Source organism: Plecotus auritus (genome assembly GCF_963455305.1).
Source record: "Plecotus auritus genome assembly, chromosome: 10".
NCBI classification, from domain to species: Eukaryota; Metazoa; Chordata; class Mammalia; order Chiroptera; family Vespertilionidae; genus Plecotus; species Plecotus auritus.
The window spans coordinates 2339254-2409052 of NC_137785.1; the positions used below are offsets into that span (position 1 = coordinate 2339254).

General features: G+C 51.2%; 4 protein-coding genes across 9 annotated transcripts in view; all 4 read right to left on the reverse strand.

Annotated features, from left to right (window-relative positions):
- Positions 1–5550: 5550 nt before the first annotated feature.
- Positions 5551–14807, reverse strand: LOC308235698 (uncharacterized protein). The gene is made up of 3 exons (XM_080644736.1): positions 14561–14807; positions 9377–9500; positions 5551–8436 (listed from the first exon to the last, which is right to left on the reverse strand). The coding sequence occupies exons 2-3, from the start codon at positions 9495–9497 to the stop codon at positions 7037–7039; spliced, it is 1521 nt and encodes a 506-aa protein (XP_080500862.1). The 5' UTR covers positions 9498–9500; positions 14561–14807; the 3' UTR covers positions 5551–7036.
- A 5275-nt stretch (positions 14808–20082) lies between these two features.
- LOC308235562 (zinc finger protein interacting with ribonucleoprotein K-like) lies at positions 20083–31491 on the reverse strand. Of its 5 annotated transcripts, none has more exons than XR_013959187.1 (4): positions 31409–31481; positions 27018–27141; positions 22820–24712; positions 20083–21962 (listed from the first exon to the last, which is right to left on the reverse strand). XR_013959187.1 is itself a non-coding variant. In XM_080644482.1 (4 exons), the coding sequence occupies exons 3-4, from the start codon at positions 27136–27138 to the stop codon at positions 23511–23513; spliced, it is 1323 nt and encodes a 440-aa protein (XP_080500608.1). In that variant the 5' UTR covers positions 27139–27141; positions 29454–29583; positions 31409–31491; the 3' UTR covers positions 20083–23510. The 5 variants fall into 5 exon arrangements, 3 of the variants coding, with proteins under 3 accessions (XP_080500608.1, XP_080500609.1, XP_080500607.1); XR_013959188.1 differs by having other exon boundaries at positions 20083–21967; XM_080644482.1 differs by adding an exon at positions 29454–29583 and having other exon boundaries at positions 20083–24712; positions 31409–31491.
- A 5660-nt stretch (positions 31492–37151) lies between these two features.
- Positions 37152–51399, reverse strand: LOC308234856 (zinc finger protein 792-like). Of its 2 annotated transcripts, none has more exons than XM_080643265.1 (3): positions 51201–51399; positions 41999–42122; positions 37152–40273 (listed from the first exon to the last, which is right to left on the reverse strand). In XM_080643265.1, exons 1-3 carry the CDS (start codon positions 51231–51233, stop codon positions 38379–38381), a joined length of 2052 nt encoding a protein of 683 aa, XP_080499391.1. In that variant the 5' UTR covers positions 51234–51399; the 3' UTR covers positions 37152–38378. The 2 variants fall into 2 exon arrangements, with proteins under 2 accessions (XP_080499391.1, XP_080499392.1); XM_080643266.1 differs by having other exon boundaries at positions 37157–41224.
- Positions 51400–64331: 12932 nt separating this feature from the next.
- The window catches only part of LOC308235526 (uncharacterized protein), a 12023-nt gene continuing 6555 nt past the window's right edge, over positions 64332–69799 (reverse strand). Inside the window, exons 2-3 of the mRNA XM_080644428.1 lie at positions 69461–69584; positions 64332–68166 (exon numbers count right to left, since the gene is read on the reverse strand). Coding sequence (XP_080500554.1) covers positions 66338–68166; positions 69461–69584 — 1953 coding nt within the window. The 3' untranslated portion in view covers positions 64332–66337. The remainder of the gene's footprint in view (positions 68167–69460; positions 69585–69799) is intronic.

Genomic DNA, 69799 nt, shown 5'->3' on the forward strand with positions numbered 1-69799 from the left:
AACCTTTACACCATCTCTGATTCTTACCTCTCTCTCCAGTCCTCAAAATTAGAAAATCCCGGTGGCCACACCTAAATCACTGATCCATAATGCAACTGCTTCTTCCGCTTCCACAACCACCACTGAGCTCCAGGTACCATCACACTCACCAAGACCATCACAGCAGCTTCCATCCTAGTCTTCCTCCCACCGTCCTCACACCCATATTGTGCATCATGCTGCAGTCACATGAGTCTAATGAGACCTGGGACACATCACCTGCTCTACTGCTCCAATGACCCCAGTGATCCCATCCCCAGCAGAACAGACACCCAAGTTGTCACAAAGCTGCTCTGGACTTGATTCCTGTCCCACTGTTTCCAGTCCTTATTTTTAAAACATGGACACCTGCTCCTCCCTCAATCAGCTTAGTCTTCACTTCGAGCCTTTGCACATTCTGGAACCCATGCATGGAAGGACCTATCACCCACAATTCCACTGGTTGCCAAAATCAGGTGCCACTCATCTGACCCTTGACCTGGACTTAGGGTTCTGGGCTTGGTGTCCCTTCAAGGTCCCCAGGTCCAAGGTCCCCCAAGAAAAGCGGCGGGACAGTCCCAGGACCCCACAACTCAGAGGCCACGACAGTGTGAGGCCCTGACATCAGCCCCACAGCCCAGCCCCTCAGCGGCTCTGCACCTGCAGGAACCTGTGGGGACGGAAGGCCTGTGGAGGGCCTGGCACCCACCGCCAGGACCCAGGGGCTCAGGCTGCTCAGGGCCCTGGCCCAGCCCCGGGGCCGGTGACGCCCGCACCCCTCGGGGCTCAAGGTCCCTCTGTGGTTCCCACCGCCCACAGCCCCGTCCCCTGAGGAGGAAGGGACGCTCCTCCCGGAACCGCCTCTGCTCCCCGCTGTCGCCTTTAGACACAAACAGGCCTGGGCTCCCCACCTCCCGGCTCAGCCCCCCACGGCCTTCCCCGGGGCATCGCAGCCCGTCGCCCTCCTCCCCTCACCCCCTGCGTCCCCCACGGGCACTCACTGCTCTGGGCGCTGCGACCTGGGCTGCGGGGCCTGAGCGGCGCCGGCCCCGAGGCTGGAGGGCCGATGGGGTGACGCCGAGTGAACTCTGTCAGCGGAGAGGAGGCGGGAGGCACGGGGACCCCAGTCCCGCCGGTTGGGGGTCACCCAGCCTCAGACTCACCCTGCCCAGCGGGACGCCTCCTCCGCGCCACAAACACCCAACCGGTGCGCTGAAGCCTGCAGGTGCGTTAACGGAAGCCGAAACGTCCGCCAGGAGAATACCGGAAGTCCCGCCCTAACCGGGTGCGCAGGGACCCAAAAGCAGTTACCTCTGCTGAATCGGGCGCGTTGCCCTCTGGGTGATGTAGTTTCTCCACGCCGCCCGGGCCATGACCTCGGTGAGTGAAGGTGCGGCGCTGTCAGTGGGGCTGGGGAAGGAGGAGGTGGGACCAGAGGCCTGGTGACCGGGGACAGACTGACATCTCCCAGGGGAGGGGGGAAGGGGAGAGACCCCCAAAGAACATACACACGGGGGAAATGGGAGACATCTCTAACACCTTCAACAATAAAAATACAATTTACATTTTATTTAAAACTATAATAAAGCTCCGCTGGCGCTGCTCAGTGGTTGACACCGACCTAGAAACCCAGGTTCGATGCTGGGGAGGCGCGTGCACGGACCGCAGGCACCGTGTCCAGTGGCGGCGGCCGTATGGGAGGCCGCAACGGGGGTCCCCTCCTGTCACCGGTGGTTTTCTCCCCCCCTCCCCTTCTTCTCTCTGAAATCAACACAAATATTTTTTTATAAATATATTTTATTGATTTTCTTCACAGAGAAGAAGGAAGAGGGAGAGCGAGTTAGAAACATCGATGCGATGAGAAACATCGACCAGCTGCCTCCTGCACGCCCCCTACTGGGGATGTGCCCGCAACCAAGGTACATGCCCTTGTCCGGAATCGAACCTGGGACCCTTCAGTCCGCAGGCCGACGCTCTATCCATTGAGCCACACCGGTCAGGGCCACAGATATTTTTTATGGGACGGAAAGGCAGGGAGGTGTCCAGACCCACCGCTGGGTTTGAGCTGGGTGCTCTCCTGGCTGCTAACAGGCGGGGCCTGGGGAGCGAGTGGGCCAAGGGGGCGAGGAGGGCGGGGACGTGGCTCCTTCCTCGGTTTCCAGGACCGAAGGGTCCCAGATTCAATTCTGGCCATGGGCACATGCCTGGTTGCGGGCTTGATCCCACGTAGGGGGCGTGCAGGAGGCAGCCGATCAATAATTCTCATCATTGATGTTTCTCTCTCTCCTCCCTTCCTAAGATCAGTAAATGTCATTTTTTTAAAAACTGTGATATTAAAAAAATAAAGGCAGTTTTGCTTCTGAACCTTTCATTTTGTTGGTTCTATTGACTGCCCGAGATGATTTGAAAGCACAGAGGTGATCTGGCAGCATGGAGAGGTGAACAGATGTTGGGATCCACACGTTTTGTGCTGTGGAAGGGAGAGCGTGCTGGCAGAAAATCCCTCTTTGTCCAGTATCGGCTGATTTTGCATTGCTGCCCAAGACCGTGAGGGCATGACTGTGTTTCTACTGTGCAGCCTGGTGCCTGGATTGTTGGTGAGGTCAAAGGGCACCCTGAAGAGGAGGCCTTGGCTGTGCTTCTGGGAACTATTTGAATTACGTTCCCTGTTCACCATATGTATTGAGTGTCAGCAATGTTGCGGGAACTGCTCTCCCTGAAATGCATCTGTAGTAAGTCTCGGAGGGTTGGGTGGAACCTCAGTTGGGACAGAAACCCTGTGTTCAGGGAGTGGGAGAGGCTGCCGTAAGTTAGATGAAAAGCGCCTCTTCTGAACGTTACCCACAAACGATCCAGCGCCTGTGGCTCGTGGGATCTTTGTGAACAGACATCCTCGGGCCCTCCATCCCTGCCTCCTGTGGCTGACGTCATGGGAAGTGAAAACAATCTAATGGTTTGGTGGATGCGGCTGGATTTTCACCTCCAGAGTAAACATGCTGACGCTCACATCGATGGCGATCCCGGGTGTCCACTCATTCTGTGCATGAGCCTGTGACGAACTAGGAACCGTTCTTCACGGAGACACACCCGGTTTCCATGTCTGAAAACACAGCCAGCAACGCAGGAAGTAGGAGCCCGCCAAATGGCAGGTTTCTTCAGAGAAGCCTCTGGAAGCACGAGGAGGCCGAGGACGGGTTTCCAACGACGATGTCTTGAGACAGCTGTGCTGCCCATGTCCGCGGCCCCCCATTCTCTCAAATAGTATTTCACCTGTTGCATGTCCTGCCCTGTTCTTGTGACCTGCAGCCAAAATTTTTTGCACTTGTGGAAGCTTACCATCATTACTGTCTCCTTGTAAATTTCTGTATTTGTCCTTTTCCTCTGGGGGACTATCCTTGTGGTGAGTCTAACGTGCCTTACAGATTCACTTTAAAAAAATATATATATATATATAGAGAGAGAGAGAGAGGGATAGAGAACCAGAAACATCGATGAGAGAGAAACATCGATCAGCTGCCTCCTGCACACCTCCCACTGGGGATGTGCCTGCAACCAAGGTACATGCCCTTGACCGGAATCGAACCCGGGACCCTTCAGTCCGCAGGCCAATGCTCTATCCACTGAGCCAAACCGGTTTCGGCTAAAAATATGTTTTTATTTATTTCAAAGAGGAAGAGAGAGGGAGATAGAAACATCAATAATGAGCCCTAGCTGGTTTGGCTCAGTAAATAGAGCGTTGGCCTGTGGATTGAAGGGTCCCAGGTTTGATTCCAGTCAAGGGCACATGCCCAGGTTGCAGGCTCAATCCCCATTAGGAGGCAATCAGTGATTTTCACTCATCATTGATGTTTCTCCCTCTCTCCTCCCTTCCTCTGAAATCATTAAAAATACATTTTAAAAAAGAAACATCAATGATGAGAATCATTGATTGGCTGCCTCCGGCTTGCCCCACACTGGGGATCCAGCCTGAAACCCAGGCATGTGCCCTCACCGGGAATCGAACATGGGACCCTTCAGTCCACAGGCTGATGCTCTATGTGCTGAGCCAAACCAGCGAGGGCTACAGATACATAAGTAAGCACAAATGTTTTTGCCACTGGACTCTCTATTTGCACTCAGTACTGTACACCACCCTCTGGGCACTGGTGTTGCTGAACATATGGCACAGCAGCCCTCCTGAAGGCAGCCGGGGCTCTACGCAGACGGAGAGGCCACCTGAGGAGAAGGTCAAGTCCTCCCGCAGCAGCTACAGTCCAGCCAGGACCCCGCTTTCTGATCCTGGTTGCCTGAACCCGCCACAGCGACCTTTAGCTTCCAAATGGGCAGGACATGCTCCCCACAGGCCACCCACGTGGACCGTCACCCCTTCCCACACTTCCTCAGGGAGATGCCCTGACCACCCGTGGCTGCTCCTTCACCCTGAGCGCCTTCCCCGTCCTCGCTATCCTCCACTAGAACACCAGTTCCCACGGGCAGGGGACTCCGCACTTCCCGAGTCTGGAACAGTTGGGCTCAAGAGTGTCCATACCCTTGGACCTTCGTCTCCTCTGTGCCCACGCTTGGGTGGTCCCTGTTGATCCAGCCAGATTCCAGTTCTCATCACTAGAGCCTTCCCTCAGCCCTCCCACTCGTGCTGACAGGAAACACCCTCGCCAACCCTGGGCTCGTCCCCCAACCTCTCTGCTCCCTCAACCACACACCCCAGCAGCACGTTGTCCCCCGGATTCCAGGACTATCACCTCATTTCAGAAGCAGGGGTTCCTCTCCACAGGCCAAGCATAGGGAGGTGCGGACGCCAACCACAGTGCATCCCTCTCCCCAACGCGGAATCCTGTGGGGACCAAGCCTCCCCATCTGGAAAAGCACGTCCTGCAGAATGTTCTCGCCGGTGAAGAGGCACAGCACCATTTCCTGGAGCAGCGCTGCGACCTCCAGGACTGTGGGGGTCGGGGGTGTGTGCTTTATTTTCAGTAAAATCAAAGTGGAAAATTACCCCCAAAATTCAGAAACAGAGAGACTCAGACACCACCAGTGGGCCTCAGGGGTGTGAGTGTGGGCTGGCCAGAGGCAGGACTTTCCTAAGGTGATGAAATGATTTGGGGCCCAAAGCATCAGGGGGCTTCTCCCAGAGAAAGTAGATTCAGGTGCAGCGGGCCAGGAGCCTGGGGATGGGGAGAGCAGGGTGGAGAGACCTCTGGATGGAGACAGCAGAGCCCTGGCCAGCTCCTCTCAGGCGGACACAGAACCCCAATCCCTCCCAGGGACCTGCCTCGGGCTCCTCTCTGCCAGCTCCTGGGCAGGACACAGCGTGCCCAGCTGCAGGGAGAACATCCCGGGCAAAAGCCGGAGAGAGTGAGGAAAGGTGGGCTGTGCAGGCCGAGGCCCATCTCAGCGAAGCAAGGTTGATGGTCCTTTTTTTTTTAGAGAGAGTGTGGAAGGGAGGGGGATGACAGAGAAACACAACGGCTGGGTGTCTCCTGCACCAGCCACAATGTGGTACTGGGGATCAAACCTGCAAAACAGAACCACAAAGTCAAGCAGTCTTTATTTCAAGGCCTTGGGCAGTAATGCAAACTAAGTCAATAGTGGACAAAGCGTGATTTTCTGCCATTCTGCTGTCCCTTCTGAAGCACGGAGAGTTTGGGATCCCCACAATATCTGGTAACTCTACATGCTGACAGGTCACAACTGTGCTTGCAAATCGTCCCAGGCAGTGACTAGGTCCAACAGAAGTGAAGGTACAAAAGCAGAATCACCTTCACAAAAACATCATAAACCAGAGCAAGCGGTTTGCAGGCTGGTGAAGTAGAACCTGAAACAATTCATCACAACAAAATGTGAGACCCACAGTGTTCCTGAGAGAGGCAGCTCTTCTTGGCTGAGGAGGGGGCTCTGGACGAATCCGGGGTCGGGTGCATTTCCCAGTGAGAGAAAGGAATGAAGATCCTGCCAGGAGCTCAGAGTCTTCATAATTCACTTAAGCACAAGTGAGAACACAGAATTCATTCCCCCCAAGCACGCAGGGGTGGTGACCGATGCACACTGTTCAGGTGAACCAGGTGGTAGAGGTCACTTCAGCCACAAATACTTCGCAGTGACATCGATCAGGTAGGAGGTCTCGGCACATTAGCAAGTGCAATGCAGCTCCTTCAAGCCTCCCTTGTACCTCAAACTTCTGAGGAATCTAGCAGAGTGTATGTTCCTTTAAATGGAGATTATAGCCCGGCAGGCGAGGCTCAGCGGTCGAGTGTTGACCCAGGAACCAAAGTCGCGGGCTCGATTCCAGTCAGGGCACATGCCAGGGTGCCCTGCTTGTGGGCTCGATTCCCAGTCGGTAGGTGTACAGGAGGCAGCCAATCAATGATTCTCTCATCATTGATGTTTCTAGCTTTCTCTCCCTCTCTCTCTAAAAATCAATAAAAATATATTTAATAAATAAATAAAAGGGGATTATATTCAGGTAAATGGGTCAGTCTCTCCTTCAGTGTCCTTGCAGTGGGCCAGGTGCCTGGGGAATGGGGAAGATAAAATATCCCCTGCACAGCCGAAACCGGTGTGGCTCAGTGGATAGAGCGTCGGCCTGTGGACTGAAAGGTCCCAGGTTTGATTCCAGTCAAGGGCATGTACCTTGGTTGCGGGCACATCCCCAGTAGGAGGTGTGCAGGAGGCAGCTGATCGATGTTTCTCTTTCATTGATGTTTCTAACTCTCTATCCCTCTCCCTTCCTCTCTGTAAAAAATCAATAATATATAAAAAAACAAAAACATTCCCTGCACATTTAAGACTTTTCTCCAGAGTGAACTGTGGTGTCGAATGAGGGCAGAGGTTAGATGGAAAAATTTTCCACCATCCCTACATTCAAAAGGTTTTTCACCAGTGTGACCTCTTTGTGGTAAGGGAGTTGTGCCTAAAATATTTCCCACATACATTACACTCAAAAGGTTTTTCTCCAGTGTGAACTCTCTTATGTTGAGTGAGGGTACACCTTTGCCTGAAGGACTACCCACAATCAGTACACTCATGGCCTTTCTCCAGTGTGAACTCTCTGGTGATGTGTGAATGCGGTTAAGTACCTGAATGACTTCCCACATTCACTACACTCAAAAGGTTTTTCACCAGTGTGAACTCTCTGGTGTTGAGTAAGAGAACTGCTATGCCCGAATGACTTCCCACAATCAACACACTGATATGGCTTTTCTCCAGTGTGAACTCTCTGGTGTTGAATGAGGGTAGAGCTTTGTCTAAATGACTTCCCACAATCACTGCACTCATAAGGCTTTTCTCCAGTGTGAACTCTGTGGTGTCGAATAAGGGAAAAACTTTCTCTAAAAAACTTCCCACAATCAGTACACTCATGGAGCTTTACTCCACTGTGAACTCTCTGGTGATGTGTGAGAGTAGATAAGAACCTGAATGACTTCTCACACTCACTACACTTATAAGGTTTCTCACCAGTGTGAACTCTCTGGTGTTGTGTAAGTGAACTGCTATGCCCGAATGACTTCCCACAATCACTACACTCAAAAGGTTTCTCACCAGTGTGAACTGTCTTGTGTCGAATGAGGGTAGAGCTTTGTCTAAATGATTTCCCACAATCACTACATTCAAAAGGCTTTTCTCCAGTGTGAATTCTATAGTGTCGACTGAGGGTAGAGATTTGTCTAAATGACTTCCCACAATCACTACATTCATAGGGCGTTTCTCCACTGTGAACTCTGAGGTGTCTAGTAAAGTAAGACCTTTGATTGAAGGCCTTCCCACAATCAGTACACTCAAAGGGCTTTTCTCCAGTGTGAACTCTCCTATGCCGAATGAGGTAAGAGACTCGTTTAAAAACTTTCTCACATTTGTTACACTCATAATTCACTTCTCCAGAGCAGGCACTCTGAGGAACAACTTTCTGGTTGTGGCTGGCAGACTTTTCACCATCATCCCACTGGCGATGCCTTTTTCTATTGAGAAATTTCTGGGAAATCTCACTGCCACTGTGTGGCTCCTCAGTGTTGAGAGGGGCCTGGTGCTGGAGAAGCTCTGAGATGGCTGGGAAGTCTTCCCCAACCTCCCTACTGGTTGAATGCAGCCCTGATAAGTAGAAGCTGAACTTGGTCACAAACGAGGCCCTGTCCACAGCTTCTTTGCAGAGCTTCTCTCCACTGGCTTCCCTCTGTTGCTGATGAGGGTTTGCACTGAAACAGAAGTCTCTCACACATGCGTCACTGAAGAAGGCTTTCTGCTCAAAGTCTGCTGCTTGTGACTCAGTCAGGTGCAGAACATCTTTTAACACAGAGAAACATCGTTTACACAGATGGGTCCTCTGGGTCGCTGGAGCTGTCTTAGCAGCCCTGACCTGTGACTCTCCCTGTACAGATATGGTCTTCTCAGGACAGACGTCCTCATCATCCGTTTTATGCCAACAACCTGAAAAGAGAGAAATGCTGAGTAAATGAATGTTGGTTCTGGTGACATGGGGAAGTCCCATTAGAAAAGTGTTTTGCACATAATACATGGGTTCCGTGCAATTATCTGAAAATAAAGAGAGGTGCAGGAAGGATTAATGAGAGGTTGCTATGAAGTTCTGGGCCGATGATGATCACAAAACAGGGAAGGCCTCACCAGAAATGTGACACACACATGGCAAGCACCACATGGAAGAGAAACAGGATCTCCAGCTCATTCTTCTCTGACTGTGTTTAGTAGGGCTTGTCTGCTGGTGACGGGACAAGCTGCGCAGGAGTTTCGATAGGTCTCATTCCAAGTAAAATTCAATAAAGACGTAGCTGGTGTCAAGGACTGCATAAGCATGTATGTGCACCTCACAACACGTGTGCAGGTCCATGCTGAGGAATACTGAAGAGGCAGCAGTGCAGGGGAACGGGTGATGGAGTGGGGAGCGTCCAGCAGTTCTTGCAGTAGTGTTCAGTGAAGAGAACTTTACAAACAACTAAGGAGGTCTTACAGTAACAGCCCATGGCTCATGTCAGTAAAAACCATAACCTGGCACAGGCCGACACAAAGAACATTTAGCTGCAGGAAGGTGGACGAAGTGAAAGCCCTGTAGGCGGACATAGTCACCCTCCCAGGAAGAGAATGTGCAAGGTGGGACCCAGTAAGCTCACTGTAAAACTCCTGAATCCCGGACACTTACTGCACATTTTGAGGCAATAGGTGTTAGGGATGTTCCTGGAGTCCTTCGCTCAGGGGTCTCCACAGAGCTCACCCCTGGCAGCCACAGCACATTTGACAGGACAGTGGGGGAAATTAGCAGAGCCCATGGTCTGGCTATGGAAGAGTGCAAGCTACATCTGAAGAATAAACAGAGGGCATCACCTCAGCACACGGGGAGAATGTGAAGTCTTACCTACAGATGATACAAGTGTAAACACTTCCAGCATCACATCGCAGTACACAAGTCTCTGAGGCTCATCAAGGAGCCCCCACTCCTCCTGAGAGAAGACAATGGCCACGTCCTCAAAGTCCATATCCTGTTGTAAGGGGGACAACACAGCCCATGTTCAAATTCTCTCCTAAGATTCCAAGTCTGTCATACTCCCCACCCTCCACATCCATTTGCTTCCGCTACTCTACACATCAGAGAAGATACCAGGCCTTGGTCCCATGAACGTCACTTGCTTCTTATATTTCTACTGATATTTTGTCTTCCCACAACAATAAAGGCAGTTGAGCAGAGAGAAGATACCTGAGCTCTGGGCCTCACAAGTAGGCCACACTGCCTCTTGTCAATACAGTGGGTGTCAAGAACATAGGGTGAGATGCTGGCCATAAAGAGAGTGTGAGTGATTTGATACTGGTCTTGTCAGGCAATATCCTTGTAGTCCACAAGATTGTTCTCAAAGACACTAAAAATATGACTTCACACTACACCCTTACAACCCCAGTCCCAAGGTGCTGAGGCCATCACTTTACACTACCTGCTGCATATACCAGGTGGACCAGTTAACAACGCGGATTTTTTCCAATAGATGGAGTTACACATATGTTGATATATATGCAATTTGATATGTATGCTATTTTGTTGTATTGACAGCAAGCTTCAAAACTTCTTATGTGAAATTTTCTGAAGGTACTAACATCATAGGTATTTTTACTCTTAAAAAATGTCGAATTTCATGCCCAAAAAAGAGCATTAGCGGGAAGTTTTAATGCATTATTTTGAAGAAACGTGCTGCTGAAAGTTATCATATACCTCAGGAAGCTTATGATGAACATGCTCCATCTCAAGATACTTGTGAACACTGGTTTAAACGCTTTAAGTGATGATTTCAATGTGAAAGAGAAAGAACGTCCAGGTCAACCGAAAAAGTGTGAAGACCAACAATGACAAGCATTATTGGATGAAGATGCGTGTCAAACTCAGAAACAACTTGCAGAAAGATTAAATGTTGCTCAGCAAACAACTTCCGATCATTTACAAGCAATGGGAAAGATTTTAAAGGAAGGAAAATGGGTGCCACATCAACTGAACGACAAATGGAAAACCGAAAAGTCATCAGTAAAATGTTGCTTCGACGGCACAAAAGAAAGTCTTTTTTGCATTGAATTGTGACTGGCGATGACAAGTGGACTTATTTTGAGAATCAAAAACCCACAGAATCATGGGTTGATCCAGGTCAACCATCAACATCGGCTGCAAGGCCAAATCGCTTCGGAAAGAAGACAATGCTCTGCGTTTGGTGGGATCAGGAAGGTGTGGTGTATTATGAGCTGCTCAAACCAGGTGAAACCGTTAATACTGATCGCTACTGACAACAAATAATCAATTTGAGCCACGCTTTGATTGTGAAATGACCAGAATGGGCCAGAAGACACACACGGCAAAGTAATTTTTCTTCATGGTGATGCACCATCACACACTTCAAAACCAGTTAAAGACACGTTAAAAGATCTTGCCTGGGAAGTATGAACCCATCCATTATATGCTCCTTCAGATGACCACCTGTTCCGATCGGTGGCACACGCACTTTCTGAGCAGCACTTCAAAACGTACAAAGTAGAAAATTGGGTCTCTGAATGGTTTGCCTCAAAACAAGAAAAGTTCTATTGAGACGGTACCCACAAATTACCTGAAAGATGGGGAAATGTGTAGCTAGTGATGGACATTACTTTGAATAAAGCACTTTTTAAAAAAATATATTTTTATTGATTTTTTTAGAGCGAGGAAGGGAGAGGGACAGTTAGAAACATCGATGAGAGAGAAACATCGATCAGCTGCCTCCTGCACACCTCCTACTGGGGATGTGCCCGCAACCAAGGTACATGCCCTTGACCGGAATCAAACCCGGGACCTTTCAGTCCAAAGGACGACGCTCTATCCACGGAGCCACACCGGCTAGGGCTGAATAAAGCACTTTTTTTTTTTTTTTAAATATATTTTATTGATTTTTTACAGAGAGGAAGGGAGAGGGAGAGAGAGTTAGAAACATCGATGAGAGAGAAACATCGATCAGCTGCCTCCTGCACACCTCCCACTGGAGATGTGCCCGCAACCAAGGTACATGCCCTTGACCGGAATCAAACCCGGGACCTTTCAGTCCAAAGGACGACGCTCTATCCACGGAGCCACACCGGCTAGGGCTGAATAAAGCACTTTTTTTTTTTTTTAAATATATTTTATTGATTTTTTACAGAGAGGAAGGGAGAGGGAGAGAGAGTTAGAAACATCGATGAGAGAGAAACATCGATCAGCTGCCTCCTGCACACCTCCCACTGGAGATGTGCCCGCAACCAAGGTACATGCCCTTGACCGGAATCGAACCCGGGACCCTTCAGTCCGCAGGCCGACGCTCTATCCACTGAGCCAAACCGGTTTTGGCAGAATAAAGCACTTTTGATGTTTCTCTTGAAATTATCGTGTTTTCTTTGTTTACAAAATCCGCATTATTAACCGGGACACCTGGTAGTTCTTTGAACCACACTTCTCTCTCACAGCTTCCTTCCCACAGGGACAACTTCCAAGGTGACACACATATGCCATCAGGAGGACAGGCTGTTTCCTAGTCACCTTCTTTTCCAACATTGTAGCTCACCACCTTCACACTCTGTTTCCCTCTTGCCCTTCTCTCTCACCCATGCCAGTGGAGATTTTCAAGCCCGGTTAACACTGACTTACGCTCTCTCACTCCTATCGATCAGTGGGTCAGCCCTCAACAGCAGAAGACAGGAGGGTAGATAAATGGCAAACCTATGGACCGGGCACGCAGCACCACACACCCCTCTTTTCAGGCAATTTCCCTAAAATTCCCCTTATTGTATCAGCCAGATCCCACCCGAAATGGACTCACCCTTCATGCCCTCTTATATCAATGTCAGGGCCCTGTGGCCATGAATTCACACTCCCTCTCCACGTGCACATCACTTTCTCCCACACCTCTCTGACTCCTGCACTCCCACAGCCCAGCCCCCATTGGCATCTCCTTGGCCTCTTGCTCATTACTCAGCAGGTGCGGTCAGGAGAATGCTTGCCAGATTCAAACAGGATCCAGTACTGCCCAGACTCTGAGAGTCCACACTCCTAGAGGCAGCCTGGAGTCCTGCTATGAAGGCCTCTATGACTCTATTTTCCTTCAAGCTCACCTATTGAGAACCACAATCAGATCTCAGATACCCAGAGCGCACCTGCCCTGGTGCTGCACTCGATGTCCCTTCAGCAGTCACAGCCCACATCTCTCCACTTACCCGTCACTCAAGTCCCAGCCCCGATGGCCCTCTGCACCGAGCCCAGTGAGTCTCACAGGTGACCGCTCAAGCCTCTAAGCTAACCCACAAGACTGACTACAACACTCCAGACCACACCAAGGGTCACAGCAAAACCCTGGTGAGAGTTTAGAGAACATGTACCAGCCCGAGTCTCATCTTGTGTGAATTACTCTTCGGTCTCCAGCTCCTCTCATGTCCACTCATCTTTTAAAGGCCTTGGCCACTGGGAAACCATTCTCTCTCCCTGTCATTCTACATGACCACTTCCGTCCCTTTGCTGTGCTGTGACACCCACCTCCCACAAACAGGGGCCCCAGCAGGAAAGCCAGTCCTCAGGGTCACACTGATCCTCTGAGCTACTAAGACCATTACCATCCTGACCATGATTCCCTGTATTAAAGTGATTCAGTCCTGGCTCATGTGTCTCAGTTGATTGAGCATCAACCCATGCACGGAGAGGTCACAGATACATACCAGTCCCAGTCAAGGCCCCTGCCTGGGGTTGGGACTGGATATACACAGGGGTCATGCAGGAGGGAACTGACCCTTGTTTCTTTCTCATGGATGTTTCTTTGTCTCTCTGCCTCTCCCTCCCTTTACACATCTAAAATTAATAAAATCATATATAGGTATATTTTTTAATTTTATTATTTTAAAGATATATTCTTATTGCTTTCAGAGAGGAAAGTAGAGGGACAGTCAGAAACATCTGCCAAAACCGGTGTGGCTCAGTGGATAGAGCGTCGGCCTGTGGACTGAAAGGTCCCGGGTTCGATTCTGGTCAGGGGCATGTGACTTGGTTGCGGGCACATACCCAGTGGGAGGTGTGCAAGAGGCAGCTGATCGATGTTTCTCTCTCATCGATGTTTCTGACTATCTATCCTTCTTCCTTCCTCTCTGTAAAAAATCAATAAAATATATTAAAAAAAAAAAAAAAAAAAAAGAAACATCAATGGTGAGAATCATTGATCAGCTGCCTCCTGAAAGCCCCTACTGTGGGTTGAGCCCTCAACCCCGGCATGTGCCCTTGACCAGAATCAAACCTGGGATCCTCAGTCCACAGGCCGACGCTCTAGTCCCTGAGCCAAACCAGCTAAGGACACACGGACACACACACACACACACACACACATAAACATATATATATATATACACACACACACACACACACATACATATATACATACATACATTTTTAAGTACTAGTACACCTGCCAGTTCCTGAGCCAGCTCAGCCTTCACCCCCAGCCTTTGCACATCCTGGTCCCTCTTCCTGGGAGGACCCCCCACATCGCACTCCACCCGTTGCCAAAACCAGGGTCCGCTTCCTAAAGCCCTAGTCGTGGCCTCAGGACTCTGGGCTGATTGTCTGCCGGTCCCGGGGCAGGAAGAGGGGGGGACAGCCCCAGGACCCCACAACTCAGAGGCCACGACAGTGTGAGGCCCTGACATCAGCCCCACAGCCCAGCCCCTCAGCGGCTCTGCACCTGCAGGAACCTGTGGGGACGGAAGGCCTGTGGAGGGCCTGGCACCCACCGCCAGGACCCAGAGGCTCAGGCTGCTCAGGGCCCTGGCCCAGCCCCGGGGCCGGTGACGCCCGCACCCCTCGGGGCTCAGGGTCCCTCTGTGGTTCCCACCGCCCACAGCCCCGTCCCCTGGGGAGGAAGGGACGCTCCTCCCGGAACCGCCTCTCCTCCTCGCTGTCGCCTTTAGACACAAACAGGCCTGGGCTCCCCACCTCCCGGCTCAGCCCCCCACGGCCTTCCCCGGGGCATCGCAGCCCGTCGCCCTCCTCCCCTCACCCCCTGCGTCCCCCACGGGCACTCACTGCTCTGGGCGCTGCGACCTGGGCTGCGGGGCCTGAGCGGCGCCGGCCCCGAGGCTGGAGGGCCGATGGGGTGACGCCGAGTGAACTCTGTCAGCGGAGAGGAGGCGGGAGGCACGGGGACCCCGACCCCAAAGCCCCAGAAAGTCCCTGCCCAGCGGGGGCGCTGCCTTCTCCGACTCGAGATGCTGGGGCTGAAGCCCGAGTCCCAGAACAAAACAAAAAAAATCAAAATGTCCGCCAGGAGGAGGAGGCCGGAAGTCCCGCCCTATTGGAAGTCGCAGGCACCGAAATGCCCTTTCCCTCCGCTGTCTTGAGCGCAATGCTTTCTGGGTAACGTAGTTTTTCAACCGCCAGGGCCTGGCTGGTGACCAGGGGCACCTTCTGCTCCTCTGGGGTTCCTTCCACCAGCGGGGAGGGGGTGCGAGTCTTGCCAACCAGCTCAGGGATCCTCAGCCCCGGGCCCGCGCCAACTCCGTGGAGCCACACAGCGGCAGGGAGATGTCACAGGAAGTGGACAAAGTCACCGCCTTGGGGTGAAGGTGAAAAAGCTGCCCACCAAGACCAGAGAAGGTGTTCTGGAGAAGGGCGTTAGCCAATTCCGGCCCAGGGCACATGTCCGGGTTGCAGGCTCCATCCCCAGCGTGGGGCAGGCAGCCGATCAATGGTTCTCTCTCATCATTGATGTTTCTGTTTCTCTCTCTCCCTCCCTCTCCCTTCCTCTCTGAAATCAATAAAAATATTTTTAAAAAGGAGGAAAAGCCATATGAGTGTCGTATTGGTGGGAAGTTCTTTAGCCAAAGCTCTAAGCTCACCGAACAGCACAGAGGTCACAATGGTGAAGGCCGTGAGTGTAGTGAATGTGGGAAACTTTTAGCAGAAAACCAACCTCCTTCGAAGCCAGACTGTTCCCAATGGAGAAAACCCCTCCACGAGCAGGGAATGTTTTCTTTTTCTCGCTGGGGATAACAACACTGAAGGGGTCTCTGTGATACACATTTAACTGAACATAAATCCCTTTTATCACAACGCTAGTGGCCTGGTGCACAAAATTTGTGCGGGGGGGGGGGTGTCCCTCAGCCCGGCCTGCACCCGCTCCAATCTGGGACCTCTCGAAGGATGTCCTCCTGCAGGTTTACGGGGATCAGGCCTAAACCGGCAGTCGGACATCCCTCTTGCAATCCGGGACTGCTGGCTCCAGCCACTCACCTGCCTGCCTGCCTGCCTGCCTGATTGCCCCTAACCACTCTGCCTGCCAGCCTGCTCACCCCCAACTGCCCCCCCTGCTGGCCTGCTTGCCCCCAACTGCCCCCCCCCCCCCCGCTGGCCTGCTCACCCCCACCTTCCCTCCCCACTGGCCTGCTCGTCCCCAACTACCCCCCGCTGTCCTGATCACCTCCAACTGACCCCCCCACACTGACATCCTGCTCGCCCCCAACGGCCCCACCCCCCACTAGCCTGATCACCCACAACTGCCCTCCCCTCTTGGCCTCTAACCGCCTCTACCTCGGCCCGGCCACCATGGCTTTGTCCAGAAGAACGTCCAGAAGGTCTCCTGGAAGGTCTCCCAGTCTAATTAGCATATTACCCTTTTATTAGCATAGATACACTGTGCTGGGTTCATCGTAAGTTTTAGGTTCAAGCGAGGCTTGAAGGAACTGCACTGCACTTGCTTTATAGGACTCCACTGTGCCCCCCCCCCGTGGCTGCTGCTCCCCACTGGAGCCTTCCTTCAGCCCACCCACTGCAGGACCCTGCCCCATGTGCTGGCAAGAACCACCCTCACCAACCCTGCCCAAGCCCCCCAACCTCTCCATCAACCACACACCCCGCATCACACTACCCCCCCCCCGAGTCCAGGGTCCCTCAGCTCACTACAGGGGAAGGGGTCTGCTCTGCACGGGCCAGAATGAGCCAGCTGGGCACACCAACCGGGAATGCGCCCCCCAATGTGGTATCATGCTGAGACCAACCCTCTCCTGCTGGGAACGCTTGTACTGCAGAATGTTCTCAGCGTTGAAAATACACGGCACCCTTGCCGAAACCGGTTTGGCTCGGTGGATAGAGCGTCGGCCTGCGGACTGAAGGGTCCCGGGTTCGATTCCGGTCAAGGGCACGTGCCTTGGTTGCGGGCACATCCCCAGTGGGAGGTGTGCAGGAGGCAGCTGATCGATGTTTCTCTCTCATCGATGTTTCTGGCTCTCTGTCCCTCTCCCTTCCTCTCTGTAAAAAATTAATAAAATATATTTAAAAAAAAAAAAGAAAAAAGAAAATACACAGCACCCTTCCCTGGAGAATCCAGGGTATGTCCAGGACAGGATGAGAATTGGTTGTTTTTTGTTTTGTTTTTTTAAATAAAAGTGGGAAAGTCCCCAAAATGCAAAGAGACCCAAAACAATACCAGTGGGCCTCAGGGGAGTGAGTGTGGGCTGGCCGGAGGCAGGACTTTGCAAAGGTGAACTGATGTGGGGCCCAAAGCATCAGGGAGGCTTCTCCCAGACACAGAATTAGATTCAGGTGCAGCGGGCCAGGGGCCAGGGGCCGGGGAGAGCAGGCTGGGGAGACCTCTGGATGGAGACAGCAGAGCCCTGGCCAGCTCCTCTCAGGCAGACACAGAACTCCAATCCCTCCCAGGGACCTGCCTCGGGCTCCTCTCTGCCAGCTCCTGGGCAGAACATGGTGTGCCCGGCTGCAGGGGGAACACCGCAGGCAAAGGCAGAAAATAAGGGAAGGTGGGCTGTGCAGGCAGAGCCCATCTCAACAAAGCAGGATAAACCGTCTTTTTTAAAAATATATATATATTTTACTGATTTTTTACAGAGAGGAAGGGAGAGGGACAGAGAGCCAGAAACATCGATGAGAGAGAAACATCGATCAGCTGCCTCCTGCACGCCTCCCACTGGGGATGTGCCCGCAACCAAGGTACATGCCCTTGACCGGAATCAAACCCGGGACCCTTCAGTCCGCAGGCCAACGCTCTATCCACTGAGCCAAACCGGTTAGGGCAACATTTGAAACTTAGGATTCCATATGGCAAATAAGTCACTTGCATCACTGAAGAGTGAGTGGAAATTCAAACACATGCCTCCAGCCGTGGGCAAACTACGGCCCGCGGGCCGGATCCGGCTGTTCTATCCAGTTCTCTTGCTCTCCCCTCCGCTCCTTTACTTTGAATTTATATTAGTTCACACAAACACTCCATCCATGCTTTTGTTCCGGCCCTCCGGTCCAGTTTAAGAACCCATTGTGGCCCTCGAGTCAAAAAGTTTGCCCACCCCTGCCTTAGACTGTGCACTGTCCTGCTGGTTACAATAAATTCATTCAAAAGCTGGCAAAACATGCTGAGCAGACATTTCACCAAAGGAGATAAGGACGGTGTAAACCAATGTATGAAGAGATGCTCACCACAAAAAAATTCTTAGGTACGTGGAATCAGGACGAAAGCGAGTTAACACTACTGGTATACTCATTTATGGGGCTAGCATTTAAAAAAGTCAACCACGCCCTGACCGGCTTGGTTCAGTGGAGAGAGCGTCGGCCTGCGGACTGAAGGGTCCCGGGTTCGATTCCGGTCAAGGGCATGTACCTTGGTTGCGGGCACATCTCCAGTGGGGGGTGTGCAGGAGGCAGCTGATCGATGTTGCTCTCTCATCGATGTTTCTAACTCTCTATCCCTCTCCCTTCCTCTCGGTAAAAAAATCAATAAAATATACTTAAAAAATAAAAATAAAAAAGTCAACCACTGCCGAAACCGGTTTGGCTCAGTGGATAGAGCGTCAGCCTGCGGACTGAAGGGTCCCGGGTTTGATTCCGGTCAAGGGCACGTACCTTGGTTGCGGGCACATCCCCAGCGGGAGGTGTGCAGGAGGCAGCTGATCGATGTTTCTAGCTCTCTATCCCTCTCCCTTCCTCTCTATAATATATCAATAAAATGTATTTTAAAAAAAGAATAGTTTAAAAAGTCAACCACTGCAGGTGTTGGCAGAGTTGTAGAAAACCTGGAATTTTTGTATACTGTCAGTAGGTGGGAAGGCAAAAGCAATGACCCTTTTGGGCCACATTTCTGCATATCTTAAAATGTAAAACATTCGCCGACGCAACATGTATCTGTATAAAGAACTGAGCACAAATATTCCCAGATTTATTTATAATGCCCCAAACCTGGAAATAATAGAAATCACAGACAGATCAATAGATACAGTGGTTATCCATAGAACATACTCCTACTCAGGAATAAAAGAAATTTAAAAACTATTCACATAAGCATTCGCGTTGAATCTCAAATTAACTGTGTAGCTTGAAGGAAACCAGTACTTGTTAGAGCACACACCTCAGCACTGGCCGGTTTTGGTCAGTGGTTAGTGTTGGCCCATGGACAGAAAGGTCATGGGTTCAGTTGCAGGTCACGGGCATGTAGCTCAGCGGCAGATTCGATCCCCAGTCCTAGTCAAGGTGCATGCGGGAGGCAACCAATCGATGTGCTTCTCTCACACTGATGTCTCTCTCCATCTCTCACTGTCCCTCACACTCTCTCTAAAAACCAATGGAGGAATATCTTCGGGTGAGGATTAAAAAGAAGAAATTGCCCTTTGTTGCACGTCAGTTCTCATTTCCTGGGAGGACCAGCCTTGCCTCAGTGGCAGCAAATGCTGTCAAGCAGTGAAGACTATGGCCATTGGAACCAACAGGAATGCTGACTGGTTACAACAGACACATCCTGGGGCTGATTACAGGGTTATCCGTCCTCTAGCTTTGAGGTCTTGCCTGTTGAGCAACAACCTTGAGGTGAACTCCCTGGGGAGGCAGGGGAATCCAAAAGGCCATTAGACAAATTTCCTCTGCCCACTGCTTCAGCCACAGGAGGCAGTGATGGAGGTCCCGAGAACGCCCGTACACGAAGATCACACAAGACCTTTGATTGTTTGTGGATAACATTCAGAAGAGGCACTTTTTTCTTTTTTTTAAATATATTTTATTAATTTTTTACAGAGAGGAAGGGAAAGTGATAGAGAGCCAGAAACATCGATGAGAGAGAAACATCGATCAGCCGCTTCCTGCACACCTCCCACTGGGGATGTGCCCGCAACCAAGGTACATGCCCTTGACCGGAATCGAACCCGGGACCCTTCAGTCCGCAGGCCGACGCTCTATCCACTGAGCCAAATCGGTTTCGGCTCTTTTTCTTTTAAATATATTTTTATTGATTTCAGCGAGGAAGGGAGAGGGAGAGATTGAAATATCAGTGATGAGAGAATCATTGATTGGCTGCCTCCTACATGCCTCATCACTCATGTTTCTCTCTCTCCCTCTCCCTTCCTCTTTGAAATCAATCCTATACAATAAAAGGGTAATATGCAAATCGGCCGAACGGCGAAATCACGGGTCACTATGACGCGCACTAACCACCAGGGGGCAGATGCTCAACGCAGGAGCTGCCCCCTGGTGGTCAGTGCGCTCCAAGCCTGGCTGATGGCTGGCGGGTGCAGAGGCCTGCCTCCGGGGCAGCGCTAAGGCTGTCTGACTGCAGCTTAGGCCCCCGTCCCCGTCGCCCGCAGTGGAACATCCCTGGAAGGCTCCAGGACTGCGAAAGGGTGCAGGCCAGGCTGAGGGAACCCCCCCCCAATCCCGCCCGCCAGTGCACAAATGTTGTGCACCAGGTCTCTAGTAAAAATGTATTTTAGAAAATAAATAAAAAGTGGTTCCCACTAAAAACCTAGATGTTCCTCTTTTCTTAGGAAATTAGGTTGGCAAGCCTATATGGACTCTGCCATCTCTCTCCTCAAGACCTGAGAGGGGCAGCCTTGCTTCAGTGGCAGCGAATGTTGATAAGCAATGAAGACTATTGCTATCGAAATCAACAGGAATGTTGACTGTCTACAGCAGGGGTGGGCAAACTTTTTGACTCGAGGGCCACAATGGGTTCTTAAACTGGACCGGAGGGCCGGAACAAAAGCATGGATGGAGTGTTTGTGTGAACTAATATAAATTCAAAGTAAAGGAGCGGAGGGGAGAGCAAGAGAACCCTCCGCTCTTTCGGCTCCGCGGGCCGGATAGAACAGCCGAACGGGCCAGATCCGGCCCGCGGGCCGTAGTTTGCCCACGGCTGGTCTACAGGATCATCCTTCTTTCTAGCTTTGTTTTCTTGCCTGTGGAGCAATAGCCTTGAGGTGAACATGCCAGAGAGGCAGGGGGAAATAACAAAACCTGCCAATGACCTCAGCTACAGGAAACAGTTGTGGAGGCCCCGAGCGTGTCGATACCCACAGGTTACGGAAGAACATTTGTGGATAAACGTTCGGAAGTGGCACCTTCCATCTAATTTACGGTAATGCTTTCTACCCAATATCCAGTGGAATCTCAGTTCTCAACTTAATTCATTCCAGAAAGCTTGTTTTTTTAGTGTTACTTTTATTGATTTCAGAGAGGGAGAGAGAGATAGAAACATCAATGAGAGAGAATCATTGATCGGCTGCCTCCTGCATGCCCCCTACTGGGGATCAAACCTGCAACCTGGGTATGTGCTTTTGACTGGAATTGAACCCAGGACACCCTTCAGTCTGCAGGCTGACGCTCTATCCTCTGAGCCAAACTGGCTAGGGCCAGAAAGCTTTTTGAGAAGTGATTTGTTCTAACACGGATTCATTTTCCCATTAAAAATAACGTAAATTTAAATAATCTGTTCCAGACCCCTAAATGATTCCGTTTTAACCTATCTTATATTCAGTACATGTCTACTGTACTATCCTATATAATAAAAGTGTAATATGCAAATCGACCGAACGGCTGAACAGCAGAAAGACCATCCGGGACCATGCTATGACACCCTCTGGCGCCAGGGCAGTCAAGGTAAGTGAGATGCGATTGGTCGGGGACCCGTACATCACCCCATGATCGCCCCGCAGAGGGAGGCCCAGGCCACTGGCCAGTGGGACAATCAATCAGGGGGCTCCATGATCTCCCCAAAGAGAGAGGCCCAGGCCATGGACAGGCAGGCTGTGGCAGGTGGGTGGGGCCTCCCTCTGCGAGGGTAGCCTGAGTCCCGGGTACCAGAGGGAAGCCGGTGCCGGCAGCCAGGGGAAGGAAGGCCTACTCCTGCATGAATTTCGTGCGTCGGGCCTCTGGTTTAATCTATAAACAAACACATCTGTTGTTAAACTTGTCAAACAACCCCTACTGGCCTCACACGAATCACTTACTAGTAGAGCATTCCTCCCAAGGGTGAGCAGCTTCCTTTTTCACACGTCACGGCCGCAGGAATGCAGTCACCTGCATCGTCTTTTCATTTATGCACATCGACAACAGCTTTTCTACCTCTTCAGCGGCCTGTGATCATTGCTTTGTGAGCACTTCCACACCCTTCGCAACATCGGCACACTTGGTGGGCTCTTCCTGTTTTAAAATTGTGCTAATCTTCCATTTCACCAGAAACAAAAGCGAAAAATAAATTAATTAAAACCCACGAAAATAATCGCAGCACTATTTCCTGAGAGGTTAACAAATGATGTTTAGAGGTCAACTGACTCAGTTCTCTCCTTTGTTTGTGGCCTAAGAGATACTTTTTGTCATGCAGACACATCAGCATGTAAGACTTGTCAGGCCTAGAACTGAAGTTTGTTTGAAAAACAGAGACCTATATTTTCTATGAACAACTTGGTCAGGAACCAAATTGTTCAATATGGGAGACATTCGAGAACCGAGGTTCGACTGGTAATAGATTCTGTTCCAATTGTTGTTCCAACTAACCCTCAGAGACTCACAACATATGACACCAGTCTAAGAAATGTAGTACATCATGGGATGTAACTCCCTTGCAGGACGTGGGGAGAAGGTCCCCTGAACATTGGTGGGATTACGTAATATGTACTGTAAATAAGGGGATGTAATTCACAAAGTTCACTGAAGCACAATAAAGGCCTCCTCTTCAGAGTGACTGTTGACCTCCCCCATAATCGTGACACTAGGATGTATATGAGGACCACAAGGTCATACAGCATTGCATTAAAAGCCAACATTGGACAAAGAGTGATTTGCTGCCATCATGCTGTGCCTTCTGAAACAGTAAGTTTGGCATCCCCACAAAATCTGTTCATTTCTATATGCTGACGGATCACAATTCTTATTTCAAATCATCTCGCACAGTGACTAGAAGCATGACAATTAAAAGCACAAAGGCAAAGCGCCCCAGCTAGTTTCGCTCAGTGGCTAGAGCGTCGACCTGCAGAATGAAGGGTCCCAGGTTCACTTCTGCTCAAGGGTACATACCTCAGTTGCAGGCTCGATCCATGGCCTGGGTCCCTGGCCGGGGCTGGGGCACATTCAGAGGCAATCAATTAATGTGTCTTACATCAATGTTTCTCTATCTCTGTCTCTCCCTCTCCCTTCCACTCTCTCTAATCCTCAAGTGAGAACTCACAACAACAAAAGTACGGAAGCAAAAAACTTCACAAAATGATCATAAATCAGAGCAGTTTCCAGGTTGGTGAATGATAACCTGGAAAAACTCGCCGCAGCATAATATGAGAACAACGATGTCCACGAGAAACATGCCCTTTGCTGAGGATGGGGCCACAGATCCATTCCCTAGTCAGAGAGAAAGAACTGAGGATCCCGTCCAGAGCTCAGAGTATTCATAATAATTTTCCCAGGCAAAAGTGGACACAGAAGTCATCTTCCCTGAGCACGCAGGTGTGACCGATGCACACTGTCCAGAGGAGCCAGGTGGGAGAGGTGAAATGGTTTCAGCCAAAAAACTGGCAGTGACATCCATCAATCTGGTAATAGCCCTGGCAGGTTCGGGTGCAATGCAGCCCCGGAAAGCTTCACTTGAACTTGTCTCGTCAGGAATCTGGCCGAGTGTATGTTCCGCGAACAGAAAGGTAAATTCAGGTGAAGAACTCTGAGGCTCCCCCCGTGTTGTTATGCTGAGTGAAGAAATACAGCATTCCCAGCACAGTTAAGGCCTTTCTTCCGGGTGAAGTCTCTGGTGTCTAAGGAGGTTAGATGTGCGAGTAAAAGATTTCCCACATTCATCACACTTATAAGGTCTTTCTCCAGTGTGAACTCTTTTGTGTTTAATGAGGGTAGAGCTTTCTCTGAAGGACTTCCCACAATCGCTACACTCATAGGGCTTTTCTCCAGTGTGAATTCTCTGGTGTGTAAGAAGGTTATATGTGCGGGTAAAAGATTTCTCACATTCGTTACACTCATAAGGTCTTTCTCCAGTGTGCACCCTTTTGTGCAGAATGAAGTTAGTCCTTTGTCTGAAGGACTTCCCACAATAACCGCATTCATATGGCTTTTCTCCGGTGTGAATTCTTTTGTGTTGAATGAGGGCACAGCTTTGTCTGAAGGACTTCCCACAATCACTACACTGATATGGCTTTTCACCAGTATGAATTCTCTGGTGTCTAATGAGATCAATTTTATAGCCAAGGCATTTCCCACAATCACTGCACTCATAACGCTTTTCTACAGTAGGAACCCTCTGATGTGGAATGAGGAAATCTTCGCCGTGAAAGCATGTCCCACAAACACTGTACACATCCGGTTTTTCTCCTGTGGGAACCCTTCCATGTTGAGTGACCTTCCCGCACTTGCTACACTCATGATGCCCTTCTCCAGAACAGACACTCTGCCGCTGAACAAGGTTCTGATTGCGGAGAGCAGCCTTTTCACATTCACCCGACGCATGTTGACTTTTTCCACTTTGAGTGGCCTGCCCGCTCTCGCTGCCACTGTGTGGCCCCTCAGGGGTAAGAGTGGACTGGAGCTGGAGAAGGCCTGAGATGGCTGGACATTCCGCCCCAACATCCTGACTCGTGAAAGGCGTTCCCGATACACAGAAGCTGCCCCTGGTCACCAACAAGTCCCTGTCCACAGGCTTCTCTCCACTGGCATCCCTCTGTTGCTGGAGAAAGTCTGCACTGAAGCAGGAGCCTCTCACAGAGGCATCTCTGAAGAATGTTTTATTTTCAAGGTTTGCTGCTTGGCACTCAGTCAGGTGCAAAATATCTTTGAACACTGAGACACACCGCTCGCAGGGGTGGGTCCTCTGGTCTGCTGGAGCTGTCTCAGAAGCTCTTACCTGTGACTTGCCTTCTACAGACACACTCTGCTCAGAAGGGGCCTCTTCAGCTTCCAATTTATGCCAACAACCTGAAAGGAGAGAATGCTGAACACATAGATGCTGACTTTAGTGGGAGGGGGAAGTCCCATGACAAAGGACAATGGTTTCATGGCATTGTCAAAAATAAGAGACCTGGCCGAAACCGGTTTGGCTCAGTGGATAGAGTGTCGGCCTGCGGACTGAGGGGCCTCAGGTTCGATTCCAGCCAAGGGCATGTACCTTGGTTGCGGGCACATCCCCAGTGGGAGGTGTGCAGGAGGCAGCTGATCGATGTTTCTCTCTCATCGATGTTTCTAGCTCTCTATCCCTCTCCCTTCCTCTCTGTAAAATATCAATAAAATATATTAAAAAAAAAAAAAAAATAAGAGACCTGGCTCTAGCTGGTTCAACTCCAGCCAAGGGCACATGCCGGGGTTGCGGGCTCCATCCCCCCAGTAGGGGCATGCAGGAAGCAGCCAATCAATGATTCTCTTTCATCATTGATGTTTCTATCTCTCTATCCCTCTCCCTTCCTCTCTGAAATCAATAAAATATATATATATATATATATATATGTATATATATATATATATATACATATATATATGTATGTATGCAGTATGTGTGTGTGTGTGTGTGTGTGTGTGTACATATAGATAGATAGATAGATAGATAGATAGATATTTTTTTTAAGTAAGTAAAATAAGAGCCCTGAAGGCAGGTTGAATAATGTGCTGTTGCGCAATGCTGGGCCTCTGAAGATCACGAAGCAGAGGAGACTTCCCCAGGAAAAGGACACAAAGATGACATGCAGTGCATAGAAGAGAAGCAGGAAGTCCAACTCATTCATCTGCTAACAGCGTTCAGCAGGGCTTGTCTGTTGCTGACAGGGGCAAGCTGTGCAGAAAGTAAAATTCAAAAAATGAGTAGGCCCGTGTCCAAGCACTACTGAGGGATGCATGTGCACCTCATAACACATGTGCAGATCAATGCTGGAATGTTCTGTAGAGCAGCAGTCGCCAATCAGTGGTGTGGTCCGAAAGGTTGGCGACTGCTGCTGTAGAGGGAGCAGTGCAGAGGAACAGAGGATGTATGGAGGCCACAAAGGGGAAGGTAGTTAGGGGCCAGGAAATCACAGATAAAACAAGAAGTCAGCAAAGTGTCAAGTATGGAAAGAAAAGGTAGAAATGAGGGGTGGTTAGTGACAAATAAAACAAAAACACTATTGGATACACGACCTGTTCCTGATATAATCTGAACACAGACTTTATGTCCTGGCATCTCCCAGCTGCCATTCGCCAGGGCGAGGTCTCCTCTGAGACCATCTTACCATGACCACCCTGTGAAAAAAACAGGGTTCTTTCTGTACTTGGTATTGTACAACTACTCAAAACCTAAATAATCAGAATTTTAATGGAAGACCAGTGGTGAGCAGCACAAAATAGTGTTCAGGGAACAAAATATTACAAGCAACAATTGAAGGAGTATTAAAAGAACAGCCCAGCCATAGCTGGTCTGGCTCTATCTATGGATAGAGCATCGGCTTCCAGGCTGAAGGGTCCCAGGTTCAATTCCCGCTCAGGGCACATGCTTCGGTTGTGGGCTCAATCCCCAGTAGGGGGCGTGCAGGAGGCAGCCATTCAGTGATTTTTTTTCTCATCATTGATGTTTCTCTCTGAAATCAATAAAAATATGTTTTAAAAAAAGAAAGTAAGAAAGAACAGCCCTGCCCAGCCGGCGGGCTCAGTGGTTGAGCATCAATCTACCTATGAACCAGGAGGTCACGGTTTGATTCCCAGTCAGGGCACATGCCGGATTGCAGGTTCAATCCCCAGTAGGGGGGTGCAGGACGCAGCCAATCAATGATTCTCTCTCATCATGGATGTTTCTATCTCTCTCTCCCTCTCCCTTCCGCTCTGAAATATATCTATATTTTAAAAAACAAGAAAAAATAGAGAATAGCCCATGGTTTATGGAATTAATAACCATGACCTGGCACAGGCACTCACAAAGAACAATTAGCTAGAGGAAAGGGGCAGAATTGGAGGCCATGGATCCAGACATAGTCATCCTGCAAAGGTGAGGGCAAACAAGTGGGATCCATTAAGCTGTCTGCAAGACTCCTGACTCCCAGCAGTTCCTGTTCTTTCTGAGAAAACTGCTGTGAGGGATGCTCGAGTGTGCATTGCTCAGGGCTCTCCATACAGTTCGGCACTGGCACCCACCACCCGATGACAAAAATGTGGGGGAAATTAACACATGGTCTGGCTGTGAGAAGGACAGCGATACCCGGGGGGGGGGGGGGGGGGGGGTGTGGAGGGAAGGCAGGACACTAGGAGAATGTGAAGGTCTTACCTAGAGATGCTACAAGTGCAAACACTTCCAGCATCACGTCGCAGTACAGAAGTCTCTGAGCCTCATCAAGGAGCCCCCACTCCTCCTGGGAGAAGGTGATGGCCACGTCCTCAAAGTCCATATCCTGTCGTAAGGGAGACAGTTCAGTCCATGACCAGCTTCTCTCCTAGGACTGCAAGTTTGTCATACCCCCCCGCCACCCCCACATGCATCTGCTCCCTCTACTGCCCACATCAGAAAACATACCTGACCTTAGTGCTCTACTGTTGATACCCTGTCTTCCCACCCCAACAGGCAGGTAGGCAGATAAATGGCATCTAAGCTCGGGACCTGGCATGTAGGACCAGAGCACCCCCTCTCTTCAGGCAATTCCCCTGGGGTTCCACATATCATTTCCAGACACAAACAGACCTGGGCTCAGCCTGCATTCACTCTAATGTCCATGCAAGACCCTGGGGCCAGGAATTCCCTCTCTCCAAGTGCACATCACACTTCCTCTCACACCTGCACGCCTGTCCCGCACCACAGTCATCTCCTTGACCTCTCTGCTCGTTACTCAGCACGTGCGGTCACGCAGGATCAAGTACTGCCCAGACTCTTATGACCAACACCTAAAAGGCAGCCTTCCGTCCTGCTGTAAAGGCCTCCCACTGTGACTGCTCCTTGCTTCACCCTTACCGACCCGCAAGCACAGCAGATCCCACATACCCACAGCTTCACTGCTGTTCCGTCACCAAGCACAGCCTCTCTCTCTCCACCTCACCCTCCTGCAAGGCCCGGCCCGCTGCCTTCTATCCCAAGCCCAGTGCGTTTCACAGGTAACCACGTATGTACCTACGCTCATCGCCAGCCTCCCTTCCACACCGCAGGCCACACCAGGGGACACAGCCACGTCCTGGTGAACCTCAGAGCAGTGGATCTGACCCCCAGTCTTGTCTTGTGTGAGTTACTCTTCCACCTCCAATCCATCGCATGTCCACTCAGCCCTGGAAGGCCCTGGCCACTTGCTGAACCATATTCCTTCCCCCACCCTCTACATACCACTTGTGTCCCTAATCTGTGTTGGGAGTCCCACCTCCCCCAGTCAGGCTCCAGGAGAAAACCCCGTCCCCAGGCCCACTGTCTTCTTCCTGGGTTAAGATTACAATTACTGCCCAGGCCAGTTTGGCTCGGTGGATAGAGCGTCAGCCCGCGAATGGAAGGGTCTCAGGTTTCATTCCGGTCAAAAGGCAAGATCCCAGGCCCTAGTTGGGGCGTGTGCGGGAGGCAACCAATCATTGCATCTCTCTCACATGGATGTTTCTATCGCTGCCTCTCCCCCTCCCTTCCACTTTCTAAAAATCAATGGAAAAAAAATGTCCTTGGGTGAGGATTAACAACAACAAGAAAGATTATTACCATTATCGTCATGACCAGGATTCCCCATATTAAAGCATTCTACAGCGCCTGCCTGAACCATACACTCCCCACGACCTCTGAGAGAAACTTCCATCCTGAACTCCTCCTCAGAGTTACAGATGCCCATGAACTGCTCTCTGAAGTATCTCATACCCTTAATAAACCAAAAATAAAACTACTAACATCCCCAATCACAATTACTCTTACTACTGCGGATTTTCCCATCTCAGTTGATGGTGCTTCCATACCTCTGGCTGCTAAAACCAAATTTTCAAGGCATCCTTGATTCCTCTCTCTGTCAAAGTTGAAAGAAGAAAATGTAGCCCTAGCTGATTTGGCTCAACGGATAGAACATCGGCCTGTGGACTTAATGTTCCCAGGTTCAATTACAATCAAGGGCACATGCCTGGGTTGCGGGCTCGATCCACAGTAGGAGGTGTGCAGGAGGCAGCCAATCAATGATTCTCTTTCATCACTGATGTTTCTATCTCTCTCTCCCTCTTCCTTCCTCTCTGAAATCAATAAAAATATATATTTTTTAAAAAATTTTAGGTGGGGGCCCTAACCGGTTTGGCTCAGTGGACAGAGTGTCGGCCTGCGGAGTGAAGGGTCCCGGGTTCGATTCTGGTCAAGGGCATGTGCCTTGGTTGCGGGCGCATCTCCAGTGGGGAGTGTGCAGGAGGCAGCTGATCGATGATTCTAACTCTCTATCCCTCTCCCTTCCTCTCTCTAAAAAATCAATAAAAAATAAAAATAAAAAAAATTTTAGGAGGGGGACGTGGCCAGGCAGTTCAGCTGGTTAGAGCATCATCCTGATCCCAGGTCAGGGCACATACAAGAATCATCCAATGAATGTTCAATAAGTGGAACAGATTGATATTTTCCTCCTTCTCTCTCTCTAAATCAATCAATAAAAACTAAACAAAAAGAAAAAAAAGAGAAGAAAATATGGGTAGCCACACCTAAAACACGGATCCAGAATCCAACTCTCTCCCACCTCCAAGGCCACCATTAGGGCTCAGGTAGCATCACACTCACCCCGACTATGGCAGCAGCCTCTCCCTGGTCACGCCCATACTGCTCTCCATGCTGCAGCCACAGGGAGCCTCATGAGACCTGGGTCAGATCACCTGCCTCCACGGCTGGAATCTCCCACGGCCCCCATCACCTGCAAACCAGACACCCAACTCGTCACAAAGCTGCTCAAGACCTGACTACGGTCCCACTGTGCCCAGTTGCCATGAGAAAGGGACACCTGCGGGTGCCTGAACTTGCTCAGCCTCCCCTCCAAGCCACTGCACATTCGGGCACCGATGCCTGAGAGGCCGGCCCGGATCTCATGCAAACATTGCCAAAATCTGAAGCCACTTCATACCACCTTAGACCTGGACTTCAGATCCTTGGCTTGGTGCCCGTCCAAGGTCCCCAGGTCCCTGGGCTGGAAGAGTAACGCAACAGCCTCAGGACACCCCTATCTCCGAAACCATAAAAGTTCGAGGCCCTGCCGAAACCGGTGTTGCTCAGTGGATAGAGCGTCGGCCTGCGGACTGAAGGGTCCCAGGTTCGATTCCGGTCAAGGGCATGTACCTTGGTTGCGGGCACATCCCCAGTGGGAGGTGTGCAGGAGGCAGCTGATCGATGTTTCTAGCTCTCTATCCCTCTCCCTTCCTCTCTGTATAATATCAATAAAATACATTAAAAAAAAAAAAAAAAAAAAAAAATTCCGAGGCCCTGAGATCAGCCCCACAGCCCAGCCCCCTAAGCGGCTCTGCACCTGCAGGAACCTGTGGGAACGGAAGGCCTGTGGAGGGCCTGGCACCCACCGCCAGGACCCAGGGGCTCAGGCTGCTCAGGGCCCTGGCCCAGCCCCGGGGTCAGGTGACCCACCTGCCAGTTACCTTATCGCCTACAGGACTCCTCCTTCCGGTCCCTCACCGCCGTGCTCTCTCTTGTAGCCTGTCCTTCCCCTGGGCAGTTTTGGGAAATCTTTAGGACCCTGCCTCACACTATGTCCCTCTTTTGTTCACATCCCTCCAACGTCTCCAGGGCCCCAGCGTCCTGAGAATAAAAAACTCCTCACCGTCTCTTAAGCTTAAAAAACAAAAACAAACAACCCTCACCCGAGGATATCTTTTTTTTTAAAAAAGATTTTATTTATTTTTTATTTTTTTTATATATTTTATTGATTTTTTACAGAGAGGAAGGGAGAGGGACAGAGAGAAACATCGATGAGAGAGAAACATCGATCAGCCGCCTCCTGCGCACCTCCTACTGGGGATGTGCCTGCAACCAAGGTACATGCCCTTGACCGGAATCGAACCCGGGACCCTTCAGTCCGCAGGCCGACGCTCTATCCACTGAGCCACACCGGTTTCGGCTCGAGGATATCTTTTCCATTGATATTTAGAGAGAGGGACGGGAGGGGGGGGTACAGAGAGAGAAAAACATCCAGGCGAGAGACACGTGGGTTGGCGGCCTCCCGCAGGCGGCCCCACCGGGACTGGGGAACCTGGGACCTTTGGGTCTGGGGGCCCCACGTTCCAATCACTGGACAAACCGGCCAGGGCTTCTTGGATGCTTTTTAAGTGTTTCTCTCATCGAGGAGAGGGAGGGGGAGGGGCAAGGGAGGGAGGGGGAGGGGCAAGGGAGAGGGAGGGAGAGGGAGGGGGAGGGAGGCATCCATTTGCGGCCACACGCGGATGTGTTCGTTGGTGGCTTTCTGCGTGGCCTGACCAGAGACGACCTCGCAACCGTGGTGTCTCCGGGGCCGCTGCCCCCGTGAGCTCCGCCGCCAGGGCCTCCGTTTCCCGAGTCCGCCCGGCTCAGCGGATCCTGCGCGTCTTACCTCCGCGGACCGCCCGCCAGTCACCTCCGCCACCCCCGTCACAGCGGGTGTCCCAGGGGGTGTCACCCAGCAGCGCCTCACGGCTCCGGACACCACAAGGGCCTGGGCCGCGGGAGGGGACGGGCGCCCCCACGCGGGCAGCACTCACCTCAGCCGGGCGCCTGGGCGCGGACGCCGCCATCGGACTCTGTGGGCGAGCGGCCTCCGCGAAGCCCCGAGGCTTCATCCGGGAGAGTGCCCCCCCCTCCCCCGCCTCGGACCCGCCCCTGCACAGCGGGGAACCCCCCACTCCCTCGGCGCCTCCGCGGGGGCCTCCGCGCACCCCACAGACACTCGGACCCGGCGGACTGACTGGAGAGATCAAAACAACCGCCCGGAGGAGGCTGCCGGAAGTCCCGCCCTCACCCTACGTGCACGCCCGACAGACGCCCCTGTTCTAGCCGCTCATTGGCTCAGCCCTGCTGCCGTGGGGCGCGTTGCACTCTGGGTATTGTCGTTCCCTCAGCCGCCGCGGGGGGGCGGTAGGGTCTCAGTCCGGGGCCGGCGGAAAGGGGTTTGGCCGCTGCCAGTGGCGCCGGGAGATGACGACTCCAGTTTCCAGCGGCGGTTCCCAGGTTCCTGGAGAGTTTCGTCCGCCGCTGGCCGCGAGTGTGGACGGTATTTCAGACGCCGTGAAGCTCAGGCTGCGTCCCCAGGCGAGAGCTAGTGCTCGTCATCTCCAACGGGCACCGATCCCAACGGCCACCGATCCCAACGGCCACCGCGGGCGTCCACTCCTCCTGCAGCGTGTTCATGCCCTTCTGCCCACTCAGAGGCACGGTGGTTCTGGGTGGTCGGTCAGGAGCAGCAATACAAGGTGGGGGGCCAGCCCTGGCCGGTGTGGCTCAGTGGATAGAGCGTCGGCCTGCGGACTGAAGGGTCCCGGGTTCGATCCCGGCCAAGGGCACCTGCCCGAGTTGTGGGCTCGATTCCCAATAGGGGGTGTGCAGGAGGCAGCCGATCCATGGTTCTCTCTCATCATGGATGTTTCTATCTCTCTATCCCTCTCCCGTCCTCTCTGAAATCAGTAAAGAAATATATATTTTTAAAAGAAATGTGGGTCCTAAGAAACTAGAAACAGCAATCAGAAAGGATATATGCACCCCTATGTTCATAGCAGCACAATTCACCATAGCTAAGATTTGGAAACAGCCTAGGTGCCCGCCAGCAGATGACTGGATCAGAAAACCATGGCACATCTACAGAATGGAATACTATGCTGCCATAAAAAAGAAGGAATTCTTACCATTTGTAGCAACCTGGATGGAATTGGAGAACATTATGCTAAGTGAAATAAGCCAGTCAATGAAAGAAAAATACCACATGATCTCACTCATTTGGGGATATTGAAAAACATTATAAACTGATGAACAAAAAGATACAGAGGCAGTAAAGCATCAAACAGACTGTCCAATTACAGCGGTAAGATTAGGGAGAGGTGGGGGAAATAAGAGATCAACTGAAGGACTTATATGCATGCATATAAGAGTAACCAATGGATGCAAAACATTGGGGGGTGAGGGCCTGTATTGGAGTGGGGTGAGGGCATGTATGGGAGTGGCGGGGGCAATGGTAAGATACGTACACATATAATACCTTAATAAAAAAAAATTTGCAAAAAAAATGTGGGGGGCCAGCTATCAGTATGAGAAATAGGAATTATGCTGGTAGCCATGACTGTCCTGTCCTGATCGAAGCACATTCTGACCTGGCTGGAAGTTGCAGGCGGACCTGGGGGCTCACCTGGAAACGTGGCCCATCCTCTCCACCCGGGAGCTGCCTGTTAAGATGGGAAGATCGACAACCTCGCTGCAGAAACCAGAAGCGCCGGCCCTTAGCAAACCCCGAGCAGGCGTTGCCTGTAAACTGTAACCGTTATACCCATTACGCATGCCCCTCCTTAATCCTTTTGCCTACTTCCCCGTGTGATCTTTGTCCTTCTGCCCAATACAAGCAGCCGGCTTATGGAGGGGTGGGAAGGGGGGCGGAGCATTTTTTTTTTTTTTTTTTTTTTTTTGTGGATGACCTGCGCTTCTCCCATTCTGCCGGCATTATTCCAGGGGTGGGCCAACTTTTTGACTCGAGGGCCACCATGGGTTCTTAAACTGGACCGGAGGGCCGGAACAAACGCATGGATGGAGTGTTTGTGTGAACTGATATAAATTCAAAGTAAAGGAGCGGAGGGGAGAGCAAGAGAACCGGATAGAACAGCCGGATCCGGCCCGCGGGCCGTAGTTTGCCCACGGCTGGGAGAGACGCTCATATTGTAACCGGACGACCGAGTGGTCCGGGCTGCCTGTCACTACCTCAGCCCATTCAGCAGAGTCAGGGTTGAGTCGCGTCTGAGCACTTATTCCAATGCTGCTGGCAGTGTGGGGCAACAACACGTCTTCCTCAAAAATGTGCTCTGCCCCCCACCGTAAGCCAACCGCTTATATTGGGCGGAAGGACCAGATCACGTGGGCCAGCAGGAATCACAGGCCTGGGGAAGTGGGCACGGGACAGTCATCACGGGTTACAGGTGAAGCGGCCTGGAGGGGGCCGGGGCTGTGAATAGCAGGTGCCTCCAGGGCTAGGACCACGAGGCTGTCCATCTTTCTGGAAGGACAGGCAGGTCTGGGAAGGACGACAGGCCACATTCCGATGGGAGCTCCCGTGTGCCGGGGCGGACCGCTCCCAGCCAGGTTGGCGTGTGCGTTCTCTGATCTGGACAGAACCATCGCGGTTCACAGAGCAGGATCCCTGTTTCTTATCCTTGTAGGTGGTCCCCAACCGCTTCCATTTCTGCCCCTAACGATACATGATTCAACCCTGTGGCTGCTGAACTGGCTCCAGTGGGCACGGGATAATCATCACAGGTTACAGGTGATGCGGTGAGAGGCAGCCTGGAACCAATGGCTGTCCGGTTCCAAGTGGAAAGATTTAGTCTGCTTGTACGTTGGAGGACAGGAAGCCACCTTTGCCTCTGGGTCCCCCAAAAGCATCTCTCCTGCAAGTACCCCCGGTGAAGGTGTCCAATCTATAGAACAACATTGCTTACCCACTTACTATTTCCTACTCAGTATTTTTTTTAAAATATATTTTATTGATGTTTTACAGAGAGGAAGGAAGAGGGATAGAGAGCTAGAAACATCGATGAGAGAGAAACATTGATCAGCTGCCTCTTGCACACCTCCTACTGGGGATGTGCCCGCAACCAAGGTACATGCCCTTGACCGGAATCGAACCCGGGACCCTTCAGTCCGCAGGCTGATGCTCTATCCACTGAGCCAAACCGGTTTCGGCTATATATTCTACTTTTATTGGTAATCTGACGTATTTCTCAAACGAAGAGCACCTCCTCAGAGTCTGTCTGGGTGTGAGCTAGCGGCTTTAGCGTTCTCAGGCAGAGCACAGGGCATCCGAACACCGTCCTCTCGGCTCGTCTCCCAGGGAGAGGAGTGTCATTTCTCTGGTGACTGCTGGGGCTCTTGTGCCTGAGGAACTGGTATGTCGGAACAAGAAAAGTGGAAGGCCATGAACTGAAAGCCATGAGCAATCGTCACGTGGCCCTGGCCAGCTTGGCTCAATGGTTACGGTGCCAGCCGGTGCACGGAAGGGTTGCAGGTTTGATCCCTGGTCTTGCGTGCAGGAGGCAACCAACAGATGGGACACTCTCTCTCTCTCTCCAACCCCTCCACCCTTCCATGCTCTCTTAAAAAATAAATGGAGCCCTAGCTGGCTTGGTTCAGTGGGTGGAGTGTCGGCCTGCAGACTGAAGGGTCCCAGGTTCAATTCTAGTCAAGGGCACATGCCGGGGTTGCGGGTCCAAATCCCCAGTAGGGAGCGTGCAAGAGGCAGCCGATCAATGATTCTCTCTCGTCATTGATGTTTCTATCTCTTTCCCTTCCTTTCTGAAATCAATAAAAATATTTAAAAAATAAAAATGTGGAAAAAGTATCCTCCAGTTATTCAAAGACAGCAGTAGAATCACCTCTGAGGAAGCAGCAGTGGAGAGGGAGAAAGAGAAGATACTGAGCATCGTTATTAGGGGACAGTGAAGTCTGAGTTAAACTGAGCCCAATCTATGCATTGTGATTTCATTCGTAGTGCTTTCTCATTGACTTTTTTTTAAAATACATTTTTATTGATTTCAGAGCGGAAGGGAGAGGGAGAGGGGGAGAGGGAGAGAGAGAGAGAGACAGAGAGAGAGAAACATCAATGATGAAAGAGAATCATTGATCGGCTGCCTCCTGCACACCCCCTACTGGGGATCGGGCCACAACCCAGGCATGTGCCCTTAAATAAAAAATTATTAACCATTGCATGTGCCCTTAAATAAATAAATAAAAATTATTAACAATTGCAACACAGAATAGTAGGAAAAATGGTGACTATCTAACTGAAGGACTTGCATATAATAGAATTCAATTAGAAAACAAAAGTACATAAATAAATGTAAAGGCAAGATGTTTGAGCAGAATTTCCAAAAATCACAAGATTTTTAGCCCTAGAAGACTTGTTTCACATTAGTGATTATGAAATTGTTATTTAAAACTTCAATGAGGCCCTAGCCAGTTTGGCTCAGTGGGTCGAGTGTTGGCCTGAGGACTGAAGGGTCCTGGGTTCGATTCCAGTCAAGGGCATGTACATCAATTGCAGGCTCCTCGCCAGCAAGGGCCCTGGTCAGGGCGTGTGCAGGAGGCAACCAATCAATGTATTTCTCTCACATTGATATTTTTCTCTTTCCCTCTCTCTTCCACTCTCTCTAAAAGTCAATGGAAAAATATCCTCAGGTGAGGATTTAAAATTTTTAAAATAAAATAAAATAAAGGTAGGTACTCTGCCAAAAGCAACCAATCGATGTGTCTCACACACAAAGGTGTTTCTCTCTTCCTGCCTTCCACTCTCTCTAAAAAATCACTGAAAAAACACATCCTTGGGTGAGGATGAACAAAACATACATATGACCGCTGATAGCGCACTATTGATCATTCCACAAGAGGAACTCTTGACAACTAATATCTTACTTCTCCAAATACAAAGTGTATTCTCTTCAAGGAAAAATAAATTAACGGGTTTTTATTCTTTGTGATGAAAAAAAAAAATTCCTCCATTGCTTCTTTTCTCAGTATTGAGATTATGACTTTGTATGGGTGTAATTTTAATCGTTTTTTCAATTTTATTGAGATATAATTGGCAAACCTGTAAGATACTTATAATAGAGGCCCGGTGCATGAAATTTGTGCACGGGAAGGGGGTGTCCCTCAGCCCGGCCTGCACCCTCTCCAATCTGGGACCCCTTGGGGGATGTCCAACTGCCAGTCCTACAGGGATCAGGCCTAAATCGGCAGTTGGACATCCTTCTTGCAATCTGGGCCCGCTGGCTCCTAACCGCTAGCCTGCCTGCCAGCCTGATCACCCCCTAACTGCTCCCCTGCCAGCCTGATCGCCCCCAACTGCTCCCCTGCCAACCTGATCGCCCCTAACCACCTCTGCTTCAGCCCCCGCCACCATGGCTTTGTCTGGAAGGATGTCCAGTATAATTAGCCTATTACCCTTTTATTAGTATAGATATGCTGTGTTTTGATACACATATACATTATAAAAGGAAGATTAAAACTTTTGATTTGGGGGTTTTGGCTTCTTGGAAGGTTAATAATTTTATAAAAAGACTAAAAGAAAGTGGAATTCATGAACTGCCAAAGTTGCAACTATGAAAGGTTAATGTTCTATTTATCTGACAAAGAAGGGTCTCATTAGAAGTCAAAGGAACTATAGTTTTTACACATGTCTGTTTTGTAGACATTTGGATTATTCAGGGACAACTCGGGATTTTAAATTACACAAGAAACGTTGAACCAACTATATAAAACATTAACACTTTAATAAGCCATCTTTCAGTGAGCACAGAGGTGAGTGGCACACTTAGGTCAACAGACTTAAACACACACCGTCGAATAACAGCCACACGAGTAACGCTCGTCGGCTGGTTTGGGTCCATTCTCTAGTCGGAGTGAAAGGAATGAGGATGCTGCCCAAGGTTCAGAGTATTCACAACTTCCTCAAGCACAAGTAACAGAGGGCCCTGGCCGGGGTGGACAGAGCGCCGACCTACGGACTGAAGGATCCCGGGTTCAATCCCAGTCAAGGGCACACGCCCCGGTTGCAGGCTCGATCCCCAGGAGGGGGTGTGCAGGAGGCAGCCGATCCAAGGTTCTCTCTCACCACTGATGTTTCTATCTCCCTCCCGCTTCCTCTCAGAAATCTTTAGCCACAAAAATTGACATCAATCCGGTATTAGCCCCGGGCAGCTTAGAAAGGGCAATGCGGCTCACTGAAGGCGCACCAGTGCCCGGGAGTGTCTCAGTGGTTAAGCGTTGACCTGTGCACTGGGAGGTCAGGGCACATGCCCAGGTGGCTGGATGGATCCCACGAAGTGGGGGGGGGGGGGGTGCAGGAGGGAGCCGATCAATGTTGATGTTTCTCTCATCAGTGTTCCTCTCTCTCCCCTTTCCTCTCTCTAAAATCAATAAAAACATTTTTTTTAAAAGATGCACTTGTACCTGAAACTGTTGAGAAATCCAGCACAGTGTATGTTCCACTAAAAAATGTTTAAATTCAGATGAGTTTTCTCTGGTGTTGCTCCACTGAGTGAGGAAATAAAACATCCTCAGCACATTTAAGGATTTTCTCCACTCTGAACTCTCTGGTGTTTAAAGAGGTGGGATTTGCAGCAAAAATATCTCCCACATACACTACACTCATAAGGTCTTTTCTCCAGTGTGAACTCCCCGGTGTTGAGGGAAGCCCGACCTCTGGTTAAAACATTTTCCACGTTTGCCACACTCACAGCGTTTTCTGCCAAATGAACTCGGTGCTGTCAAACAAGGCAGGGGTGTTCTCTAAAGAATTTCCCACATTCACCACCTTCGTGTGGCCTTGCTCCAGTACGAATGCTCTGGTGACTAGCGAGGTCAGATTTCTACCCAAAACCTTTCCCACAAACACTGCACGCATGGGGCTGTTCTGCAGTGTGTACTCTCTGGGGTTCCATGAGCCCCGTGCTTCGGAGGAAGGACGTCTCACAATATCGACACTCAAGGCTTTTCTCGAGTGTGAACTCTCAGGTGTCTAATGAGGTGACATTTGTAGCTAAAAGATTTCCCACATTCACTACACCTATAAGGCCTTTCTGCAGGGTGCACACTCAGGTGTTGAAGGAAGCTGGAGGTACTGCTAAAAGATTTCCCACACTTGCCACACTCATAAGGCTTTTCTTCAGAATGAACGCGAAGGTGTTGAATAAGGTGCGAGTGTTGTCTAAACGATTTTCTGCATGTACTGCACTCATACGGCTTTTCTCCAGTGTGAATTCTCTGGTGATTAATGAGGATACATTTGTTGCTAAAGCATCTCCCACAATCACTACACTCATATGGCTTTTCTCCAGTGTGAACTCTCTGGTGTTGAGTGAGGGCAGAGCGTTGGTGGAAGGACTTCCCACAATCACTACACTCGTAAGGTTTTTCTCCAGTGTGAACTCTCTGGTGTTTAATGAGGTTAGAGCTTTGGCTGAAAGAGTTCCCACAGTGACTACACTCGTATGGCTTTTCTCCAGTGTGAACTCTCTGGTGTTTAATAAGAGCAGAGCTTTCTCTAAAGTACTTCCCACAATCACTACACTCGTATGGCTTTTCTCCAGTGTGAACTCTCTGGTGTCTAAGGAGGTCAGATTTGCAGCTAAAATATTTCCCACATTCACTACACCCATAAGGTATTTTTCTACTGTGTTGAAGGAAGCTGGAGGTATCGCTAAAGGATTTCCCAGATTCACCCCATTCATACGGCTTTGCTTCAGAATGAACGCGAAGGTGCTGAATAAGGTGGGAGCGTCGTCTGAACGATTTTCTACACTTACTACACTCATATGGCTTTTCTCCAGTGTGAATTTTCTGGTGATTAATGAGGATACATTTGTAGGTAAAGCATCTCCCACAATCACTACACTCATATGGCTTTTCACCAGTGTGAATTTTCTGGTGTTTAAAAAGGGCAGAGCTTTGGCTAAAGGACTTCCCACAATCACTACATTCATAAGGCTTTTCTCCAGTGTGAATTCTCTGGTGTATGCGGAGGTAACATTTGAAGCGAAAAGATTTCCTACATTCACCACACTCGAAAGTATTTTTTCCAGAATGAAGTCTTTGGTGTTGAATAAGGTTCGTGCGTTGTCTAAAGCATTTCCCACAAATACTGCATTCATACGGTTCTTCTTCAGTGTGATGTGTCCGGTGTTCAGTGAGGTCAGAGTATTTGCTGAAGGACTTCCCATAACCCCTACACTCATGAGCCTTTTCTTCGGTGTGAACTCTTCTGTGCTGAATAAGGTGGAAGATTTGTCTAAAGGCGTTTTGACACTTGCTACACTCGTAAAGCCCTTTTCTAGAACAGTCGCCTTGACGTTGAACAAGGTTCTGGTCTGGGCTAGCAGCTTTTTCAAATTCACCCGAATGGAGACCATTTTCTCCACTGGGAAGGGCCTGCCTGCTCTCGCTGCCATCGTGTGACTCTCCGGTACCACAAGTGGCCTGGTGCTGAGGAAGGCCCGAGATGGCTGGGAAGCCCTCCCCAACCTTCCCACAGGCGGAAGGTGACCCTGAGACGCAGAAGCTGCACCGGGTCACGCGCGAGGCCCTGTCCACGGCCTCTTCCCAGGGCTCCTCGGCACCGGCTTCCCTCTGCTGCTGGTGAGCGTTTGCAGGGAAACAGAAGCCTCTCGCACATGCTTCGCTGCAGAAGGCTCTCTGCTCAAGGTCTGCTGCTTGGCCCTCAGTCAGGTGCAGAATAGCTTTCAAGGCTGGGACACACCGCTCACAGGGGTCGGTCCTCTGGGCTGCGGGAGCTGTCTCAGACGCCCTGACCTGTGACTCTCCTTCTGCAGACACACTCTGCTCAGAAGGGGTCTCGTCATCTTCCGTCTTATGCCAACAACCTGAAAGCAGACAATTGCTGAGGAAACGGTTGTGGACTTTGGTCTGAGGGGCAAGTCCCACTGCAAGATGTTAGACATTAATACGTTGGTTCCATGGGATAGTCTAAAAGTAAGGGCCTTGCCGAAACCGGTTTGACTCAGTGGATAGAGCGTCAGCCTGCGGACTGAAGGGTCCCGGGTTCGATTCCGGTCAAGGGCATGTACCTTGGTTGCGGGCACATTTCCAGTAGGGAGTGTGCAGGAGGCAGCTGATCGATGTTTCTCTCTCATCGATGTTTCTAGCTCTCTATCCCTCTCCCTTCCTCTCTGTAAAATATCAATAAAATATATTAAAAAAAAATAATAAAAGTAAGGGCCTTGCCCGACCTGCATGGCTCAGTGGTTGAGCATCGACCTGTAAACCAGGAACAGTTCAATTCCTGGTCAGGGAATATGCCTGGGTTGTGGGCTCAGGCCCCAGAGGGAGGAGTGCAGGAGGCCGCCCATCAGTGATTCTCTCATTGATGTTTATAGCTCTCTCTCCCTCTCCCTTCCTCTCTGAAATCAATAAAAATATATTTTAAAAAAACCAAGGGGCCTAGGAACAGGTTGAAAAAGAGGCTAACTGTGCAGTACTGGTCCTCTGAAGATCACAAAATTGGGTAGACCTCACCAGAAAAGGAATACAACGATGGCCTGCCCTACATGGAACAAGAGCGGGCTCTCCAACTCATTCTCCTAACGGTGTTCAGCAGAGTGTGTCCGTTGGTGACCTGGGCAAGCTGTGTAAACGGCTGATTATGTCCTTTTCCCAATAAAATTGGGAAAGTAGCTGGTATCTGAAGACTCCTTAAGGATGTATGCAAACCTCCTAACACATGCTCAGGTCCAGGGCGGAGAACACTGCCGGAGGGAGCAGTGCAGAAGCACAGGTGGCGCCAGGAGGCCGCAAACACGAAGGAAGCCGGAAGCCTTGAAGTCGCAGATGGAACGGCCAGTCAGAGAAAAGGGTCAAGTGTAGGTAAGGAAAGGCAGAAATGAGGCGAGGCCAATGGAACGTGCACCAAAACACTATCGGACACAGAGGGGGCGGGGGGCGCTGTCCTTGGTATGATCTGAACATGGCCCTTATGTCACGCTCAGCCAGGCCTCCTCTGAGACGCGATCACATGTCTACCCTGCGAGAAAACCAGGGAACTCCCTGCACCGCCCCTGTATGACTACGCGGAACCCGAATGATCCAAATCGTAATGAAAAGACGACAGAGGTGCCGAAACCGGTGTGGCTCAGTGAATAGAGCGTCGGCCTGCGGACTGAAGGGTCCCGGGTTCGATTCCGGTGAAGGGCATGTACCTTGGTTGCAGGCACATCCCCAGTAGGAGGTGTGCAGGAGGCAGCTGATGGATGTTTCTCTCTCATGGATGTTTCTAACTCTCTCTCCCTCTCCCTTCCTCTCTGTAAAAAATCAATAAAATATATTTAAAAAAAAATAAAAAAGAAAAAGACGACAGAGGTGAGCAGCAGCACAAGCCCAGAGCGGCTTGGCATACACGAGCATTCAGGAAATTCCTTGTTCAGGGCATGCCACCGAGCTCAGCACTGGCGGTCCCAGCATGTCTGACAAGAAAGTGGGTTTAAATGAGCAGAGCCCATGATCTAGCTACGGGACACACAAAGATAGCTCTGAAATGAAAAAGAGAAGGCAGAACATCACCTCAGGGGACTGGGAGAATGTGAAGGTCTTACCTAGAGATGCTACAAGTGCAAAGATCTCCAGCATCACCTCGCAGTACAGAAGTCTCTGAGCCTCATCAAGGAGCCCCCACTCCTCCTGGGAGAAGGCGATGGCCACGTCCTCAAAGTCCATCTCCTGTCATAATGGAGAGAGTTTACTCCACTGTCAGCTTGTCTCCTAGATTCCAAGTTCGTCATAAGCCCCACCCGGCAAACTTTTTGACTCGAGGGCCACAATGGGTTCTTAAACTGGACCGGAGGGCCGGAACAAAAGCAAGGATGGAGTGTTTGTGTGAACTAATATAAATTCAAAGTAAAGGAGCGGAGGGGAGAGCAAGAGAACCGGATAGAACAGCCGGATCCGGCCCGCGGGCCGTAGTTTGCCCACGGCTGGTCCACATGCATCTGCTTCCTCTACTCCCCACATCACATAAGAGTCCAGGCCTTGGTACCATCGGAGTCACTCACTCCTTATCGTCATTGATTCTGTGTCTTCCCTCAACAGCGATGGGCAGATGGATGATAGCCGAGCTCTGGGCCTGGCATGTGGGCCAAAATGCCTCTTATCATGTGAATACAGTGGGCGTCACCAACATTGCTTAGGGAGAGAAGCTGGCCATAGAGACGGGGTGAGTGATGTGACACTGGTCTTGTCAGGCGATAATCCAGTGGTCTCCCTGTCCCTCCAAGACACAAAAACATGGCATCACCCTTCACCTTAAAATCCCAATCCCAGGGCCCTGAGGCTGTCAGTTTGCACTGTCCTCTGCAAATAATTCTTTATGTATAAATAAATACACACACACACACATACACAGAGTGGCCAGATGGTGATCTCTGAACCCATAATCATCTGGCCACTCAGTGCATATCCTATATAATAAAAGGCTAATATGCAAATTGTCCCCTCGACCAGGAGTTCGACCAGCAGGCAGGCTGGCCAACCGCCCATGTCCCCTCCCCCTGGCCAGGCTGGCCGGACCCCACCCATGCACATTTTCATGCACCAGGCCTCATATATATATATATATATATATATATATATATATATATATATATACACACACACACACACACACACACACACTGAGTGGCCAGATTATTATGCCTTCAGAGATCATAATAATCTGGCCATGCAGTGTATATATTTTTATTGATTTCAGAGAAGAAGGGAGAGGGAGAGAGAGATAGAAACATCCATGATGAGAGAGAATCATGGATCAACTGTCTCCTGCACGCCCCACACTGGGGATCGAGCCCGCAACCTGGGCATGTGCCCCGACCGGAAATCGAACCGTGACCTCCTGGTTCATAGGTGGACACTTAACCATTGAGCCATGCCGGCCAGGTTGCAAATCATTCTTTGAATCACACCTCTCTCACACAACAACATTCCCGGAAGAACAACTTCAGAGGTAACACAAACATACCATGACAGGGACAACTTGTTTTCTGGTATCTCCCAGGATTCTCATTTTACCACCTCCCTTACTTAACCCTGCTTGGCACTCTCCCTTCCCCCGGCCAGTGGAGATCTTCAAGCCCAGGTGGCACTGACATCTGCTGTCTCACCGAGGTCCTATCGATCCGTGTATCCGCCCTCAGCAGCAACGGGCAGGCGGGCAGATAAATGGCACGTAAGCTCTTGAACCTGGCATGCAGGGCCACAACAGCCCCCCTCTGCAGGTAACTCTCAGCACGTCTGCATTGTTTCCTCCAGACACCACCAGACATGGCCTTCACCCTTCATTCACTCTGATGCCAGTGCCAGGGCCCTGTGGCCATGAAGTCATGCTCCTTCTCCAAGGGCACATGGCTCTCCGACCACTCCTCGGTCCCGCCTGCGCTCCACGGCCCCTGCCTCCTCTTGCCCTGCACCACGGCCATCTCCTTGGCCCCTCTACGTGTTCCTCAGCGTGAGTGGTCCAGACACTGCTTGGTAGATTCCGACAGGATCGAGCGGTACGCTGACTCTGGCGGTCCACACGGACGCAGGCGGCCTGGAGGCCTCCCTCCGACTGGGCCTTGCTCCAACCTCACTCTCCTCAGCCCTCCTGCACTGGTGCGGCACTCGGTACCCATTCACCTCTCTCCACCTCTCCCGCGCTGAAGGCCCCGCCCCGGCTGCTCTCTGCCCCGTGCCCAGTGAGTTACCCAGGTGACCACTTATGCCCAGAAACAAAACCCCCAGCCAGACTGCAACGCCCTGCGGAGAAAAGCTGGTCTCAGCCAGAGAGGAAGCCGCAACTGTTCCCCAATTGTCTCTGGGGCCCAGCTAGGTTCACAAAGGCACTTAACTGTTAGAACAAGTAGTTCTGGCTATTCTGACCTCTTCCAATGAATATACCCACTGGTTTTGGAAAACAAAAGCAACAGAGAATAACTGGACAAGGTTCACAAGAAAGCTCCAGTAGAGAAGTTTATTCACTTTAAGAATAATTATGGGAGCCCTGGCCGGTGTTGCTCAGTGGATAGAGCGTTGGCCTGCTTTCTGAAGGGTCCCGGGTTCGATTCCGGTCAAGGGCACATGCTCGGCTTATGGGCTCGATCCATAGTAGGAGCTGTGCAGGAGGCAGCTAATCAATGATTCTCTCTCAACATTGATGTTTCTCTCTCTCTCTCTCTCTCCCTCTCCCTTCCTCGCTGGAAGCAAAATACGGAGATATATATATATATATATATATATATCCATAATTTAAAAAATTAAATTAAAGAATTATGGGAAACTGCCGAAACCAGTTTGGCTCAGTGGATAGAGCGCCAGCCTGCGGACTGAAAGGTCCCAGGTTCGATTCCGGTCAAGGGCATGTACCTTGGTTGCGGGCACATCCCCAGTAGGAGGTGTGCAGGAGGCAGCTGATCGATGTTTCTCTCTCATCGATGTTTCTAACTCTCTGTCCCTCTCCCTTCCTCTCTGTAAAAAATCAATAAAATATATTTTTTAAAAAATCAATAAAATATATATATATTTTTAAAAAAGACATTCAATGCCACTTCAGGTCTTTCCAGTCACCAATATCCTTTTTTTTTGGGGGGGGGGTTGAATTTATTTTATTTTTTTTATTATTTTTTAATTGTTTGAAGTATTACAAATAGTAGTACATATGTCTCCTTTTTTTTTTTTTCCCCATTGACCTTCCCCCGGCCTCCCCTTCCCCCCAGTACATGCCTTTACCTGCCCCCCCCCCCAGTGTCTTGTATCCATTGGTTATGCTTATATGCATGCGTACAAGTCCTTCGGTTGATCTCTTACAGCCCCCCCAACCTCCTCTGCCTTCAGTCACCAATATCCTTAATGCACTACCTGGAACTAGGCCCAATACACAAAATTACTTTTTTTTTTTTAAATATATTTTATTGGTTTATTACAGAGAGGAAGGGAGAGGGATAGAGAGTTAGAAACATCGATGAGAGAGAAACATCGATCAGCTGCCTCCTGCACACCCCCCACTGGGGATGTGCCCGCAACCAAGGTACATGCCCTTGACCGGAATCGAACCTGGGACCCTTCAGTCCGCAGGCCGATGCTCTATCCACTGAGCCAAACCAGTCAGGGCACAAAATTACTTTTAAAAGGGGGCTTTTAATTCCATGTACAAGTTCCTGTAATTCTCCTACCCTTCCATTAAAGAAGCTCAATGGGAAAGAAGAGAAATCCGTACAGAATCTCATGGCTATCGTTAGTCCCAAGTACCCTATGGTTCCAAATCCACATGACCTATTATCAGCTATTCCTGTGAATCGCCAGTATTTTTCAGTGATGGATTTATGTAGTGCCTTTTCCAGCATTTCTGTAAAAAAAAGACAGAAATGCCTCCGCTTTCACCTGGGAAGATCACAAGTTTACTTGAACAGTAATGGCCCAGGTATATGAGGCAAGGCCCACCTATTTTTCTTTTCTTTTTTTTTTTTTTTAATATATTTTATTGATTTTTTACAGACAGGAAGGGAGAGGGATAGAGAGCCAGAAACATCGATGAGAGAGAAACATCGATCAGCTGCCTCCTGCACACCTCCCACCGGGGATGTGCCCGCAACCAAGGTACGTGCCCTTGACCGGAATCGAACCCGGGACCCTTCAGTCCGCAGGCCGACGCTCTATCCACTGAGCCAAACCGGTTTCGGCCCACCTATTTTTCTTAGATACTAAAAGCTGATTTAAATGATGTCAGATTTTCCTAGAAATTTCACTCTAATTCCATATGTAAATAATTTACTCTTATACTCTAAGACATTACTAAACTCCCAAAAGGACACCTTTCACCTATTACAACAGCTAGCTATAAAAGGACATAGGTCTCAAAAGATTTGATTTTCCTTAAATCAAGTAGAATACCTTAACCACCTTACATCTAAAAATAATAATCCTGACAGACTCACAGGAATCCTTCCTTTTCCTCTTCCATAAACAAGCAAGCAGCTTGGAGGATGACTGGGTTGGACTAGATATTGTCACAAATGGGTTCAAATTTTTCATCAAATGCCCAGTCTCTATATGTCCCATTAAGATCAAATTAAGCTAGCCCTGACTGGTTTGGCTCGGTGGATAGAGCGTCGGCCTGCGGACTGAAGGGTCCCAGGTTCGATTCCGGTCAAGGGCATGTACCTTGGTTGCGGGCACATCCCCAGTGGGAGGTGTGCAGGAGGCAGCTGATGGATGTTTCTCTCTCATCGATGTTTCTAACTCTCTATCCCTCTCCCTTCCTCTCTGTAACAAATCAATAAAATATATACTAAAAAAAAAAAAAAAAAAAAAATGAAGCTAATCCAGTTCAGAGGAACCCACAAGGGAAATAAGCTGTAAAAAATCTGTAAAGAATTATTTAAAGCTCCCATTCTGGAACACCTGCATTATAAGCATTCTAACATTTTACACGTGGAAATAAAGGACATGCTTTTAGGAGTCCTAACTCAAACACAACCATCGCAGGCCTACAAGCTGACGGTCAGACAGTGGCCTCAGCAGGCCGGGGCTCCCTCCCTGCAGGACGACGCGTGATGCGGACCAACAGGAAAGACGGGGTGCTGGGCTCTCCTTTATGCCCCGCGTCCTGCTGGGTCTCCGGGGAACCCGTACCACATCCAGCACTCCCCTCACTGGACTGGCGCCTGCCTTCTGCACCTCCCAGGAGTGTGACTGCAACTGCACGTAACAACTTCGCTACTTGCTTTGATGTTTTGCTTACTAACCACCTTCTTCTTTTTCTATATATACATATATATATATATTTTTTTTTTTTAATTGATTTCAGAGAGGAAGGGAGAGGGAAAGAGAGACAGAAACATCAATGATGAGAGGGAATCATTGATCGGCTGCCCCTGCACGCCCCCCTAGTGGGGATCGAGCCTGCAACCCAGGCATGTGCCCTTGGCTGGAGTCGAACCTGGGACCCTTCGGTCCATAGGCCGACGCTCTACCCACTGAGCCAAAATAGCTAGGGCCTAACCACTTGCTTGTTCTTAGGAATAGTTTATAGGAAATGCCTTAATAATGCTGACTTAGCCCTAACCGGTTTGGCTCAGTGGATAGAGCGTCCGCCTGCGGACGGAAGGGTCCCAGGTTCGATTCCGGTCAAGGGCATGTACCTTGGTTGCGGACACATCCCCAGTGGGGGGGGGGGGGGTGCAGGAGGCAGCTGATGGATGTTTCTCTCTCATCGATGTTTCTAACTCTATCCCTCTCCCTTCCTCTCTGCAAAAAATCAATAAAATATATTTTTTTTAAAAAAGAAAGATAGAAAAGGAAAAAAGCATTCTGTGGTGGGTAGTCATGTCTTAGGCTGGCATCTTCCCTGACAAACATCAACTGGGACCCTGGCTGAGCCTGCTGGCTTTTTGCATCTACCAGTCACAAACCTTGGGACCAGCAGGGTCACTTCCCTTTTTCTGGACCCCTCAGGGCACAACCCAGGTGTGAAGGTAGAGACCACCAGTTCCCTCATTCCTGTTGTTATCTGAATTGTTGGCTGTTAACTGCCCTGCACCCACCTGTGTCAATAAAGCGAGTGTCTATCACAGGGGTGGGCAAACTTTTTGACTCGAGGGCCACCATGGGTTCTTAAACTGGACCAGCGGGCTGGAACAAAAGCATGGATGGAGTGTTTGTGTGAACTAATATAAATTCAAAGTAAAGGAGCGGAGGGGAGAGCAAGAGAACCCGATAGAACAGCCGGATCCGGCCCGAGGGCCGTAGTTTGCCCAAGGCTGGTCTATCATTTTACCATCTATCCCAGTGGTCGGCAAACTGCGGCTCACGAGCCACATGCGGCTCTTTGGCCCCTTGAGGATGGCTCTTCCCCAAAATACCACGGCCTGGCCCTAACCAGTTTGGCTCAGTGGATAGAGCATCAGCCTGTGGACTCAGGGGGTCCCAGGTTCGATTCCGGTCAAGGGCATGTACCTTGGTTGCGGGCACATCCCCAGTAGGGGGTGTGCAGGAGGCAGCTGATCGATGTTTCTGGCTCTCTATCCCTCTCCCTTCCTCTCTGTAAAAAATCAATAAAATATATTTAAAAAAAAAAAAATACCACGGCCTGGGCGAGTCTATTTGGAAGAAGTGGCGTTAGAAGAAGTTTAAGTTTAAAAAATTTGGCTCTCCAAAGAAATTTCAATCATTGTCCTGTTGATATTTGGCTCTGTGGACTAATGAGTTTGCCGACCACTGGTCTATCCAATCCCAGAGGTCCTCTCCCCCCACTGTGCTTTCTCCCGCCTCCCTCATCTATCACCAGTGGAGTCCATGGAACCCACTTTCATCTCCCCCTTTGAACGTCATGTATAACACACGGTGGAAAACCGCCATTCTCCGGGGCGCTATCCCCATCCGTGGAGATTCTGCTTCCCGGCAACTGTCGACAGTTTGGCTCAAATAAACTCACCAAAAATTCTTGACGGCTTTGACTGTTACCGATGTCACCAGGAGTTTAAAAAGTAAATAGAAACAAAAAGAGTGTGAGGCCCTGACATCAGCCCCACAGCCCAGCCCCTCAGCGGCTCTGCACCTGCAGGAACCTGTGGGGACGGAAGGCCTGTGGAGGGCCTGGCACCCACCGCCAGGACCCAGGGGCTCAGGCTGCTCAGGGCCCTGGCCCAGCCCCGGGGCCGGTGACGCCCGCATCCCTCGGGGCTCAAGGTCCCTCTTTTCACAACCATCCATGGCCGAGCAGAGAATGAAAGTTGTGGATGAAAGGGGCCACGGGCTGACCTGACGGCTCAGGGGAGGCCTGCATGGCGGCGGTCCTGCAGACTCAGACCTACAGTCACCAGGAAGGATGGTCTGAAATGAAACTTGAACTAAAGCAGTGATGGTGGGTAGTCACCTCCTAGGCCGCTATCTTCCCTGACAAGGTCAACCTTTACCTTAACTGAGCCCACCTGCCTTTTTGCATCTATGATAACACACCCTTGAAATGTCTGGGTAACCCTAACCCATGTGGCTCGGTGGATAGAGCATCGGCCTGCAGACTGAAAGGTCCCAGGTTCGATTCCGGTCAAGGGCATGTACCTTGGTTGCGGGCACATCCCCAGTGGGAGGTGTGCAGGAGGCAGCTGATGGATGTTTCTCTCTCATCGATGTTTCTAACTCTCTCTCCCTCTCCCTTCCTCTCTGTAAAAAATCAATAAAATAGCCCTCGCTGGCTTGGCTCGGTGGATGGAGCGTCGGCCTGCGGACTGAAGGGTCGCAGGTTCGATTCCAGTCAAGGGCACGTGCCTGGTTGCGGGCTCCATCCCCAGCGTGGGGCATGCAGGAGGCAGCTGATCAATGATTCTCTCTCATCATTGATGTTTCTATCTCTCTCTCCCTCTTCCTTCCTCTCTGAAGTCAATAATAAAAAAAAGTTGGTTTTTTTTAAAAATATCTTTTATTGATATTTTACAGAGAGGAAGGGAGAGGGATAGAGACTTAGAAACATCGATGAGAGAGAAACATGGATCAGCTGCCTCCTTCCTGCACACCTCCCACTGGGGATGTGCCCGCAACCAAGGTACATGCCCTTGACCGGAATTGAACCCGGGACCCTTCAGTCCGCAGGCCGACGCTCCATCCACCGAGCCACACCGGTTATTAGGGCAATAAAAAAAAAGTTTTTTAAAAAATCAATAAAATATCTTTTTTAAAAATAGAGAAATCTCTGGGTAACTTGTCACTTCCCTTTTCCTGGACCCCTTGGGGCACACCCCGAGGTGCTGGGCGCCAGGGCAGAGACCACACATTCCTTCCTTATTTAATTATGATGGTGTGAATTGTTCCTGCACCCGGCTAAGTATGCGCCCATCATTTTCCTCTGTATCCAGTCCCAGGGGTTCCCCGGCTTTGCTTGCTCCCGCCTCTCTGGCGCATCCCCAATGGGTGTCAGGCACCCCCCCTTCCTCCCTCCTGGGACTGCAGCATGTGAACACGGAGGCAACCTGCCTTTCCCAGAGCTTCACCCCCATCCCCGAGGTTCTGCTTCCCGGCGCGTGTCCCCAGTTTGGCTCAAATAAATTCTTTCAGCCAAAACTGGTGTGGCTCAGTGGATAGAGTGTCAGCCTGCGGACTGAAGGGTCCCGGGTTCGATTCCGGTCAAGGGCATGTACCTTGGTTGGGGGTACATCCCCAGTGGGAGGTGTGCAGGAGGCAGCTGATGGATGTTTCTCTCTCATCGATGTTTCTAACTCTCTATCCCTCTCCCTTCCTCTCTGTAAAATATCAATAAAATATATATTAAAAAAATAAATTATTTCATTAAAAAGCATTCTGTCGGCAGGTAAAGAACCCCACAGCCATTCTTCACGGGTCTCAGTGGCTCTCCGCGTTCGCACAGGAAAACTCCGCACGCACGCGCTCGCCTCACCTGCTCCTTCGCTTTGAGACACAGACCTGGGCCTCTGGACGCAAAACATTGGGGGGTCAGGGCACGTATGGGAGTGGGGAGGGGCGGGGGGGGGGCAATGGTAAGATGTGTACACATATAACACCTTAATAAAAAAAAAAATAAAGCTTATAAAAAGGCAAAAAAAAACCCCACAAAACCAAACTGGGCCTCGGTTTCCCCAATCCTCCCGGCTCAGCCGCCCCTGCGCTGTGCCCCCGGCGGCCCCTCCCCCGCCCCCCTTCACCCCGGGGGTCACCCCCGAGCGCCGAGCGGTCCCGCCGCGGGGCCTGGGCTGCAGGAGAGACGGGCGCCCGGCCCCGGGCTGCGGGGAGGCGGGGAGGCCCGGGGGACACGCTCACCTCCGCCGGGCGCCTCGGCGCGGCCGCCGCCATGGGACTCTGCGGGCGGAGCGGGGCCTGCGAGGCCCGGAGGCCCCCGAAGCCGGACAGCGGCGGCGGCACGAGCCCGGGAGCCGCCTCGCACAGCGGGGACGACCCTCCGGCGCTCCCTCCCTCAGGCCTCGGCGCGCTAATTCGTGGAATCCGCCAAACGGGCCCACCTGACAGCCTAGAGGAGGACGCCGGAAGTCCCGCCCTAAACTCAGGGGCAGCCTTGAAACGCCCCGTTTCCTGGGCTTTCATTGGCTCAACCCGCCATGGTGGGACGCATTGCCTTCTGGGTAATGTAGTTTCTCCAGCCGAAGCGGTGAGGTACTACCGGCGTTAGGAATCTCAGCACCTAGGGGCTTTCTGTAGATCAGAGGTAGGTCCCAAGGCTGGAAAGCGTGAGGCCACCAGATGGATTCCTACACCGAGCGCATACCTGTGTTGTGGCTCCCATGCTGGCTGCCTCACAGTGCCTCCTTTTTTTTCTTTTTTTTTGGATCCACGATGTTTCTCTCTCTCTATCCCCCTCCCTTCCTCTCTCAAAAAAATCAATAAAATAAAATAAAAGTGCCCTAACCGGTTTGGCTCAGTGGATAGAGCGTGGGCCTGCGGACTGAAGGGTCCCGGGTTCGATTCCGGTCAAGGGCATGTACCTTGGTTGCGGGCACATCCCCAGTGGGAGGTGTGCAGGAGGCAGCTGATCAATGTGTCTCTCTCATCGATGTTTCTAGCTCTCTATCCCTCTCCCTTCCTCTCTGTAAAATATCAATAAAATATATTTTTAAAAGAGCATATATATATATATAATAAAAGTAATAAGTAAGGTGTGGCCTAGACTCTGGCTGAGTAGGTCAATCTGTTAGAGGGTCTTCTCGAGCCAAGGCTTGGGGTTGGGTCCCTGGTCATGGCTGCAATGACACCTTTAGGTTTTGGGGAGGTTGGCAGGTTTGTGGGTAGTGTTGTACAACTGATAATCCTCCAGAGAGTTCCTTAATGTTAGCTCTTTTTTTTAAAAAAATTAAATATATTTTTATTGATTTCAGTGAGGAAGGGAGACAGAGAGAGAAACATCAATGATGAGAAAGAATCATAGATTGGCTGCTTCCTGCACGCCCCCCACTGAGGATCAAGCCTGCAACCCAAGCATGCGCCCTGACCTAGAACTGAACCTCGGATTTCCTGCTTCATGGGTCAACGCACAACCACTGAGCCGCACTGGCTGGGCAATGTTAGCTTTTTCTGAAATGATTCACGGGGGCTCTTCTGGGCTGAATTGTACACGGTTGATTCATGCACGGAAATTGTAACCCCCGATAACTCAGAACGTGACTGTATTTGAAAACAAGGTCTATAAAAATGTAATTGTACGCTCAGTAGATTGGACTGGTGTCCTCATAAGAAGAGATTAGCCGAAACTGGTTTGGCTCAGTGGACAGAGCGTCGGCCTGCGGACTGAAGGGTCCCGGGTTTGATTCCGGTCAAGGGCACGTACCTTGGCTGCGGGCACATCCCCAGTAGGAGGTGTGCAGGAGGAAGCTGATCGATGTTTCTAGCTCTCTATCCCTCTCCCTTCCTCTCTGTAAAATATCAATAAAATATATTTTTTTAAAAAAAGAAGAGATTAACACACACATACACAGGGTAGCATTCATATGAGGTCACAGAAACCAGCCATCTGTAAGCCCAGGAGAGAGGCCTCAGGAAAAACCAACCTTGCTGACACCTTCATGTGACTTCTAGCCTGGAAATATGTAAAAATGTTAATTTCTGCTTTTTAAACTGCCAGCGCGATGTGCTTTGTTATAGTAGCCCAAGCAGACGAATACAGGGCCCATCATCGTCTACGAAGAAGGGAGAATCTGCAGGGCACCCTCAAGATAAAAGGGGCCCTAGCCGGTGTGGCTCAGTGGATAGAGCGTCGGCCTGCGGACTGAAGGGTCCCAGGTTTGATTCCGGTCAAGGTCATATGCCGGGGTTGTGGGCTCGATCCCCAGTGTGGGGCGTGCAGGAGGCAGCCGGTCCATGATTCTCTCTCATCATGGATGTTTCTCTCTCTCTCTCTCTCTCCCTCTCCTTTCCTCTCTGAAATCAATAAAAATATTTAAAAAAAAAATAAATCAGCAAACAGGCCATGGCCGAGTAGCTCAGCTGGTGCATGGTCTCACTACGCCAAGGTTGAGGATTTCATCCCGAGTCAGGGCACATACAAGAATCGACCAGTGGATGCATCAATGAGTGGAACAAATGGACATTTATCTCGCCTCCTCTCTCTACAAATAAATGAAAATGAAATCAGCGAAACATTCAGAAAACGTTGAGCTCCTTGGCCACGGGCGCGCTCTCATTAGCTCTTATGGCCGAGTGGCCCCTCATTCAGGGACGTCACGTATCACCATGGGAAGTAACTGAGGGGAAGACCCCCGTGTCCGGGGATTTCACTTCCGGTACCGGACGCTGGCCTGCTCCTTGCAGTCATGCCTGGTATTACAAGAAGCACAGGCACTATACTCGGTCCCTATTATCTCGCCAGAGGCCTGGTGCACAAATTCGTGCATGGGTGGGTCCCTCGGCCAGGGGGAGGGACCGCAGGGGGAGGTTGGCTGTGGGAGCACACTGACCACCAGGGGGCAGCTCCTGCATTGAGCGTCTGCGTCAGAGTGACCCGTTGACTGGTTGTGACGGTCACTTAGGCATAGATAGATAGATAGATAGATAGATAGATAGATACTAGAGGCCCAGTGCACGAAATTCGTGCACGAGGGGAGGGGATCCCTCAGCCCAGCCTGCACCCTCTCCAATCGGGGACATCCTTCTCACAATCTGGGACTGCTGGATCCTAACCGCTCACCGGCCTGCCTGCCTGATTGCCCCTAACCTCTCTGCCTGTCTGTCTGATCACCTGTACCTTGCCCCCCTGCCTGCCTGATCACCCCTAACTGCCCTCCCCTGCTGGCCTGATCTCACCCCCAACTGCCCTCCCCTGCTGGCCTGATCTCGCCCCCAACTGCCCTCCCCTGCTGGCCTGGTCAGCCCCAACTGCCCTCTCCTGCCAGCCTGATTGCCTCTAACCCCCTGTTGGCCTGATCTTGCCCCCAACTGCCCTCTCCTGCCAGCCTGCTCACCCCTAACTGCCTCTGCCTCAGCCCCCACCACCATGGCTTTGTCTAGAAGGAAGTAGGACGTCTGGAAGATGGCTGGCTGGTTGACTGGGTCTAATTAGCATATTACCCTTTTATTAGTATAGACAGATTAAGGCCACCTTTTGGTCCCGAAAGAATCATGACAAAACAATGGCTACTCTTGAAAATGAAGCCCAGAGAGTTTGAATTACACTTAACAGCGCTGAGGGTGTGAAGATTAGCGTGCCCGAGGCGATGGTCCCTGCGATCAACTCAACGTCTGACCACTGATACTGCACTTAATTTTTTAAAGTTCTTTAATGTTGAAAGTAGATAGTACACTTATCGGTCCTTCCCCAAAGTGGGTTGAGATGATGGTTTTGTGTGAAAGTGTGCCACCTGCCTTTTTGGCCAGCTTTATTGAGGCGTAATTGATTAACCTGTGAGATAGTTATAATGAACATGCTGTGACTTGATACACAGATACATTGTGAAAAGCTGATTAAGGCTTTTTTCTTTTTTTCTTTAATCCTTACCTGAGGATATTTTTCTCTTGATTTTTTTTTAAATATATTTTATTGATTTTTTACAGAGAGGAAGGGAGAGGGATAGAGAGCCAGAAACATCGATGAGAGAGAAACATCGATCAGCTGCCTCCTGCACACCTCCTACTGGGGACGTGCCCGCAACCAAGGTACACGCCCTTGACCGGAATCGAACCCGGGACCCTTCAGTCCACAGGCCCACGCTCTATCCACTGAGCCAAACCGGTTTCGGCTTTCTCTTGATTTTTAAGGAGAGGGAAAGACAGAGAGAAATACTGATGTGAGAGAAACACATCGGTTGGTTGCCTCCTGCATGAGCTCCGACCAGGGCCGGGGCCAGGGGGGGGCCTGCAACAGAGGCACGTGCCCTTGACCGGAATCGAACCCGGGACCAATTGGTCCGCAGGCCGGTACTCTGTCCACTGAGCCACACCATCTCGGGTTCATTAAGACTTTTGATTGGAGGGTTTGACTTCTTTTTGAAGAAGGTTTACAATTTTTTTTAAAAATGCAGAATTTAGCAGGATTTGTGACCTACTGAAGGTGTAACTGTGAAACATCAATGTTTTCTTTCTCAGAAATTGGAAGGTACAACTTCAAGTGTACAAACATCAGAATTATGGGGGTGCCAGAAGAAGAGAGAGAGAAAGATACTGAAAACCTATTTGAAGAAATAATGACAGAAAACTTCCCCCACCTGGTGAAAGAAATAGACTTCCAAGTCCAGGAAGCACACAGAACCCCAAACAAAAGGAATCCAAAGAGGACCACACCAAGACACATCATAATTAAAATGCCAAGAGCAAAAGACAAAGAGAGAATATTAAAAGCAGCAAGAGAAAAACAGTTAATTACCTACAAGGGAGCACCCATACGACTGTCAGCTGACTTCTCAACAGAAACTATGCAGGCCAGACAGGAGTGGCAAGAAATTTTCAATGTGATGAATAGCAAGAACCTACAACCAAGATTACTCTACCCAGCAAAGCTATCATTCAGAATTGAAGGGCAGATAAAGAGCTTCACAGATAAGAAAAAGCTAAAGGAGTTCATCACCACCAAACCAGTATTATATGAAATGCTGAAAGGTATTCTTAAAGAAGAGAAAGAAGAAAAAAAAGTAAAGATAAAAAATATGAACAACAAATACTTATCTATCAACAAGTGAACCTAAAATTCAAGTGAATTAAAAACCTGAGGAACAGAATAACCTGGTGAATATAATAGAATCAGGGGCATAGAAAGGGAGTGGACTGACAATTCTCAGGGGGAAAGGGGTATGGAGGGTTCATGAAGAGACTGGACAAAAATCATACACCTATGGATGAGGACAGTGGTGGGGAGGTAAGGGCAGAAGGTGGGGTGGGAACCGGGTGGAGGGGAGCTATGGGGGGAAAAAGGAGAAACAATTGTAATAATCTGAATAAAGATTTATTTAAAAAAAAAAAAGAAATTGGAAGGTAGATGTCTAATCAGAAGTTTAAGTAACAGGAACTATAGTTTATACACATGTCTATATTGCACGTATCTGGATTGGTCAGGGGGAATCTCAGAATTTTAAATTACAAGACAAATAAAGAACCAATTATAGGCAACATTAACACCCCCCCAAAAAAAATGTGTCCGTGAACAGAGAGCTCTATCAATAAGTGGCACATTTAGGTAAAAAGACTTAAAAGACACACCTTGCCCTGACCGGTTTGGCTCAGTGGATAGAGCGTTGGCCTGCGGACTGAAGGGTCCCGGGTTCGATTCAGGTCAAGGGCATGTACCTTGGTTGCGCGCACGTCCCCAGCAGGGGGCGTGCAGGAGGCAGCTGATCGATGTTCCTCTCTTATTGATGTTTCTAACTCTATCCCTCTTTCTTCCTCTCTGTAAAAAAATCAATAAAATATACTTTTTTAAAAAATAAAAGACACACCTAATAAAAGCCATGGAAATATATTCTGTATTGTGACTGCAAACTGCCTTAAATAATAACTAGCGAATAAGATTCAGCATTTACATATTTTTTGCATTTTTAAAATATTTTTGTATTTTCAGGTTATCAGAGTTCCGATATTGTAGAAAGACTTTAGGAAAAGGTTACACGTCGACATACCTAAAATGTTAAGCAAAATAACCCACTAAATGCCTGGGATGGGAGATGATGATGGAAGGCTGGGATACGACTTTCATAACTGTCACTTCTGTCTATGGGTCTATTTGAAAATAGCAATTATGAAAGTAGAATATGTCTTTGTATTAGTAATTTATATGCCAAGAGGAAGCACTGAATAGGATAGGACGGACGTAGTTTCAGGGATGTAAGCATGGTTGGAAATGTCAAAAATGTATGTTTAGCCCTGGCCAGTCTGGCCCAGTGGATAGAGCGTCGGCCTGTGGACTCAAGGGTCCCGGGTCCGATTCCAGTCAAGGGCACATCCACAGTCGGGGGCCTACAGGAGGTAGCCAATCAGTGATTCTCTCTCATCATTGAAGTTTCTCTCTCTCCATCTCCCTTCCTCTCTGAAATCAATAAAAAAATATATATATTTTTTAAATATATTTTATTGATATTTTACAGAGAGGAAGGGAGAGGGATAGAGAGCTAGAAACATCGATGAGAGAGAAACATCAATCAGCTGCCTCCTGCACACTCCCCACTGGGGATGTGCCCGCAACCAAGGTACATGCCCTTGACTGGAATCGAACCTGGGACCCTTGAGTCCGCAGGCCGACGCTCTATCCACTGAGCCAAACCAATTTTGGCAATAAAAATATATTTTTAAAAAATGTATGTAAAAAAAAAAACAGTTTATTTTAAATCATTTATACTTGAACCAAACTTTAAAAAAATGTTTAAAACTTGCCACTTCCCAATTATTTTACTGTTTTTTTGTTTTTGTTTTTGCTTTTTTTAAAAATACATTTTATTGATTTTTTTACAGAGAGGAAGGGAGAGGGAGAGTCAGAAACATCGATGAGAGAGAAACATCCATCAGCTGCCTCCTGCACACTCCCACTGGGGATGTGCCCGCAACCAAGGTACATGCCCTTGACCGGAATCGAACCTGGGACCCTTCAGTCCGCAGGCCGACACTCTATCCACTGAGCCACTTGCTTGTTTAATGTGCAGGCTTTACTTTTTAAAAATAAACTTACCCAAACACGGCACAATGATGATCTGAAGTCACTCTTGAACTCATTCCTATGAGCATGACAAGGTGGGAACAGGGGCCGACACGGGGGTCGGGGGGGGGGGGGGTGCTGTCCAATAATAACACCTTGACTGGGGCCTCAGGGCTGCCTGTAACCAAACCCACAAGCCAGGCCTGGACCCTGACGGGAAGCAAAATGGCAATCTTTCGGTGCATGAGAGAAAGCTCAACCAACTGACCCGCTCCACCGGGCTCTCATCACTTTTTAATTCTATCTATAATTACATAATCCTGTGTAATAAAGATGTAATATGCAAATGGTCATTACACGACCCACTGCGTAAGGACCGGAACACGGATCAGCAGGAGGGTGGCGCAGCGAGCTACAAGCAGAAGGCAGAGAGCTACAGGAGGGGGCAGGGCAGCAAGCGATGAGGAGGGGCGGGGGGGGGGGGCGGAGGGAGCTACAGCAGGGCGGGGCAGCGGGTAGGGAGCTACTGGAGGGCGGCAGTGAGCTACGGGCGCATGGATTCGTGCGCAGGGCTACTAGTGTGTGTGTATATATATATATATATATATATGTATTAATCCCAGAGGTTGTTGTGTTTTTTTTTTTAATTTCAGAGAGGAAGAGGAGATGGAAACATCAATGATGAGAGAGAATCATTGATGGGCTGCCTCCTGCACGTCCCCCACTGGGGATCTAGCCTGCCACCTGGGCATGTGCCCTGGACCGGAATCGAACCCGGGACCTTTCAGTCCACAGGCTGACGTTCTACGTATTCACTGAGCCAAACCGGCCAGGGCCCAGCATTCTTAAGAGTTTGCTTACAGCCCTGACCGGTTTGGCTCAGTGGATACAGCGTCAGCCTGCGGACTGAAGGGTCCCAGGTTCGATTCCGGTCAAGGGCATGTACCTTGGTTGCGGGCACATGCCCAGTGGGGAGTGTGCAGGAGGCAGCTGGTCGATGTTTCTCTCTCATCGATGTTTCTGACTCTCTGTCCCTCTCCCTTCCTCTCTGTAAAAAAATCAATAAAATGTTTATTTTAAAAAAGAGTTTGCTTATAATGAGCAATGCCTCAGTCCTACAGTGTCTTGGCTAATAATTTTTAGGGCACTCTCTCTGTCCCACCGGCTATGGAAGGCCCTCCTCCGGACTGGACCCTAGCCCACCATGAGCTGACTGGTTCTGGCAGCTGACTTAGTGGATAAACCCGTAAGGGTGAAATTTGGGGGTTGGTGTGGCCCCGCCCTTGGGCTTGCATGAAGTGCTCGGCGTCCAGCCGGTGACAAAAGGGATGGATGCTGGTGACTGGTGGCACACGGCGGTATGGAACGCATCCGCTCCCTGGGGCTGACGACGATGAAGCGGCAGGCGAAGCACAGGTCTTGAGACCCAGCAGGCGGTGCAAGGAGGATGGAGGCAGCGAGAGTGACAGGAGCTGTGGTCGGGGAGGATGCCTGTGAGTTCCCGTTGTTGCTCACAAAGAGGAAGTCCCCCAGGAGAAGCAGGAAATGCCACACAAGCCCTAGGAAAGGAAGCTCTGAGCCCGCCCGGCCTGGCTCCGTGGCTGAGCGTTGACCTAGGAACCGGGAGGTCAGGGTTCGATTCCCCGTCAGGGCACAGGCCCGGGTTGAGGGCTCGATCCCCAGTGTGGGGTGCATGCAGGAGGCAGCCGATCCATGTGTCTCTCTCATCATGGATGGTTCTCGCTCTCTCTCCCTCCCCCTTTCCTCTCTGAAATCAATAAAACTATATGTTTAAAAAAAGAAAAAGCTCTCATTTCTATAGCTACAGGGCTCATATTTCTGAAAGTCAAAACATTGGCCCTGGCTGGTGTGGCTCAGTGCATAGAGCGTCGGCCTGCGGACTGAAGGGTCCCGGGTTCGATTCAGGCCAAGGGCACATGCTGGGGTTGCAGGCTTGATCCCCCCAGTGCGGGGCGTGCAGGAGGCAGCCAATCAATGATTCTCTCTCATCATTGATGTTTCTATCCCTCTCCCTTCCTCTCTGAAATCAATAAAAATATATTTTAAAAAACAACAAAAAACAACACATTAATGCTGACAGTTGAACACAGTACGGCAATGTTTCCCACGTGACACTTAGGCAGTGACTGATCAAGTGGGGTACGGGACCGTGGAACGGGGACCCCTGGTGGGTGCAAAGGAAAATGACCACCTGGAAGTTGTAGGTCATTGAGTCCCTTCCCGAGTGTCTGGGGGGCACTAGCCTTCCTCTGCTAACCTCACGGGGGGCAGCCACCGGTAAAGGGATGCCGCTTCTTCCCACGACTCACCACGAAAACTTACAGCTGCTTCTGACTGTCAGCAGGGTCCAGGGAAAAGGGGACACGTCGGAAGAATCGTATTCAGGTGCTGGTATTTATTATCAGAAAACTGGGGAGCAGCCCTGGCCGGTGTGGCTCAGTGGATAGAGCGTCGGCCTGCGGACTGAAGGGTCCCGGGTTCGATTCCGGCCAAGGGCACGTGCCCGGGTTGCAGGCTCAGTCCCCGGTGGGGGGCGTGCAGGAGGCAGCTGATGGATGCTTCTCTCTCATCGATGTTTCGAACTCTCTCTCCCTCTCTGTAAAAAATCAATAAAACATATTTAAAAAACACACACAAATGAACGACCTGCGCACCAGCCTACCGTTCTTTCATATGCAAAACGACCGACCCAGAGCCATACCCGTCCACCTCCTTTGTCTGACTCACACACCGGGCCAAGGTTCTTTCTGAGTAAAACCAGGGCGAGGTAGCAGGAAACTGGGGGCTACCCTATGCCCCAGCGCCTGCCAGAGTGAGTCAAACTCTCGTGTCCGAGGTGGCCTATGCCTCCCGGCCTTGCCTCTCTCCAGGGACCGACCAGAGAGGCGTGCGCCATGATCTCCTCACTCCTTCCCGCGTGTCACCCACACTGTCGCTTCTGCTGTGGCCGCGTGTGACACAGCCTGTCTCTCTGCTCCTGGGAACGGTGAGCAATAAAAACTTCTTACGGAGGCAACCAACTCTCCACGTCCCCATTCGGTCACCTCGGTAAATTAACACCCCGAGGGTAGCCTGGCCGGCGTGGCTCAGTGGCTGATCACCGACGGATGAACCAGGAGGTCACAGTTCGGTTCTGGGTCAGGGCACATCCCCGGGTTGATGGCCCCATCGCCAGTGTGGGGCGGGCAGGAGGAATTCGTTAATGATTCTCTCTCATCATTGATGTTTCTCTCTCTCTCTCTCTCCATTCCCCCCTGAAATCAATAAAAAAATACATATATATATATATATATATATATATATATATATATCCCAGCTGGTGTGGCTCAGTGGTTGCAGTGGTTGAGCACTGACCCAGGAACCAGGAGGTCAGGGTTCAATTCCTGGTCAGGGCACATGCCTGGGTTGTGCGCTTGATCCCCAGTAGGGTGTGTGCAGGAGGCAGACATTCAATGGTGTTCCTCTCTCATTGATGTTTCTAGCCCTCTCTCCTTTGCCTTTCCTCTCGCTTTAAAAAAGATAAATAAAGCCCTAACCGGTGTGGCTCAGTGGATAGAGCATCGGCCTGCGGACTGAAGGGTCCCAGGTTCGATTCCGGTCAAGGACATGTACCTTGGTGGCGGGCACATCCCCAGTGGGAGTGTGCAGGAGGCAGCTGATCGATGTTTCTCTCTCATCGATGTTTCTGACTCTCTATCCCTCTCCCTTCCTCTCTGTAAAATATCAATAAAATATATTTTAAAAATCAATAAAAGCATACTTAAAACAAAACAAAGCCACGGGTAATCAAGGTCATTGCTGTAGGGGGCAGAGTGACTGCTCCACAGCAGACCATGCATTCCTGCTTGCTCTTTGGCTAATGGGTTCCCTACCCTGGGGGGCTGGGGCTGGGGCTGGGGGTGGGGCTGGGGGGATACGCTGTGCCTGTGACGGCATCAGGACTCCAACGCCAATGATACGATCTCATCCTGCGCCCCGTGGCTCAGTGGTTAGAGCACCAGCCTGCACATGGAAGGGCTGAGGGCTGCATTCCCAGTCAAGGGCATGTACCTGGGTTTCAGCTTCGCTCCCCTCTCCACGGGGTGGGTGCGGGAGGCAACCAATGGATGCTTCTCTCACATCGATGTTTCTCTCGCTCTCCCTCCCCCCTCCCCCCCCTCCCCCGCTCCCAGTCCCTCTGAAAAGCAATGGGAAAAACATCCCCAAGTGAGGACTAAAAATGACCAAGCCCTCACGGGCCTTTCCGGACATCTTCATTTAGTCTCCAGTGCGGAGATTTCCTGGATGTACAACGGATCCCCTGGGGGCCACCTGGTCCCCCGCCCGACTCTCCCGGAGGGCCTAAGGCAGTGGTCGGCAAACCGTGGCTCACGAGCCACATGCGGCTCTTTGGCCCCTTGAGTGTGGCTCTTCCACAGAATACCACGGCCTGGGTGAGTCTATTTTGAAGAAGTGGCGTTAGAAGTTGAAGTTTAAAAAATTTTGCTCTCCAGAGAAATTTCAATCGTTGTCCTGTGGATATTTGGCTCTGTGGACGAATGAGTTTGCCGACCACTGGGCTAAGGTGACGGTTAACAGACGAGGCACAGGCCTAGGCGTTAGGAATGGTTTCCCTGAAGCAGGTGTTTGGGGCCCTGGCCGGTGGCTCGGCTGGTTGGATGGCCCGGTGCACGGAGAGGTCACGGCTGGAGCCCCAGTCAGGGCACGCACCCAGTCTGCAGGTTCGATCACAGGGCACACACCCAGTCTGCAGGTTCGATCACAGGGCACACACCCAGTCTGCAGGTTCGATCACAGGGCACGCACCCAGTCTGCGGGTTTGATCACAGGGCACGCACCCAGTCTGCAGGTTCGATCACAGGGCACGCACCCAGTCTGCAGGTTCGATCACAGGGCACACACCCAGTCTGCAGGTTCGATCACAGGGCACACACCCAGTCTGCAGGTTCGATCACAGGGCACGCACCCAGTCTGCAGGTTCGATCACAGGGCACGCACCCAGTCTGCAGGTTCGATCACAGGGCACGCACCCAGTCTGCAGGTTCGATCACAGGGCACGCACCCAGTCTGCAGGTTCGATCACAGGGCACGCACCCAGTCTGCAGGTTCGATCACAGGGCACACACCCAGTCTGCAGGTTCGATCACAGGGCACGCACCCAGTCTGCAGGTTCGATCACAGGGCACGTACCCAGTCTGCAGGTTCGATCCCCGGGTCTGGTGCCTGAGGGAGGCCACCAAGGTTCCTCTTATCCCGGTGAGTCTCTCTCTTTCGTCCTCTCTCTCTCTCAAGTCAACAAAAATATACCCTCAGGCGGGGGACGATTAAAAAAATAATAAAGTTCCACTTCCATTAAAAAATAAATAAATAAATGTTGTTGGGGTGAGATGACCCTGCAGCACCAGCCCGGGTGGGCCACCCCGTCTCCTCCCGCCTCCGGCAGCAGAACTGCACTGGTCTGTCCCCCGGGGACGTCCTGCCGACAGGGCCAGAGCGTGGGATGGAGAGTCAAGGGGACCCAGTGGCCGAGCGGGGAGCGTGCCTCCCGAGGGACCAGGGCACACGAGCAGCTGGCCCGTGGCTTCAGAGGCGACTCTCCCTGCTGCTGCGCTCGCCTTGGAAAGTATGTGAAACACACACTCCCGGCCCAGCCGGCCTGGCCTAGTGCTCACGCACCCACCTATGAACCAGGGCACGGTCCGATTTCAGGTCAGGGCGCACACACAGGTGGCAGGCTTGACCCCCCCGCCCCCCCGCCCCGTGGGACGTGCGGGAGGCAGCCCATCAATGATTCTCTCATCATCGACGTTTCTATTTCTCTCTCTGCAATCAATAAAGCTGTATGTAAAAAGGCACGGAAGCTGTCCCATAGGGCAGAGAAGTCACCTGGGTCGTTGAGGATTGAGCGCCACGCCGACACGTGTTTGGATGCCACACGGTCATCCCACCCGTTCAAACCCCGAATTCACAAGAAGGGGACGGGCAGGGGTGCCGAGCACATTGTGCCAAAGGGGACAGGGCCGGTGTTCACCAACAAATGCGCGGTGAGCTGTTGGGGAGAGGGCAGTGCGACAAACTACCTACCACCACGCTGACACCGGGATGTTTTAAACATCAGCCCCGGGGGGGTGGGGGGGGAGGGCTGGCCAAGCTGCGGAGGCATCGGAGTCCTCACACACTGGGATGGTGGGGGGGCCGAGGGCCACTCAGATCACAGTTCCGTATTTTTTAAAAACCTAACCACTTATCCACATTGTAACCGTGGGAGAAACACGGCAGGGACCGACAGGAAGACGCGGAGGCACACATTCGTAGCAGCTTTATTTGTAATACCGCGAACCCGGAGGCAGATCAGTGGGTAAACCAAGGGGCTATTTACAGCACAGACGACGCCTAAGCAGGAAAAAGGGTTAGCTATTCACATCAGCATTACTGTTGGAGTCTCGCAATAATCGTGCTGCGTGAAGGAAACCGTTATTTATTCCGAGGGTAGACACCTAGGACCTTATAGGAAATACAAACTAATCTATCTACTGTAAATAAAGGCGACTCAATGGCTGCGTTCAGGGCTGCGACAGGCAGGGGGAGATTGTAAGGGGGCGGGTGGTAAACAGGGTGGAGCAAAAGTAGATCGACAGCATGGGAATCCACACCATAATTAATAAATAATACGAGAATAAACTCCATGTTCCACGTACTCACGACTGGACACGTACATCTGTCCCACCCTGCGTGTGAGGGACAGGTCAGTCCGTTTGCTGCGGATGGTTTCACAGCTGTATCCGTATGTCAAAGCTCGCCCAACAGTACACATCAGGTAAGTGCACTTGGTTGCATGTGGATTATACATATATACATGAGTAAAGCTTTAAACACCGGTTCCGATGAGACCTAAGAGCCCCCTTTTGTCAGAGCGGCAGGCTGGCGAGCCTGCGCGGACCCTACCTCTCCCTCCTCGGGCCCTGGGAGGGGCAGCCTTGCCGGCGGGCGGCGGACACTGGCACGCGAGGAAGACTCCTGCCCTCCGAGCCCCAGGAATGCCGGCTGGGTCGCAAAGACGGTCCCGGGAATGACTACAGGCCATCACCTTCCGTCCCGGCTCCGTTTGCTCGACGGGAGAGCAATGGCCTGGAGGTGCACGCCTCAGCGGCGAGGGGTCCACAGAGCTGTTAGAAGCGGTTACAAAGGTCACGAGAGGGTCTGCAGCCACGGACCACAGACGCCACAGGCCCTGGGACATCTGTGGCTGAGCTCCCAGAAGAGACACCCTCGCTCTAATCTGCTAGTCTCCCCCCCTCCTGGTGAACACAGCGCCTCTGTCCCAACTGTGGTCCCACCTAACCCTGAGCCTTACAAATGACTCCACCTCCGACGGCTCGTCCACCACGGCCCGTGGCTCCCTTGCCGGACCTCAGCACAGGCGGAAGTATGCAATGTACACAGTCAAAAAGGGAATAAAATTCATATTGTCCACAGAAGCAAAAAAAATGCCCCCTCTTCAGAGTGACCTCTGACCTCCCCCATAATCGTGGCCCCAGGATTTATGCCAGGACCACAACGTCACGCAGTCTTTCTGGCGAGGCCCTGGGCAGCTATACACACTTAGCCGACATCGGACAAAGAGCGACTCTCTACTATCACCGTCCCCTCTGAAACACAAGACCGTTAGGGATCCCCACAAACACGTTCCCCTCCACACGCTGGCAGATCACGATCCTTACTCCACATTATCTCACGCAGTGACTATACAACCACCAAAATTAAAGGTGCAAAGACCTTCACAAACATACCACGATCCAGGAAAGCTTACAGCAAAGTGTCCAGGTTGGCGACGGAGAAACCTGGGAGAATTCATCACAGCATCCATGTGAGAACCATGTCCACGAAGAAGGTAGCTCTTCTCAGCTGAGGATGGGTCCTCTGGACCAGCACCGGGCCAGGCCCACCCCTAGCGGAGAGAAAGGAAGGAAGGGGCCCCCCAAGAGGCCTGCGTGGTCCCCACTTCCTCCAGCAGGAGAACACGGGAGGGCAGCTTCCCTGAGCACGCAGGGGCGTGACTGACGCACCCGTGCGGGTGAGCCCGGCGGCAGAGGCCTCAGCTACGAAATCTAGCAGTGACATCAGCCTAGTGACAGCCCTGGGCAGGTGGGAAAGTGCAATGGACCTCCTGAAAGCCTCACTCGGACCTACAACTCACGAGGAATCGAGCCCGTTGTATGTCCCACTAAAACAGGTTTTAAGTCAGCTAAATTGGTCTCTCAGGGTCTCCCCCAGGGCTGTTAGCCTGAGAGGAAATACAGCATTCCCCGCACCATTAAGGCTTTTCCCCAGTGTGAAGTCTCCGGTGTCTAAGGAGGTTAGATGTGCGGGTGAAAGATTTCCCGCACTCGTTACACTCATAAGGCCTTTCTCCAGTGTGCACCCTTTTGTGTTGAATGAGGGCGGAGCTGTGGCTGAAGGACTTGTCACAGTAAGCACACTCGTAGGGCCTTTCTCCAGTGTGAACTCGCCAGTGCCTAAGGAGGTTAGACGTGCGGGTGAAAGTCTTCCCGCACTCGTTACACTCGTAAGGTCTTTCTCCAGTGTGCACCCTTTTGTGTTGAATGAGGGCGGAGCTGTGGCTGAAGGACTTCCCACAATCGCTGCACTCATAGGGCCTTTCTCCTGTGTGAACTCTCCAGTGCCTGAGGAGGTTAGACGCCCGGGTGAACGACTTCCCGCATTCATTGCACTCGTAAGGTCTCTCTTCGCTGTGGACGCTCTTGTGCTGAATGAGCGAGGAGCTTCGTCTGAAGGCCTTCCCACAGTCACTGCACACATACGGCTTTTCGCCAGTGTGAATTCTTTGGTGCTTAATGAGGTTGAAGTTGTAGATAAAGCGCTTCCCGCAAACGCCGCACTCATACCGCCTCTCTCCAGTGTGAACCTTCCGATGCTGAATGAGGATGTAATTGTACCGAAAGCACTTGCCGCAGTCCCCGCACTCGTACGGCTTTTCCCCGGCGTGAACTTTCTGGTGATAAATGAGGGCAGAGCTCTGCCGGAAGCACTTCCCACACTCACTGCACTGATAGGGCTTTTCTCCAGTGTGAACTCTCTGGTGCTGGATGAGGGCGGAGCTGTTTGTGAAGGTCTTCCCGCAGTCGCTACACTCATAGGGCCTTTCTCCAGTGTGAACCCTCTTGTGTCGGATGAGGGCAGAGCTGTGGCTGAAGGACTTCCCGCAGTCACTGCACCCGTACGGGTTCTCCCCAGTGTGGATTTTCTCGTGTCTCATGAGGTTAAATTTGTAGCTGAAGCATTTCTTACAAAAACTGCACTCGTAAGGCTTCTCCTCGGAGTGAATTCTCTGATGCTGGATGAGGGTGTACTTGCAGCTGAAGCATTTCCCACACACGCCGCACTCGTAGGGCTTCCCCTCCGTGTGCACGCTCTGGTGCCGGAGGAGGAAAAACTCACAGCTGAAGCACTTCCCACACACGCCGCACTCGTAGGGCAGCTTCTCCCCCGGGCGAACGCTCCTGTGCAGCAAGAGGTTAAAGGTCTGTATGGAGGCCTTCCCGCACTGGCTGCACTCAAACAGCCCCTCCCCCGTGTACACGCTCTGCTGCTGCCCCGGGTCCTGGCTGTGGAAGGCGGCCTTCTCACACTCCCCCCACTGGCGCGGACCCGTCCCGCCGTGGACGGCCTGCCAGCTCTCAATGACGCTGTGCGGCTCCTCGGTGCTAAGCGTGGGCTGGTGCTGGAGGAGGCCGGGGGCGGCGGCGAAGTCCTCCTCGGCCTCCCTGGCGGTGAACGGCGCCCCCGACACGTAGAAGCTGTTACTGGTCACGAGCGAGGCCCTGTCCGCGTCCCCCTTCCAGGGCTCCTCGGCACCGGCTTCCCGCTGCTGCTGGTGAATGTTTGCCCGGAAACAGAAGCCCCTCACGCACGCGTCACTGAAGAAGGCTCTCTGCTCCAGGTTTCCTGCTTGGACCTCAGTCAGGTGGAAAATAGCTTTCAGGACTAAGACACACTGCTCACAGGAGTGTGCTTTCTCAGCTGCTGGCGCTGTCTCAGGCGCCTCGACCTGCGACTCTCCTTCCGCAGGCGCCATCTGCTCCCCAGGGGCCTCCTCGTTGTCTTCCGGTTTGTGCCAATAACCTGAAAGCAGAGAAACGCCGAGGAAATGGGGTGGCAGGGGTGGCAGGGGCGAGCCCCACCACGAGGGCCTGTCAGACTCCACGCGTGGGTGTCCTGGGACTGTTTGACAACAAGAGCCCTGGAGGCAGGTTGGATTGTGCTGCTGGCCTCTGAAGACCACAAAATAGGGGAGCCCTCACCAGAAAAACCCCACACAAGGGCGGCATGCACCGCACGGGAGAGAAGCAGGATCTCCAGATGTCTCTTCCGCTAACTGCTTTCAGCAAAGCTTGTTGGCTGGTGACACGGGCCAACAGAATTCAATAAACGAGCGGCTTGGCATCCACACACTAGGTAAGGACGTGTGCACGCCGCACAGCACGTGCGCAGGTCGACGCGGGAGAGGGAGCGGCGATGCGCAGAGGCCCCAGAGCAGAGGCGGCTGGGAGTCACCGGTAAAATGACAGGACCGCCAGGTGTCAAGTATCGGTGCGGCCAGTGGCACAGGCACCAGCACACGACTGGAAACGGCAGAATCTTGGCACGATCTGAACCGGCCCTCAGGTCATGTTCGTCCCCAGTCGCCACGCACCCGGGGGCCCTCCTCTGAGACCACCTTGACATGTGCGCCCTGGGAAAAAACCAGGGCTCCCCGGCCCCTTCCGCTGCACATGGACTCAGGGATCCGGGTCCGGAAGGAGGACAACAGAGGGGAGCAGACATCAGCATGCAGGGGAGACCTGGCAAGAACAGGCCACGGTTGCCAAAACCGGTTTGGCTCAGTGGATAGAGCGTCAGCCTGCGGACTGAAGGGTCCCAGGTTCGATTCCGGTCAAGGGCATGTACCTTGGTTGCGGGCACATCCCCAGTAGGAGGTGTGCAGGAGGCAGCTGATCGATGTTTCTCTCTCATCGATGTTTCTAACTCTCTATCCCTCTCCCTTCCTCTCTGTAAAAAATCAATAAAATATATTTAAAAAAAAAAAAAAAGAACGCTCAGCGAGAGGAAGGGGCAGCAATGGAGCCCCCGGATCTGGACACGGTCACCCTGCAGGGACAGGCTGCAGAGGTGGGTGCATTAAGCTGTCTGCAAGGCTCCTGACCCCCAGACTCTCCCGCACGGGTGGAGGCAACAGGTGTCAGGGCTGCTCGGGGGTCCACCGCGCAGGGCACCCCACCGCTCGGCACGTGTGACAAGAAACGGGGGTAAGGAGCAGAGCCCACGGCCGGGGTGCGGGACTGACACAGCTATTTCTGGAGAAAAAGCGCAGGCAGGGTGTCACCGCGGGACACGGGGAAAAGCACGAGGGTCTTACCCACGGACGCCACAAGCGTACAGATCTCCAGCATCACCTCGCAGTAGAGGAGTCTCTCGGCCGCATCGAGGAGCCCCCACTCCTCCTGGGAGAAGGCGATGGTCACGTCCTCAAAGCTCATATCCTGTCACAGTAAGCACAGTTCACGCCACCGTCAGCTTCGCTCCCAGGAGTTTAGCTCACCAGACCCGACATCTACATTCATCTGCTCCCGCCCACCTCTGAGGAGACGTCGGTCCCATACAAGTCACTCTCCGTACGTTCCCACAGCAACAGGGAGATGGGCAGAGAGGTGACACCTGGGCCCTGAGCCTGGCCGTGAGGCCACCCTCCCCTGCG

Excerpts from the sequence above, each read along its gene's own strand:
- LOC308235698 (XM_080644736.1), bottom strand. The coding sequence starts at position 9,497 with ATGGACTTTGAGGACGTGGCCATTGTCTTCTCTCAGGAGGAGTGGGGG. Across the intron at positions 8,437-9,376 it reads TACACTTGTATCATCTGTAG|GTTGTTGGCATAAAACGGAT; the intron begins GTAAGACTTCAC and ends CTCTCTTTTCAG.
- LOC308235562 (XM_080644481.1), bottom strand. The coding sequence starts at position 31,441 with ATGGCGGCGTCCGCGCCCAGGCGCCCGGCTGAG. Across the intron at positions 27,142-31,408 it reads CGCCCAGGCGCCCGGCTGAG|GATATGGACTTTGAGGACGT; the intron begins GTGAGTGCTGCC and ends CCCTTACGACAG. Across the intron at positions 24,713-27,017 it reads TGCACTTGTAGCATCTCTAG|GTTGTTGGCATAAATTGGAA; the intron begins GTAAGACCTTCA and ends CTCTCCTTTCAG.
- LOC308234856 (XM_080643265.1), bottom strand. The coding sequence starts at position 51,233 with ATGGCGGCGGCCGCGCCGAGGCGCCCGGCGGAG. Across the intron at positions 42,123-51,200 it reads CGCCGAGGCGCCCGGCGGAG|GAGATGGACTTTGAGGACGT; the intron begins GTGAGCGTGTCC and ends CCATTATGACAG. Across the intron at positions 40,274-41,998 it reads TGCACTTGTAGCATCTCTAG|GTTGTTGGCATAAGACGGAA; the intron begins GTAAGACCTTCA and ends GTCTGCTTTCAG.